Consider the following 72089-nt stretch of genomic DNA (forward strand, 5'->3'; position numbering starts at 1 on the left):
ACCGGATCCAGCACGTGCAGCGTGGAAGGAGCAGCTGAACCATAAACTTGACAACCATAGTCCAAACGTGACAGAACTAGAGCACGATAAAGACGGAGGAGGAGGGAACGGTCCGCACCCCAAGAGGAGTGGGCAAGGAAGCGAAGGACATTGAGTTTACGGAAACATCCTACCTTCAGGAGTCTGATATGGGGCAGCCAAGTGAGCTTGTTGTCGAAAAGAAGACCTAGGAAACGAAACTGTGGAACCACAGGCAATCTTTGTGCAGCGAGATAGAGCTCTGGATCAGGGTGGATCGTAGTACGGCGACAGAAGTGGACCACCCGCGATTTTAAAGGAGAGAATTGAAACCCGTGTGAGAGGGTCCATGCAGAGGCACGCCGTATAGCCACCTGGAGCTGCCGTTCTGCAGATGGCATCGAGGAGGAACTAACCCAAATGCAGAAATCATCCACATACAGGGCAGGGGCGACCAAGGGACCGACAGAGGCCACAAGTCCATCGATAGCAATGAGGAAAAGAAGGACACTCAAGACAGAACGCTGTGGGATGCCCGTCTCCTGGGTCCGTGGAGAACTAAAAGCAGTACCAACTCGAACTCTGAATGACCGATGGATCAGGAACTGGCGGATAAAAATCGGGAGTGGGCCCCGAAGACGCCACTGATGAAGGGTTAGTAAGATGTGATGGCGCCAGGCCGTGTCATAGGCCTTGCGAAGGTCAAAAAACACTGCAACCAAATGGCGGCGCTGGGAAAAAGCCTGCCGAACTGCGGATTCCAAGCGAAGTAAATGATCGATTGGAGATCGTCCCTCTCGAAAGCCACACTGGTAAGGGGACAATAGATCCCGAGATTCGAGGACCCAAGTGAGCCGACGGGCTACCAGCCGTTCAAGTAACTTACAACCAACATTGGTCAAACTAATTGGCCGGTAGCTGTCAACAGATAGGGGGTTCTGACCAGGCTTAAGGACAGGAACCACAATGCTATCCCTCCACTGAGAAGGGAAGTCACCCTGGAGCCAGATACGGTTAAACACCCGAAGAAGATGGTGCCGTTGTGGAGCACTGAGATGTTGAAGCAGCTGGTTATGAATGGAATCTGGGCCAGGGGCCGTATCGTGAGAAGAAGATAGAGCAGAAAGAAATTCCCATTCAGTGAAAGGTTCGTTGTAAGATTCTGACTCACAAGTGGTGAAACATAAGGTGACAGCTTCAGCCTGCTGTTTTTGATGAAGGAAAGCAGCTGGATAGGAGGCCGACGCTGATGCCACTGCAAAATGGGTCGCAAGATGTTCTGCGAGAACTAATGGGTCCGTACAAATGCCATCTGGGAGGTGAAGGCCTGGGAGGATGGACTGCCGATGGCAACCTTGGAGAGAGCGAAGTGTAGCCCATACCCGTGACAGAGGGACAGTGGAACCAAGGGAAGAAACGAATCGTTCCCAACATATCCGCTTGCTCTGTTTGATTAAATAACGGGCTTTAGCGCGAAGGCGCTTAAAGGTAGAAAGGCTGGCTACAGATGGGTGCCTCTTAAAGTGTTGCAAAGCTCGACGGCGATCACGGATGGCGATGGCAATGGCCGTACTCCACCACGGGACTTGCCGACGACGAAATTGTCCAGATGAGCGCGGGACAGCAAGGTTAGCAGCGCGAACAATCGCGTCAGACACGTCACGTAGGACGTCATCAATACAACCCGACAAAGAGGGAGAAAACTCGACCTGTGCAGTATATAGAGGCCAATCGGCGCGGTGGAAAGACCAACGAGGTAACCTCTCCATCGGGGAGCGGGAAGGGAGCGTGATAATCAACGGGAAATGGTCACTGTCACAAAGGTCGTCGTGTGGCGACCAGTGTAATGAAGGGAGGAGAGAGGGAGAAGAAAGAGAAAGATCAATGGCAGAAAAGGTACCATGACCAGCACTGAAATGAGTAGGGGAGCCATCATTAAGAAGGCACAGGTCGTGGTCTGCAATAAATTGGTCTATAAGAAGACCTCGTCTAGATGGAAAGGCACTGCCCCACAAAGGATGATGAGCATTAAAATCCCCAAGGAGGAGGAAGGGAGGAGGAAGTTGCTGAAGAAGGGTGGTTAAGGCAGCAGGTGTAAGAATCCTGTCAGGAGGGAGATAAAGATTGCATACTGTGACTGCAGAGTCTAAGTGGACCCTAACAGCAACCGCTTCCAATGTAGTTTGGAGAGGAATCCACGTGCTAGCAATGTCTGTACGGACCAACGTACAAACGCCACCAGAAGCCCGCAAGGGTCCGACCCGATTTCGACAGAAAACACGGAACCCACGGAGGGTCGGTGAGTGAGCATCAGTAAAATGAGATTCCTGGAGAACCACACAAGCTGCTGAGTAGGACGAAAGAAGGGATTTCAATTCCGGAAGGTGACGATAGTAGCCATTACAATTCCATTGGAGAACCACAGAACGATGGTTTAAATGAGGGCTGAACACGCTAAATCCAGTCATACCGCCGGGTCCCCACCCGTCACCGACAAGGAGGGGGCGACATCCATAAACGACAGGTCAGAATCCGGTTGTGAAGTCGGGGAAGGGACCTCCGGTGACACCAGAGGCTCTTTGTCCCGGGACTTATGTTTCTTCTTCTTTTCAGGCTGAGATCGAGGAGGGCTGTGTGGCATAATGGAGCCAGCTGCAGCAAGATCAGGAACAGAAAGAGACCGGGCGACCTGGGGGCCTATAGACCGCGGCTCTCGCGGTCGCCGCGCTGCAGCAGACCTTTGACCTGGAAGGTGCCGGGAAGGGGCATCCCGGGAGAGGCGCCCTTGACCGGCAGACGCCGAAGGAGTGGGACACTTCTCCGGCTGGGGAGGGGGAGCAGCGCCCAGAGGAGAAGGTGTGGGAGCCGCAGGGGAGGGGGGAAGGAGAGGGGTCCGGGATGGGGGTAAGGAAGGGGGAGGAAGCGATGAAGATGTAAACAAGGCGTAACTAGATGTCATGGACACAGGGTGCAATCGTGCATATTTCTTACGGGCCTCTGTGTAGCTTAAACGATCAAGGGACTTATACTCTTGTATCTTTTTTTCTTTCTTATAGACTGGGCAATCTGCTGAACGTGGAGAATGACTACCATGACAATTTACACATACAGGAGGGGGAACACAGGGACTCCCCTCATGGAGTGGACGTCCACAGTCACCACAGAGAGGGTCCTGGGTACAGCGAGAAGACATGTGGCCAAAACGCAAGCACTTAAAACACCGCATAGGAGGTGGGATGTACGGCTTCACATCACAGCGATAGACCATAATCTTAACTTTCTCAGGAAGGGTATCCCCTTCAAAGGCCAGGATAAAGGCACCAGTATCAATACGATTATCTTTAGGACCCTTCTGAACACGCCGAACAAAGTGAACACCCCGCCGTCCGAGATTGTCCCGAAGTTCCTCATCAGTTTGAAGGATGAGGTCTCTGTGAAAAATCACACCTTGTACCATATTTAGAGACTGGTGAGGGGTAATGGACACGGGAATTGTGCCAAGATGGGTACAGGCACGAAGAGCCGCAGATTGGGCAGCCGAAACAGTTTTTATCAGCAACGAACCCGACCGCATCTTGCTCAGGGAGTCCACTTCGCCGAACTTGTCTTCAATGTGTTCCACAAAGAATAAAGGTTTGACACTGGTGAAAGTATCTCCATCAGTCCTGGTGCAAACTAGATAACGGGGGAAAGGTTTTGCCCCTAGACGACGGGCCTGACTCTCCTCCCAGGGGGTAGCCATGGTAGGGAAGGCCGAAGGGGCAAGAGAAGCAGCACTTGAGGAATCATTACCACGCAGAGAGACAGCCGCAGAAGAGCGGCCAGAGTTTTGGACCTGTATGCGTTTCATCTGCATAGCGTCCGCCCTGATACCACCCACTCCGATCAGGGGCTCTCCTCACGGGCGCCACCCAGCCACAGCAAGGGCCGTCTGGCACGGCGGCCATTGCCGGGAGTTCCGATGCTCCAGGATGACGAGCAACCACTCCAAGGCATGCATGAGGAGGTCAGAGCTCAGGTATCAGAAGTGTGATCCCTGTGTGTTCAGGGGGCTCAACCAGAAGGGTACATAGCGACCCCACCACACGGGCTGGTTACCGTGCTGGCTATGCACCCTAGCATCAGACAACGACGTAAAAGAAAAGGTGGAATGTACTAGGAGGGCACACGTCGGAGACACTAGGTAAGGTGCTCTTCCCCAAATGGCTCACACTACGGAAGAGAAATTTTGGAATGGAGGTCAAACCCCAGAGGGGGACCAAGGAATGCCAAAAGGAGGAGATGATTACGCAACAAAGCCGGAGTGTAAAACCAACAGAACCAGGAGGATAGCGGGGGCCAACATAAGCAAGTACACCAATAGAGGGAGAGGAGAGGGCGAGGGGAAAGGGGTATGGAAGGGAAAGGAGGGGAAGGGAAAGGAAATGCAGCCCGGGAGAGAGAGAGAAGGCTGCAATGGCTCGGGGCCGCGTGCTCGCCACGCACGTATCCACAAAAGAGTTGTGGACCCCCTGGGTTAATCGTCCACAAACAAGCAGCATTGGGCAGGACTCCGGATAGTGGACGTGATACTGTTAATGGCGACGGCAAGGAGGGTGACACTTAAAACGCTTCCCTGAGGAACACCATTCTCCTGCACATACAAATCAGATAGCACATTATCAACCCTATAGCGAAAGAGGCGGTGGGAAAGAAAGGACCGAATGAAGATGGGGAGACGGCTACGAAAGCCCCACTCATGGAGTTGATTGAGGATATGGCGGCGCCAAGTAGTGTCATACGCCTTATGAATGTCAAAGAAGACACCTAGACAATGCTGGTTACGCAGGAAGACCTGCTGGATGGCCGCCTCAAGCAGGGTCAAGTTGTCTATAGTGGAACAACATCTCAAAGCCACACTGAGAGGGGCTAAGGAGCTGCCTGGTCTCGAGCAGCCAAACCAGGCGACGATTGACCATGCGTTCCAACGTCTTCCCGACACAGCTCATCAAGGCGATACTTCGATAACTACTGGGATGCGTTCGGTCCTTCCCTGGTTTGAGGAGGGGTATCAAAATCGCCTCCCTCCACGAGTCAGCGTACGTGCCGGATAACCGTATCGTATTAAAACAATTCAGGAGAACTTCCTTGGAAGGCAGTAACAAGTGCTGCAGCATGCTATACCGGATTTGATCATGACTAGGCGCAGTATCATGAGCAACAGACAGCGCCGAATCCAGTTCCCACATTGTGAAGGGGCAGTCGTAGGGTTCAGAATTAGGAGACCGGAAGTCCAAGTGACCCCTCTCGATGGCAGTGCGGTAGCGGCAGAAATCTGGATCACAGTTAATAGTGGCGGTAGATTCCGCAAAATGCATGGCCAGTGTCTGGGCAATGTCTCTCGGCGCCATGAGGAGACTTCGCTGATGCAGCAATGCCGTGACAGGTAGCTGGCCGAGTTTCCCGGAAATCCTCCTGATGGCTTCCCACACTTTCGTAGAACTAGTGGAGCGGGAGATGGAGTTCAAGAACGATTGCCATGACCATCGTTTGCTCTCTTTAACCACTCGCCGCGCCTTGGCCCTTGCCACCCGAAAGGCCGCAAGATTGTCAGCTGAGGGACGGCACTTGAAGCGGCGCAGAGCTGCACGGCGGGCTCGGATAGCTGAGCGGCACTCAGTGGTCCACCAAGGGACAGGACGCCTCTTGGGATGACCGGATGACCGTGGGATTGACAATTCAGCAGCATGGGAGACCACGGCTATAACATGGTCTACCTATTCGTGGACGCTGGCACGGTGTTCCAAAACAGCCAGTTGGCTGGAAAGTGTCCAGTCAGCCCTGCAGAGGTGCCACCAGGGCGGTACCGGAAATGCCATAGCCTCATCCAGGAGGCGAATCCAAAGGGGAAAGTGGTCACTAGAATGGAGGTCAGCAGCAACCTCCCACAGAGCAGAATCCGCGAGTGCTGGAGAGCAAAAGGAAAGGTCAATAGCTGATGACGACCCAGAAGCAGTACAGAAATGAGTGGGAGCACCAGAGTTGAGGATGCACAGTTCTTCAGACATCATGAGGCTTTCCAGAATGCGACCCCTGGGGCAAGTAGTCGAAGAGCCCCATAAGACATTATGAGCATTGAAATCCCCCAGAAGAGGAAATGGGCGGGGAAGTTGGCTAATAAGGTCTGTGAGAGCCTCAGAGTCTATCGCATCCTGAGGGGGTAAGTAAAGTGAACAGACTGTGAGCCTCCGACCCACAAGAAGGTCAACTGCAACTGCTTGCAAGTCTGTAACGAGAGGGAGCTCAGATGAGGGGTGCATGTCATGGACAAAAACCGCAACACCACCCTTTGCCCTTTCCCCCCGTCAGATCATCTTTCCGATAGACGGTATAGCCCTGTAAAGAAGGAGCATCAGTGGCCCGAAAATGTGTCTCTTTGAGACATAAGCACAAAGGGAACTCACGTACAAGGAGTTGTAGTTTGGCCACATGCGTCCTGAACCCATTCAGGTTCCACTGTAATATGGGAGCCAGTGATCAGGGTGGCTGAACTCTCACCCTGCCTCTGTGCTTTGGAGGAGAGTCCGTACTGGCTGGAGATTTATTCCTGGGGCGAGAAGATCGCACCCGGTCGATGTCAATGTCCATCAGCTCCGATGACGACCCACGGGAGATGTCAGACAGTACGATGGCCTCGTCATCGGACCGACCCTGACTAGTCTCCGCAGGTGGCAAATCCTTCAGCTTCGGCGTCTTTATCTTGGGGGGCTTAGAATGCAGAGCCTTGTCAACAGGTGGAGCATTACTCGCCTGGGCAGAAGGCCCCATATGGGGAGAGGGAGGAAGTACCCCAATGTCAGCAACCACAGCCTTGTCCGACGTTGCGGGGAGAGCCGCAGGTTGCAAAACAACCGCAGCAGCACAAGTGCACTGGCAAACGCAGGTATTAGTGCTCACACTAGCAACCTCAGTTTGCGTAGCAACAGTGGCTATTTGTACCGGTTTTTTCAGAGCGGAAGCGAAAGATCTAGCAAACATTGGAGGTTGCATGGCCTTAAAGAGCTTCTTGGCCTCACCATAGGGGATGCGCTTAGATGTTTTAATCTCCTGTATCTTCCATTCGTCGAGATAGATGGGGCAGACCCGGCTCCAGACAGGGTGACTCCCAGAGCAATTCACGCACTTCACAGGCGATGAACAATCAGCTCCTTCATGGGCAGGCTGACCACATTTACCACAAGTGGCTATCCCATTGCACCCCAACGTAGTATGCCCAAAGCGCTGACATTTAAGGCAGCGCATTGGGTTGGGGAAATTTGGCCTTACTGGCAAACTTAAGAACCCCGCTGTAACATGCTCTGGGAGTCATGGGCAACTGGACTTGAGAATAAACGAGTCGGATTGGACTAGGTCCCCATCGACACATTTCATAATATGCTGCACGTCAACAATACCTTCATCAGCCCATTCAGATTTTAACTCGTCTATGGGGATATCCACCAAGTCCCTACATGTCACAATACCCTTACTGTAATTCAGAGTGGAGTGGAGCTTGGTCTCGATAGCGTACTCACCGAGACAGGTTGCTTTCCGAAGAGAAGCGACTTGACTGGAACTAGATGTCTCAACTAACAGAGTCCCATTGCGCAGTCGCTTCACAGATTTAAGTGTTCCTGCAATTCCCTCAAGACCCTTGTGGATGTGAAAGGGAGAAACCCTCTCAAAGCTACCCTCCTTCCGTTTAATAATCAAAAACACATTCTGATTATCAGCATGTGCTCTGTTACGACAGTCTGACAAATCTCGATCAACACTAGGCACTGGAGGACTCGTAGCACGAAGTCGCTTTTTCGATGGGGTGTGTTTTCCTACCAGTGGCCCACGCAAGCCACTGGTAGGGGGAAATGTAGAGGTCGCAGGGTCCATTGCGGTCCCACGAGCAGCTAGGGAACTAAAGGTCCACTCAGACAGACCCCCGCGTGCCTGAGTAAGCCTTATACAACTGGGGTGCGGCAGGTGCCCCAGAGGTTGCCCGCTTGCGACTGTTCCACCTCAACATCCATGCATCTCATAGGCGCGGAGCACACCGGAAGATTGAGGGGTCAGCCTTCCTCGCAATCCAGACGGTCAAGCCAACATTACCATTCCCCGCAGCACACAACATTCCACCGCCGCACTATACGGTGGTCGCTGAAGCATGTCCGAGGGTTACGGTGACAGGAGACTGGCGGCGCCGACCAGTCCCCAGTTCAGGACCCGGGGTCGCCAAGCCCGTACTCAGCAAATGAATGCTGAGCCCCTGGGGGCTTCATGGTCTGAAGGTCCAAGGGATACAGTAAACCTGGAGTGGTGCATCGGAATCTAATAGCGTTCTCCCAGGAAAGGCTCACAGAGCTTACTTTTAGAAGAGTCACTCTTATACTTAAAACAAATAAATAATAACCTCAAATGCCGACTTATTTTTCAGATAAAGTGTTTAAAATTTCTTTTTTTGTCGAAGTTAATATAACAATCAGCACCTACAGAGGATGGCAGGCAACCTCCTGCTCACATCTCCGAGACTGGCAGACCAGTAGCAAAACAGTTCAAATTTGTAATATATAATTTACCTCACAATCCTTCCTGCCCTCTTTCCAGGGTGCGCACATACTTAATCAGCTCAGGGCTTTCAGCCAATGCAATACTTCCTCCTTGTGTATGCTGCCCTGCACACTTGCAACTTAATAAAATAAACTCCTTTCCACATATCCTATTCATCTCTACTTCATTCACGTTACATGTTCCACTCCAGTCTGTTTTGTGACCGCACAACCTTTGCAACTCCTTTTGCACTGGTAACTGATATTTTATCTCAAGTGTAAATTGTCTGCTGAACAATCCAAAATATTTCTCTAAGAATACTCGCATACTGACTCTCCATTTAGAAGAGGAACTCTTCTCAATAACTAAAGGCAGTACATGGACTAGTGGTTGGTGTCTAGAAATTTAATGACAGGCAATGTTCATCTTTGTCACCACAGCCATTACATTTGGAGAACAGTGTTCGCAGATCTAAGGGCATGGCATATCATTGAACAATAATGAGATGGTATGGAATAAAGCACTCAAAAGAGCTGTTACAGTGAAGCGTGATTAAGCAGCTACTGTTGTCCCACATTGCAGAAATGCTTCACCCACCTGCACCGGATTTCGTGCAGAAGAGAGAGAACTAAATGGTATGAAAGTGTAAATAATGTATTTTAACTAAAAGGTAGCTATATGGTAGCCACTATCATTCATACGTACTATAGACATTGTGAAATACACAAGCTTATCAATTTAATAGGTTATATCACAGTGAGGTGGTAACTGTCAAGTTTAATTAAACCTAAGTTGTCAAAAATATTTGTTTATTGCAATTGCACCTTGAAGTACCTTACTAAAATGATGGAAGAACCATTCTTTGTTCCCTTACGGGTCTGGGGGTTAGAATAGGCCCAAGGTACCCCTGCCTGCCGTGCGAGGCGAATAAAAGAAATTTCACACATTTTGGTCTTTATGTGATGGTCCCCTGTAGGGTTTGACCTCTATTGTTCAAAATTTTCCCAAAGAGCAAGCCAATTGGAGAAGGGCGCTTTACAAGGTCCATCATGTCCATCGTGCATTGAGATCTTTAGCCCCTATCTCGTTGTTGCAGTGCAGTCCTGCCCATTCTCCACCTCTTGGGTGAGGACACCTTCCTGGGTGCGTTTTCCACCATGCATTATTCAGTGACAATTTCTCCATTGACAATGGCCATGGACTTCTTTGCACCTGATATCCGGCACAGTAGCCAGTCTGTTGTGGTGGGTCTGCCATGTACCCTGTTGGTAGAGCCCCCTGACCACACAGTTAACTTCCTACATATGCCAAGGGTTAGATGCCCATCCCCCTGGGGCATCGGGACTCCCGACAATGGCCATCCTGTCAGGTGGAATTTGCTGCAGCTAGCTGGTGCCTGTAGGGTGGGTCCCTGATCGGAGTGGGTGGCATCAGGGTGGATGACACGTGGTGAAGTGTAGTGCATAATCTCTTGCTGGTGGTGGAACACCAGCAGTCTCCAAGTGATCACGAGTTCAATTCAATGCACAGCTATATACTCCCATGGTGTGGCCAGGTAGGGGGCGCGATTTGGGGTCAATGTCAAAGGATGGCAGCAGATCTTATTCGCCCCAGTACCTTGTATGTTGGAGAGCTGATGGGGAATCTTTCATGACGATGCTTTACTTTTTTGTTCAGCATTTAGAGGACAAGTTTGGGAAGATGGAGAGCTTGTCCAAAATGAGATACGGGTCGCTCTTGATCAAAACAGCATCTGCGCAGTCACAGGAGTTACTCACTTGTGACAAGCTGGGGGATGTTTCTATGATGATCATGCCCCATAAGAGCTTCAACATGGTTTGGGCATCATATTTCACAGAGCCCTTCTTTTGCAGTCCGGCAATGAGCTGCGTGCCAATTTAGAGCAACGAGGTGTACATTTCGCCCACCATGTCCACCGGGATCCGAAGGATAATCAGGTTGCCACCGGTGCCTTCGTCTGGGCCTCTGAGGGTGATACATTGCCCGAGAAGGTCAAGGTGATGGTCTACCAGTGTGCTGTAAAGCCCTATATCCCTCCCCTCGATGCGGTGCCTTAAGTGCTGGTGGTTCGGCCATATGTCACCCTGCTGTACTTCCAGCGTCACATGCCGAGATTGTGGACGTCCATCACATCGCAATACTCCATGTGCCTCGCCTACCGTCTGTGTCAACTGTGAAGAGCCGCCTGACTGCAGGAATCTCTAGAAAGAAAGGAAAGTCATGGAGTACGAGACCCTGGACAGGCTGACCTACACTCGGGCTACGAGAAAATTTGACCGCCTGCATCCTGTGTGTATGACATCATCTTACGCCGCTGCTACAGCAGTTCTGGCACCATCAGCTCCGCCAGCCGAGGACACCTCTCAGAGCCGGAAGACTAAAACTACTGCCTTGATGGTGGGGGGCATTTACCTCCCTGTTACTCCTGCACCACCTACTTCTGGAGCAACATCCCCCCCAACCACCTGAGACATCCGTCCTAACTTCTAACCCGGAGAAGTTTATGTTTCCTTCAGCTTCCCTCCCTAGGAAAGGGTCCTTTGGGTCACTCCCTTCCCAGGTCTCATCTAGTGGGAAAGAAGAGACCCACCAGAGCTGAAGAGCCCAAAAGCAGCTGGTCATACGTCTTTACGCTCATTCTCAGTCCCGGAGACTGAGCCAGTGAAGTTCTCCCAGCCAGAGAAACTCAAGGAGCAGCGAGAGAAAACGAAAAATAAAACAGAGGAAATTGCGGTGGCACCCACAACACTGCTTCCTACAAGCTCTGTGGCTGAGGATGGGGTGGAGATTTTGGCATCTGCCGAGGACCTAGATCTCGCCAGATCCTCAGACCCAATGGATATAGACTGCTAAGGCAATAAATCGGTGGCAGCAGGTGACTCGGTGTGAGATGTAAACTGCCTCATTTAATGTTCCATGCCCTCCCAGTCTCACGATGTTATTCTCCAGTGGAATTGCGGAGGTTTTCTCCACCTCCTGTCTGAGCTACAGCAACTGTTTAGCTTTACACCTGCTGTCTGCATTGCCCTCCAGGAAACCTGGTTCCCAGCAATGTGGACCCCTGAACTCTGTGGCTGTAATGGATATTACAGGAACCGTGACTAAAATAGTGTGTCAGGTGGAGTTTGCGTTTAGGACATAAACTCAGTCTGCAGTGAACGTGTGCCCCTTGGAACACTTCTTGAAGCTGTGGCTGTCTGAATAAGGGCTATGCAGCAAATAATTGTCTGCAATGTATATCTTCCTCCAAAATGGACAACAGACGCTGGGATGTCCCCTAGTCTGTCGCATGCCTGGAGCGCCGCCGACTGTGTAGCAGAGGTGATCTTTGTGAGAATGGACCCCGAACGCCTCGATTTCTCCGAAGATATCTTGGATATGCTGTACAAAGTACATGGGCTTCGAGGTGGCGAACGTCACCCCATATGTCCGAGAACAGATTAAATAGCGGGGGAAGTATTTTGCCCCACGCCGGCGGGCCTGTCCTTCCTCCCAGGGAGTGGCCAAGGGAGGAAAAGGCAGAAGTACCAGAACCAGAGACAGATAGAACCTTTCCTATTAGAAGACGCGGCCGCAGAGCGTCCTGGTGCATGATGACGTTTCATCTGCGAAACGTCCGCCCCAATACCACCCACTCCGACCAGGGGCTCTCCCCACAGGCACCACCCAGCCTCAGGAAGGGCCACCTGGCAGGATGACCGTTGCCGGGAGTCCTGATGCCCCAGGTAGACGGGCATCTACTCCTTGGCTGACGTGGGGAGGGTGCAGTTCAGGTATCGGCAGTACGATCCCTGTGTTGTCAGGGGGCTACAACCTAGAGGGTACGTGACGACCCCAACACAACAGGTTGGCTACTGTGCTGGATTTCGGGTGCCATGGGAAGTTTATCATGGTGCAGATGGGGACGTACAATGGGCGTAACTTGTGCAACCCATCAGGTGTTGAGGCCCAAATTGATGAACAGTGAGTGCAGTTACGACGCCGTTACGATGATGAGTGCCGAGGTCTTAGACACTTTACGTGGTGTATCACCAGTCCTCAGTGCACTATCCCCAAAAGGCTTGTACTTCTGTAGAATTTCAGCCTTCAATGTGATGGTCCCCATTGAGGTTTGACCTCCATTTTTTGAAAGGGTCGAAACTTTTTAGTCGTGTCTTACAACACGCAGGAATACCTCAGGCTTATTCTGACCCCAGACCTGCAGGGGGAGGCGAGAAGTGTTATAGGCTCTGTGTTGATATGAGAGTGGTGAATAAAGTAACAATACCTGATACTTGTTCTTTGCCTCGTATTGACGAAACCCTAGATCAATTAGAAAACCGATGATACCCTGATCGCATATCTGAAGTGGGGAGCTATTGGAATCTGCAAGTATTTCACAAGGAGAGACCTAAAATCGCCTTTAATGTGCCTTCGGGTTTGTACGAGTTTTTACGCATACCATTTGGTCTCAGGAATGCTCCTGCAACCTATCAAAGATTTTCTGATTTATTGTTACGTGGTTTAAAGCCCACCACATGTATAGTTTATTTAGACGATATTATTGTATTTTCTAGAACTATTGAAGAACATGCAGGAAGGTTGAGGTGTGTTTTGTCACGTTTGCAGAGTGCCCATTTAAGTCAAAAAATGTTCATTTGCACAATCTTCAGTCACAAGTTCAGTACTTAGGACATGTCATTAGTGCTGAAGGTGTCAAACCAGATCCTCGGTTGACTGAGGCTGTGAGATTTTCCCACCCCTACCAATGTAAAAGAGTTACAGTCACTGCTTGGCCTATATAATTACTATCGTCCGTTTGTGAAAGATTACGCCACCATAGCTAAACCATTAACCAAGTTGTTGAAAAAAGGTGCAGTTTTCGAGTGGCCATAAGAATGTGAAGTAGCTGTAAAGAAGATTAAAGAGGTACTAACAAGCTCACCTCTATTATTCTATCCAGATTTTTAAAAACCTTTTATTCTTGCGACCGATGCCTCAGATTTTGCTCTGGGTGCAGTCCTTAGCCAAGAATATAATGGAGATGAAAGACCTGTTGGGTATGCCTCCCGCCAGATGAATCAGGCTGAAATAAATTATAGTACTACTGAAAAGGAATTGCTTGCACTTCTGTTCGGGGGAACCTATTTTAAATGTTATTTGTATGGTAAAAAGTTCACCGTAATAACACATCACGTGGCATTAACTTGGATGTTGAATCTGAAAGACCCTTGCATGTCATTTAACTAGATGGGCTTTAAAACTTGCCGAATATGACTACGAGGTTAAGCATGAACCTGGTAGACTGCATTCTAATGCTGACTCCCTGAGTCGTAAAGTAAGGGTAGTTCAAACAAATGATGTTTTGATTGAGGAACTGAAAGAGGCGCAAAGCCGAGATGTTGAATGTCATAGGTATGTTACCAGTGTAGATTTCATTACTGAAGATGGTATTTTATACCGAAAGACTCTGGGTGGTAATAAAGTTGTAATTCCTAAGGAATTGCAGTTCAGAGTAGTAGCTCAATGTCATCATAGTTTGCAAGCATGCCATAATGGGCGAACAGCAACGAATGCAAGGATAGCTGCACGGTATTGGTGGTAAAACAGAAAGAAAGATGTTCAAAAGTATATTCAAAATAGTTTACCTTGCGCTTTAAGAGCACCCCCTCCTAGGACCAAAATACCTTTACAAAGCCTTCCTGAGGCGACGAGAACATTTCAGAATATTGCCCTGGATATCGTCGGTCCTTTTCCACAAAGCTACCAAAACAATAAATACATCCTGTCCATTATGGACCACTTTTCTCGATACCTTGTTTTGGTACCTCTCGCTGATATGACAGCAGAGACAGTTGCTAGAGAATTTGTCAGTCACTTAGTTTTGCCTTTCGGCAGCCCTGACGATGTTCTAACAGACCAATGGACGAACTTTATGTCGGCTTTATTCGTTCAAGGGTGCAAGCTTCTAAGAATCAAAAAGTGGAGAACCACCCCCTTTCATCCAAAGGCAAATGGCCGCCTGTAACGTGTCCACAGGACAATTAAGAAAATGTTAAGTTACTATGTAAACAGAACGCATTCAGATTGGGACCGTTGTATCAATATAGTCGCTTCAGCCTATAATAGCCATGTCCATGAGTAAACAGGCTATAGTCATTATGAGATAGTTTTTGGCAAACCGATGCACTCACCTTTTGAATTGGACAAATTGCCCCCAGGTGTGTCAAGAGGTTATCCCGCCGTTTCAAGTCAATTTGGAAACAAGTTCAAACCAATAATTCCAAAGCCACCAAAAAACAATTACAGCGGAGTAATAAGAATGCAGTAATGCCCCTTTACAAGCCTGCAGATTTAATCTTGTTGCATAACCCAACAGTAAGACGAGGAAGAACAAGGAAGTTTGCACCTCAATATGACGGACCGTACCCTATCATTCGGTTAAGCTTTCCAGTAAATGCTGAAATCCAGTTGCCAGATCGGTTAGTGATAGTACATTTTGATCACCTGAAACCCTTTTACGGAAAAGCACCTTCCATTCAGACAGTTTTGTCTAATCCATCGCCTAGTAGTGTGTCAACTATGCCAGGACCTACAGTGACTAGGTCTGACAGGTAAAGGTTTTACCTTCTTTTTCTTCACTTTAGATATCTGCTCAAATAGTACGATAAGTTGTCGCAAGGGCTCCTAACCACTTCCTGAATGGAAAAGTTATTGACAAATACTACGAGACTATCATGATCCTACACTAACACGAGCTTAAAACTCAATCTTGGGATATTAGATCAGTTATAGCCACTGTTTGTATCTTCCATGTAATCATTCCGCTATCTTAAGCTCTGGAGAATTTAATTACAACTGCCCACGTTTTCTGCAGTTCCTGCGTATCACACTAGGGGATGTCAGACCCAATGCTTGTACTCGCTGCGTCACTCTCATACCAGCTTCATCTGCCTCGTTGTAAATATCACACCACACCTCTCTCTATTTCCCACCCTGAGAGTACAAATCCATGCTTGAACTATGGAGTTTACCCCAGAGTTTAATCTATGTATCAATAAGGTAACACGACGAAAATAGCGAGGTTTTGGAATCATTTATTGTCGAAAGAAAAAATTACACAGTACATACAAGCCTAACATTCAGCCGGGAAGGACACAGCAATCTTAATGATATTTCTTTTCACACGTTGCACTGTCCATCTACAGAGCATACCTATGCAAAGTACGTATGACTATCAGTAACAAAATACACCTGCTAGTGCCACTGTAATGAAAGAGAGGTGGTAGCTGCACCGAAGTTTTAGCGCGTCATGTGCCTGCACTGAAATGCTGGAGAGTATGACAAAGAACGTTGAAAGGTAAGTGTTCTGTGAAGAGGAGTGGTCTGTGCTGTGGTACCTGGTTATGGATTCAAATGACTCTGAGCACTATGGGACTTAACATCTTAGGTCATCAGTCCCCCAGAACTAAGAACTACTTAAACCTAAATAACCTCAGAACATCACACACATCCATGCCCGAGGCAGGATTCAAACCTGCGACCGTAGCAGTCCCGCGGTTCCGGACTGCAGCGCCTAGAACCGCTCGGCCACAGCGGCCGGCTGGTTACGGGAACTACAATTTTAGTGTTTATGCCATTCATCCTCCATATGACAGCACTGGTAACTACCCTTTTGAACATCGCTGCAGTAGCTATTAAGCACAATTCATTTTGTCTAATGCTCAAATGAGGTGCACCTTTTCATAATGATGTCTGCTGATGTACACAACAAATTGCTATCTTTTAAGAGGAACTTTTATTGATTGCCTAGCAGAAGCTAGTGAGAACTTTTCCCAGGTTACATACCAAGTGAATATTCAATGTAAATTCTTCAATACTATGTGATGAAAAAGTAACTTATTTGGTCAAAGTTCACATAGAAAGATACCGGCACTACTACGTAATTGGCAGAGGTCACAATCATTTCTAATGTAATGCATCTCAGTTCGTATAGTCCCCAATAATATTTTTCCGCTATCTTGGAAAACAGGGATTAAAAGTTTGTGTGTTCCACCGTTAAAGAGACTATTGGTATTCTAGGTTGCAAGTTAAAGGAAGTAGTGCCGCTCTTGGGCGTCTTCGGGCGTACTCCTTCGCCATGCACATCCAGGAATTTGTGGATATACGTAACTCAGTGTAGCCGGCCACTACGATGTGCATTTCTGTATCCAACCTGGCTATGTACGGAAGGGAGCTGGGCTCGGAATCGTCCGATAGAGAGCACTACTTTAAGAAGAATAGAATCAGAATCTTAGTTAAAGGTGAAGTATTGAGTATCGCAACTTCACTAGTTTAGTACACTAGTGTTTGACTATGCCAAAGTCATTCACCCGCATAGTGACAAATAACAGGCCACGCCATCGCAGGCAGAAACAAAACATAACTAAGCGTACGAAGAAGCGCACAGTTGACTGATAGAGCGTCCTTGCTGGAGGCGCCAGAGCACCACATTCCGTTAGATACGCAGCCGCACGCGCACACACACACACACACACACACACACACCAGTACACACTACGTCGAATGAATCACTGCGCCACATTTTGTCACTTGTTACGTCATCTAATGAACCACACACGTCCTAGTTGATGAATTACACTACACGAAGTATCTTACACCTAACCAAACGCAGATTACATAAAACACACTAGTAAACGAAATTATTCCTACCTTATCTACAGCCTTGTAACTAATTCACACTCTTATGCTGTCTTAAATGCAATCTAGGGCGTTCAACAAGCACGTATGAGATTTACAGGATACACAATGCCGTGATACGCCATGAAACGGGTTCTGCACTACTAGTGTAAATACGTCTCACATACACACATTTGCGGTCTTCTACAATGCAGATAATCATTTTTCTCAGCTAATGAAGACGAACACTATTAGCGTTCATAGAAGTGATCATTATAAAAGGCTAACTCAGATTTATTCACTGTTTACATACGACACACCTGTAAAATTATGTCTTACTGATCGCAACGGCGGCTCACTGAGCAGACGCCACAGGTAAGTCACGGATCGTGGAGATGCCGCCGTGGTGCTGCAGTACGTGCTCAGGTATGTCTCCAGGATTAGGGAGACACATGATAGAAAGAGGACGGGCATGACACACACATGCTGACAAACAGAGGCAGAGTTAATGACAGCTGGTCTGCATAATTACTCAAGCAAGTCTATACTTCGAGTCAAGCTCAATAGGGAATTCTTTCTTCACTAACGTTTTCCAGTCTGTTCCATTGGCAGTGGTCCCGCTAGATAGTGTATAGGAAGCGAGGATCTCGTCAATCCATTCATGCTGTCACTAATTAAAAGACGAGACCCTCACGTATCCTCACGGCCGTCGTTATTTAGCATAGAATAGCGTAACTACAGATAAAATATGCATACTTGACCATTACAGAGTAAGAGGATTTAAAGAAAGAACCATTTATTAGAGAGTGTGGCAGGGGTTATAGGTGGTACAAAACAAGTGAGAATCTCATCATTTCACTGCCAAGATTATATTACAATTTAACACCTCAATGAATTACATTTGACTCAAATCACCACAGTCCCATTCGCTCCTATTTGCTATTACCGTCATTTATGCACTTTGTACTGATCACACCACCTTGCATTACAAGTAATGTTTTCACACAACCAGTAATGGACGTCCTTAGTATTCATAGCCATGGACCATGACAGTCTCCTTTCAAGTGACATAATTCGTCCGGAATTAAATGTCTTAATGCCAACTCGTAGCAGATAGATCAGCGAGCAAGCGTTGCAAAGCGGCTGGAAGGCAGTATAGTCGCCTCAGGACTAATAGATGTGCAAAGTCATAAGCTAATTTTGTATACCGTCAGTTTGTATACGCAGGGAACACGTGGCCATGTCTCAACATTCCCCCTCCCCTCACTGTATTATGTGATAGTTACTTACTATTATCTTTCCTTTATAAATCAAATAGCACCTAAGCCATTCCAGTCACCCTACAACCTTGCATAACAAGGAGCGGCGCCGCGGTAAAGACTAATACACCTGTGTCTGTGGGAATGTTTCGCTGCCACCGCAGCCATGGAAGTCACTGACGTGTCAGATTGACAGGTTGGACTCAGTATATTATGGGAACTACTCCGGAATGGGCTCAAGCGCTACGTAGTAATTGGCCAAGGGTAAAGGAACGCCTGCTGAGTTGGCCTGAATCACAACTGGCTAGTTCAGCGAGAGGCAGATTCGCACCCACAGTGGACAACGAGTAACAGGGACGACTATTTCGTTGGCTCGGTTTTTTCACGCTCCTGATAACACACGGCATGCTGGTATCCGTGCTGCCGAATCGCTGGATACCTGCAGTCACCTGTGATTGCAGTTAATTCTTGAAGCCCTCTTTTATTACTTACTCTGCTGCCGAGCCCTCGGATCTACCCTGTCTTTCTTCTTTTGTTAATGAGTATGCAGTGGTACCGTAAATTGCCCCAACAATACCGATCCTATCCGTCTTTCCAGCCATTTTCCTCATCGAGGTGTCGCTGCTCCCTTGTTGCAGTGTCCATGTTTAAGCTATTCTCCGACGATCTATTGTGAAGTGAGAGTCGTGTCTCTGCTATCTAGCTAAGCGAAGAATCAGTGTCCTTCGAGACTAGGCGAAAACCTGCGTTGGAAATTTTTTAAGACGTAACCATTGGCATTACTTGGTTGTTCCTAAGCAGAGCTTTGCCCTTCCCTTAGAGTACATAAATACAGTGTTTAGTGTCATGAAAAGTCATGAGCAGCAAGGAAAAGTGAAAATGCTAACGCAAGTGCGACGTGTAATTTGCGTCGTAGCAAAGATACGATACGTACTTGGAAGAGCCACCACACAGTTCTTAGTGCCACCATAAATTATCTCTCAGCGTTACTCGCTAAACTCAGTACGCCAATACTCTGTCGTGTAAGAGGGAAGTTCTATTCCCCGCCCGTACTGTTGTGCAGCAGCGCAGCGCGCAACACACGTGTGCGTACGGGCACGAGCTGCCTGATCAGCAGAGACGCGCATCACACAACGTCGTAGTAACAACGGGTTGTGTGTGCAAAGGGTAGGGACGTAATCAACGCGATCTTATGACTCGCTCTTACTGGGAATTGCTCGTTCATGGGGAACAATTGCAAGCCCCAATCCCTAGCACGAAGGAGGTTCAGCAGGTTATCCCGACCTTTCGGCCTAGGATAACACGCTGATTCCTTCAGTGTAGCGCGCGTGCGGCCCAAAACATCTGAGGGCATCACAGACCTGTTATTGCTCAATCTCGTGCAGCTAGACGCCGCCTGTCCCTCTAAGAAGAAAAGTACAGCACGAAGGATGTCACGCGACTAATTAGCAGGCTAAGAACGGCCATGCACCACCACCCACCGAATCAAGAAAGAGCTACCAATCTGTCAATCCTTCCGGTGTCCGGGCCTGGTCAGGTTTCCCGCAGCCATTGTAACCAGTAAACTTTACTGTTCTGCTACGCTTCACCTCTCAGTATCTTTATCCACAGAATGGGCAGTAAGTCACTCTGAGCTTTATAATGCCACACATTATTACAATGTTGATCCGCCTCTTCTTGTATTACGGTCATTACATACAGCATTATTTCGCTGCCTTCTTAGGAGCCGAGTATTATGCCAGGTGTTGGCACATTTCTTTGCCAACAGTCACGTCAGCGAATCTCGAGTTTTCATAGGAGTAAAGAGCCGAAGAATCTGTCTTGTTAAGTTGCTGTTCCCAATTTGCCTGAAGCAATCAGGGTGTATTTCTATTTTGTTTTGGTTTCAGGGCGCAAAACTGCTATGGTCATTGGCGACCAGTCTGTGACTTAGGAAAAGGTAAAAAACGAAAATGAAACCAGCAGAAATGGGAAAGAAACTCAAAAAATTGGAGAAACAAAGCAGAAGGGAACCTTGAAAAACCACTACAGAAAGGGGTTGGTTGTCCCCAAAAAGAGCTTCAAATGACTGACGTCATCTCACTGGCACTAATAAACTCGCGAACGCGATCGGCCGAGTGCGTGTCGTCTCCTGAAATGGACTATATATCAGGCGACAGCTGTAGACGGGCGCGTAACGGAGTAAAATAGGGCCACTCAATTAAAAGGTGTCTTACCGTCCACAGCTGAGAGCAGTGGGGACAAAGCGGGGGAGGATTGCCGCTTGAAAGATGTCGATGGCTAAAAAGACAGGCCCTATCCGGAGTCTAGTTAAAATTACCTCCTCCCGACGACGCGTTCGGGAGGAAGAGGTTCAAGCACAGGGAAGAGCTTTCACGTCCCGCAATTTATTATGGGGAAGTGTCGATCAATGTGCATGCCATGAAAGAACAACACAACGACATAAAATACTCCGTAGATCGGCGAAGGGAATCGATCGAATAGCTGGCTGTAGAAGAGTGTCTGCAGCCTTGGCCGCTATATCGGCCGCCTCATCTCCACAGATACCGACGTGTCCTAGGATCGAGAGGAACGCCACAGAGACGCCCCCGAAGTGGAGCAAGCGTAGACCGTCCTGAATCCGGTAGAGCAGGGGGTGTACAGGGTAGAGAGTTTGGAGACTGAGGAGAGAGCTGAGAGAATCTGAACAGATAACCTTCTGTATCCGCTGATGGTGACGGATGTATTGGACAGCCTGGAGAACAGCGTAAAGCTCCGCAGTATAAACCGAACACTGATAGGGAAGCCGAAATTGATTTGGAGTGTCGCCAACAATTTAGGCACTCCCTACACCTAACGATGTTTTTGAACCATCAGTATGAATAAATGTGGCTTCCTTCATTTGTGCACATAGAGCAGAAAATGCCTGACGATAAACAAGTGAAGGGGTACCATCCTTGGGAAACTGACAAAGGTCACGGAGCAGGCAGGTCTGGGGCCGGAGCCAAGGTGGTGCTGTACCCCAAGTTGTCAAGAAAGTTTTAGGAAAGCGGAAGGAAAGAGAATGGAGCAGTTGACGGAAGCAGACTCCGGTGGTAGTAGGGAGGAATGGCGGCCAGCATACCCTAAATCCAAGGAGGCGTCGTAACAAATGTCATGGGCCACATTAGCAGGCATGAAAGACAGATGTTTAGCATAACGACTCAAGGACACCTCGCCGATTGGACAGCGGAGGTTCAGCAGTCTCAGCATAAAGGCTTTCCAGGGGGCTGGTGTAAAAAGCTCCAGACACTAAACGCAATCCACGGTGGTGGATAGGGTCGAGACGCCGAAGAATAGACGGCCGAGCAGAGGAGTAATCTATGCTTCCATAATCCAATTTCGAGCGCACTAAGGCGCGATAGAGGCGGAGAAGGACCACTCGGTCCGCTCCCCAGGCGGTACCATTCAGGACACGGAGGGTGTCGAGGGATTGCAGACAGCGAGCCGAAAGATAGGAAAAGTGGGAGGACCAGCACAGTTTTCTGTCAAACATAAGACCCAAGAATTTAGCGACGTCTGAAAACGGAAGGTTGACAGGTCCTAGATGTAAGGAAGGTGGAAGAAACTCCGTACGACGCCGAAATTTTACGCAAACGGTCTTACTGGGAGTAAAGCTGAAGCCTGTTTCGATGCTCCACGAGTGGAGGCGATCGAGACAGCCTTGAAGACGTCGTTCAAGAAGGCTGGTCCGTGTAGAGCTGTAGTAGATCGCAAAATCGTCCACAAAGAGGGAGCCCGGAACATCAGGAAGGAGACAACACTCAGCACGGAGCCCTGGGGTACACTGTTTTCTTGGGAGAAAGTACGGGAGAGAGTAGTGTTCACCCACACCCTAAATGTGCGCTCTGCCATGAATTCGCGAAGAAAAAGGGGCAGCCGGCCTCGAAAGCCCCAAGAGAACAGTGTGCGGAGGATGCCTATCCTCCAACAGGTATCGTATGCTCTCTCCTGATCAAAAAATATTGCTACCGTTTGGCGTTTCTGGAGAAAATTGTTCATGATATAAGTGGAGAGAGCAACAAGATGGTCAACTGCAGAACGATGCTTTCGGAAACCGCATTGGGCAGGTGTTAAAAGACTGCGGGATTCCAGCCACCAAGCTAAACGGCAATTCACCATACGCTCCAAAACCTTACAGACACCACTCGTGAGAGAAATGGGGCGATAGCTAGAGGGGAAATGTTTGTCCTTTCCAGGTTTCGGAACAGGAACGACGATAGCTTCCCGCCATCGTCTGGGAAAAGTACTGTCGGTCCAAATTCGATTATAAAGGCGAAGGAGGTAACGCAGACTATGGGTTGATAAATGCAGCAACATTTGGACGTGGATACCATCCGGCGGAGGAGCGAGAAGGAGAGTGCATGTTGGAGTTCGCGCATGGAGAAAACAGTATTGTAGCTTTCGCGATTTTGAGAGGAGAAAGCAAGATGTCGCACTTCTGCTGCACGTTTCTTCGGGAGAAACGCTGGCGGGTAATTTGAAGAGCTCGAAATCTCAGCAAAGTGCTGACCCAATGAGTTAGAAATTGCGACAGGGTCCACTAATGTATCATGCGCGACAGTGAGCCCAGAGACTGGGGAGAAACTAGGCGCGCCTGAGAACCGTCGAAGCCGACTCCAAACTTCCGAGGAGGGAGTGAAGGTGTTAAATGAGCTAATAAAGAATTTCCAGCTTGCCTTCTTGCTATCGCGGATAACAAGACGGCATCGAGGACGGAACTGCTTATAGCGGATACAGTTGGCCAAAGTAGGATGGTGGCGGAAAATGCGAAGAGCACGTCGCCGCTCACGTATTGCGTCGCGGCATGCCTCGTTCCACCAAGGAACTGGGGGGCGCCGGGGCAATTCGGAGGTGCGTGGTATTGAACGTTCCACAGCTGTAAGAATAACGTCGGTAATATGTGTGACCTCATCGTCGACGCTGGGAAAGCGACGGTCATCGAATGTCGCTAGAGACGAAAAAAGTGTCCAATCGGCTTGGGCAAACTTCCAGCGTCGCGGGCGCATGTATGGCAGTTGAGGCTGAAGTCTAAGGACACATGGAAAGTTGTCACTCGAGTGTGTATCATGAAGGGCGAACCATTCGAAGCGCCGAGCTAGCGGAACAGTACCGACCGCAAGGTCTAAATGAGATAAATTTGTTGTGGAGGCAGACAAATGTGGGGACCCCAGTGTTGAGGCAAACTAGATCCACTTGGTGGAAGACGTCTAGCAATAGTGAGCCACGTGGACAAGGATGTGGAGATCCCCAAAGCGGGTGGTGGGCATTGAAGTCCCCAACCAGCAAATAGGGGGGTGGAAGCTGAACAAGAAGATGAAGGAGATCAGCTTGTGCCATTGGTGTGGACGATGGAATGTATACAGTACAAAGAGAGAACGTGTATCCAGAAAGGGAAAGACGGACAGCGACAGCTTGGAAGGAAGTGTTTAAGTGGATTGGGTGATAATGGAGAGTTTAATGGAGAAGAATCGTGAGTCCTCCATGGGCTGGAGTGCCTTCAACAGAGGGGAGATCATAGTGGACGGACTGAAAATGAAAAAGAACAAAGCGGTCATGGGGACGCAGCTTTGTTTCCTGAAGACAGAAGATGACGGGCGAGTAGGATCGTAAAAGGTTCGACAATTCATCCCGATTGGCTCAAATGCCACGGAGATTCCAGTGGATAATGGACATAGGGTGAACAGAAAATGGAGGAATGTGACCAAAGTTGCTGTCAACTCAATGACTGCAATGAGCTTGCGACCGACAGCATGGAATGGCATTCAGCCGAAGGCAGAAGATCCTGATCCATATGTTGTTCAGGAGCAGCTCCTGCCACCAGTTGATCGGCCGCCAGCAGTGCTCCTCGGCGACACAGGAGACGGCCGAGGGCGATTTCCGTCAGGTGGTGCTGTAGATGGGACACGCCTTGGCGGAGGAGGAGATGAACTGGGTTTCTATGTAGCCTTCTTTGAAACATGATGTTTAGATGAAGGAGGAACCGATGGTTGTGAAGTTGGAGTATGTAAAAAATCTTCACGAGTATGCTCTTTTTTCGAAGTCTTGGTGTGTGACTTTTGCGCTCGAGATTTAGCAGAACCCGATGAAGGGTGAGCCATACAGTGGGCAGGCGAAAGTGGTGAGGTTGAACGGGCGATCTTTGCGCCGGCCGATCTGACGACCGTGGTACTAAAGGTGAGGTCGCAAGTCTGCGTGGCCGCCTCCTTTGTTGGCCAAGGAGAGGCAAGGACAGTGCTGTATTTTCCTGTCTGAGGCATGGTGGGCTGTCGACTGGCGAATAATTTTCGAGCAGCGAAGGTCGACACCTTTTCCTTCACTCTGATTTCCTGGATGAGCTTTTCGTCCTTAAAAACGGGGCAATCACGAGAGGAAGCAGCGTGGTCACCCATACAGTTGATGCAGCGAGAGGATGGAGGTGGACAAGCACCCTCATGGGCATCCTTGCCACACGTAACACATTTGGCCGGATTGGAACTGGACTGGCTGGTGTGATTGAACCGCTGACACCGATAGCAACGCGTAGGGTTTGGGACGTAAGGGCGAACGGAAATTCTCATAGCCTGCTTTGATTTTCGATGGGAGTTGAACTTTGTCAAATGTCAAGAAGATAGTGCGGGTTGGAATGAGGTTCGCCCTGGTCAGACAGGTAGTGCTGAATTTCTTCGTCATACAATCCATCGAGGGAGCGTGTATAAACGACTCCACGCGAGAAATTTAAGGTACGGTGCGGTTCCACCCGGACAGGGAAGGTGTGGAGCAGAGAAGTACGCAGCAATTTTTGAGCCTGGAGGGCACTGTGTGTTTCTAACAACAGGGTGCCATTCCGTAATCTGGAACAAGACTTTACAGGACCCGCAATTGCGTCGACACCTTTCTGAATAATGAAAGGGTTGACCGTGGAAAAGTCGTGACCTTCGTCAGACCCAGGAACAACAAGGAACTGTGGCAACGATGGAAGAACCGTCTGTGGCTGAGACTTAGTGAACTTACGTTTGTGAGCAGACAGTGGAAGGTGTGGAAACCATTGCGGAAGAATGCCCCATGATTACCAGCGTCTCCGATGGCGCGCTCCTCCCTTGTGCGAGCCCTCACCGAGGGCACACCCGCCTTAGGTGATTGTTCACACCTCAGGTCACACCTCCCGACAAACGGACGGAGGGACCAATCGGCATTTTCGGAAGGTATCAGCTCGGGTAATCACCCCTCCCTGGGCCTGGCCGTTACCAGGGGGTACGTACGTGTCCTACCTGTCTACCCGGGGCGGGGAATTACGCGTTACCCCGTCACCGGCTACGCTTGGAAGTGCGTGGGTCGGCCTTCAGACACGCACAGGGAGGAAAAAAGAGAAAGGGAAAGGAAAGAAGAGGGGGTTTCAAACGCCGCAGTGTAGAAAAGGGCAAGGAGAAGAGGGAAGGAAAAGAGAAGGACAGAGAAGGACAGAGGAAGGACGAGGACTTGCAAGTGTAGAAAGCAAGGAATTTGGAAGTTTCGAGCGTCCGTCTCCGGACGTAGGCACAAACCATACTCCCAGAGGGGGAGAAAGGTAAGGAAAGAGCCAGAGGTGAGGGGAGGGGGGCGAAGATGGGGACGGGGAGGGATGCGGAAAGGGAAGGGAAGGTATGCAGCCCAGAAAGGAAGGAGGGCCACATTAGCTCGGGGTCCCGTGCTCGCTACACACGTGTCCACAAAAGTGTTGTGCACCCCCCTGGGGGGGTTAAGGAGGGATGATGTGGTGGAATGGTGCAGGCAGAAAGACACAGGAGTTAAAGACTGAAGTGACACCAGACATTTGAACATTGCGCAAAACCATTTAAACACTGTTCAAGTGCTTCTGCACAGAGATGAAGGCTATGTAATGGAACACAAGACACTGGTAAAATGTTTCCAGAGACAAAAAAGTACTGAAAAAATGCATAAGAAGAGGCATGTTCCCGAGTAGACAGGAGGAATAGATTTTCATTGCGACACAGACTGTACATGCTAACATGCAGCAAATGGAACAGTTTTTTGGTGAAGGCAAGTTAGAGAATGCCCTGATCCACTGAAAGATTGCAGATAATATGAAAACTATTCTTGCAGCTCGCAGCTGAGCACTCTGAAGGTGCCTACAGCAGTGTTTGTTACTTATTACGGACAGTGTAGGTTGGACTGGCAATGCCAATATTGTGGGTTGCATTCTTATTAATATAGTCACGACACTCTGAAGTAGATAGTTGATGTCAAGTCTGGAACTTGGGTTGGCTGGTGAGCCTACCCTATGAAGGTTGTGCAATGGAGAAATACTGTTAAGTCATCCAGTGTCACATGGCTGCTGGGTGGAAACCGTGCAGTGGCCGTCAATGGCAAGATGAGCCGCACTGAGTGAGAGTTTCGGCCCTCTTAACATGCCAGCAACTGACATCACTCTGTTGTGTGACAGGAGGCAGCACTGTAAGGCACCTCAGATGCAACACCACTCACTTCCACGTCATTCCTATTAGGTCTCTTATTCCATCCTGTTTCCATACCCATCAGCTTTTCTTTTTGCCTCACCTCTACAAAGAATCCACCTGAGAAATAATCTGCCTCATCTGCCACTACTCCTCACTACTTGTACCCATCTGTAAGTATGTGTGTGTGTGTGTGTGTGTGTGTGTGTGTAGTAAAATTGCCACATCAAACAGCAAAAATGTTGACCACTTGCCACATTTTTGCTATTACTCTCTGTGAGGTATCCACGAGAATAATTCCATTATAATTTGAAATTATTGGTGAAGTTTTTGCAAGTCACTAAGTGCTCTCATATTCAAATACTTGATGAATATAATGTTGGTATATGCCTGCAGTGAGTGAGGCTGTGGACAGTTTCCAACTGTTAAACTTGCCACAGTGTGTTAACCGTGTAACATAATATTTTATGTTTTACTAAGCAGATTACGACAAGATTTTAAAATTTGATCAATAATTATGCGAGCTGTAGATAAACATTTATTTGTCCCTGACAGTCGTCAGATAGCCAGCCTGCAACTGGAATAAAGTTCTGGCTTTCTGGAACTCAGTAGTATTGATTATCGTACATAATTGAGTAGATTAGATGCTCAGTCATTAACTGATCAATAGGCTCTCTAAAAAAAAGAACCAACTGATTCTGTTCTTTATCACGTCATGTTGAAACACTTAGTTTATCACTAGTGTGTGTTAACATAAAAAATACTTCCTCTGCAAGAGTGAAACAAATTCTCTTTTTGTCTATCAGGCCATGTTGAGGAATGCACATGTCCTATCGCTCAGGTGAGTGAAAGTAGAGGCACCACCCATGAGACTGGCAGAGCATGGGTGATTTTCACCAGTAGCAAGAAGGTTTGGTTTTGTGGCATGTAACGAACCCCACACTGCCTTCTCGCCTCCTTCCAGGGCGAGCACAAATTTCATCAGCTCAGGGCTTTGAGCCTTTACAATACTTCCTCCTGCTCTGTGCTGCACTCCACACTACCCACTTACTTAAACTCCTTCCTTCATATCCTGTTCATCTCCATTTCAGTCTCCAATGGCGGTGTGTTTCCTGCAACTTCTTTTGCACTGGTAACTGAAATGCTACCTCAAATGCAAATGATCCGAAACATTTCTCAAAGACCACTTATATACTGGCTCTTAATTTAAAGCAAGAAACTCTCCCTTACTATTAATGCCATATAATGTCATTTTTGTAGTATACAGAATCTTAATGACAGCTCAACTTCATTTTCCTGATGTAATGGCAGTTGTCATGGTGCTGACAGTTTTAGGGCAAAGGCACATTTCTGAACCAGAATGGGACAGCAAGGAATAAACCTGTGAAAGTTGCGCAACTGGACCATGTAAAATTTGGGCATTTCTGTGGATGAATAATGAAAGTAACTATCGTTATCCCACCCTGCAGAAATCTTCCATCAATCTGCACCAGATTTTATGCACAACAGATAAGGCTCTTAAAGGGTATGAAAGCTTAAAGCCACCATTTGAACTAAAAGAAATGACTGTGCTGCTGGTCATTGTTCATCGTTACTATAGACATTTTGACATACAACTTTACCAAAGCAATGGGTTATACCAAGTTGATACTAAACATGACAAATATTCCTTAAAAGTGACAACTACCACTTACTGTTGTCTAAACTACTTATTGCATTTGGCAACTGGGCTTATGTTACAGGTACTCTAAATTGCAAACACACATCCAAGTACCTTTCTAGAATGATAGGCCACGATTTTATGGAGGAGAATGAGTCTGACGAACTTCCTGAAGTCTTCTGAAAATACTTTCCTTTTTTTGCAGCAAGTACTAAGTGCACTACTTTGAGAAATCTACTTGTCTTAGTGGTTATATTTGACATTTTGATTAGTAGTTCAATAAAACTACATTAGTGTACTTCAGCACGTGCATCACAAATTGTGCTGTGTGATGTAAAAGTAGCTGTTTAGTTATTTTTATCCTTTGCTGAAAGCAAATCCCATGAAACAGAATCGAATGATCATTCTTGTGATGATCTTTCAGATCTGGCATTGACTTATTTGCCAGCTCCCATGACCATGGCTAACAGTCTATTATCCAGTAAGTGGTTTCTTTTTCATACATCTTGTTTTGTAGCACCAATATGTGGCACGAATCTTCAACGTCATGGAATGTGTCAGATAAAATGTTTAAGAAACCGAAGAAGAGGAGCCATAAGTTTATGTATCTGCAATCAAGATTGTAACAGGAAACAGCTTAAATTTTCGAGGAAATTCTCAACAGAATAGGAAACACTTCAATTTTTATTTGAAACCACATGGATTAATGCTACAATGTTTGAATTCCTGTGGTAACTTAATGGAAATGGATGCCGCCGTATACTGCATGCCTTTCTGCACAATAGCCAAGGAAGTGTGCCCCTAAGGCAGATTGGATTTCTGCCTAGTGTTATTCTTGGGAATAAGCTGCTGATGTTAACAAGAAATGACAGAAAAGTGCATATATTCATTGAGAGGCCTATGTCAGATTACTCAGACTAACAGGGGTCAACAGGAGTTACGTGATCTTACACCACTTGTTGCCTGAACTGCTGATTTCTGAGCGAAAACAGCCTTTGGGAAATGGTATATTTTGGGGTTTTTCAGAAACGTATGTCATAAGTGAATGAAAATAAGCAAAGTAGACTGATTTTTATGTTGAACTATCATTTACTTCAGATACCATTCAAATAGTAAAAATACCAGCATGAAGTCTGAACAAGATCCTGAACATGAGTTTTCCACAACAGTTCACTGTCTATCTGAACTTGTAGAACTCTGAACTGTTACATTTCACTAATCGTATGGCCATTCTGTGAAATTAAAATGGCAGGGTTTGTTAAATTACTTGTTAGAAATTGCAAAAACTGATTCTTGCTGTGATTTAGCATTAGTTTATTATCTACAAGCCATAAACCTATGTCTCAAACTGCACTACTAGGAACAATGCCAAAATTCCACACAACATTCTTTACTACCGAGCTAGTGTCACAAGCAAACAGAGGGCACACCTTTAATATAAATATGGAACATGAGTGGACCTAACAATTTCAGGAACAGCTATATTACAGAAAACCCATATCACTGTCTAGGTATGTGGGCCTCTATGAATGGGTTTTGCGACAGCTGAATTTGTTGCCAAAGATAACATGCAAATAAATGAACACGCAGCCATAAACTCTGTTTTCTGTACTAGTATAATGTTTAATGAACAGTTTTGAATTGATCAGCAGGAGGATGGTCTGTGAGAATTAGAGAAGCACCTGGAGTCTCATGTGGTTACATATTCCTTTCAGTGAATGGAAGCCCAATGGTGCACTCCATTTTTGCACAACACATTGATACCACCTGAAACAGTCCAGCAATTACAATAAAATACCCATTTTTGAAGTCTTATCATATGTGTTGAGAGGGAGAAGTTCTCTCCCAGAAGTTGAATGAGGTTAGGCTTGAAACCTATTAAGGGTCCTTATCCTCAGGACAATGGAATGTGCATACTATTCAAAGCAAAAGGGAGGGCGAAATGATACTTCTTAAATTCGAGGGATATTTATACCAGTACCAGTGTGGCTTTAGGCTGTCTATGGATGCAGACAAAGTAATCTATTGAAAACTATTTAAATGCCTCAAGGTTGGCAGCTGAAAAAGCTGATCCAGTTTGTCTTCATAAAAATGTGTACCATGACATTCTGTGGACTCTTAAATGAGTAATTATGCCTATTGTTTAGACAGTTTTTCCAAGTTCCTATTTTTATTCCAGGGGAAAGTTAGTTAAATTCTAACAAACCTTGAAGTATCATCCTTTGACCTATTTGTCCTCCCTCTATTATTATCTAATGGAACAAATACAGGTAAGGCCAAAAGTCTTTAATTCCATAGTCTTTGTGATGAGTTAAATCACTATCAAATCAGCTGTTTCCCTGGACTTTTTATCTGATGAGCCTAAATATCAAGTTCCTCCAGCACATAGAAATAAACTTTCCAGAGCCGTACAAAGTATGGTATATCAATTTGTTCTCTTCTGTAATAAGTTCATATTATTGCTACTTTTCACATACGCTGCAAATGCATTCCTATTATCGTGCCCACAATGTTCCTCCTACACAATTCCAAAATCGATGGAGAAGAAATTAAAACTTTGAGGTTCACTGATTACATTGTAATTCAGTCAGAGACAGCAAAGGACCTGGAAAAGCAGCTGAACGGAATGGACAGTGTCTTGAAAGGAAAGTGTAAGATGAACATCAACAAAAGCAAAATGAGAATAATGGAATTTAGTCTGATTAAATTGGGTGATGCTCAGGGTATTAGATTAGAAAATGAGACGCATAAAGTAGTGAAGTAGTTTTGCTATTTGGGGAGCAAAATAACTAGTGATGGTCAAAGAGAGGATATATAATGTGAACTAGTAATGGCATGGAAAGCGTTTCCGAAAAAGAGAAATTCTTTAACACTGAGTATGGATTAAAGTGTCAGGAAGTAGTTTCTGAAAGTGTTTGTCTTGCGTTTAGTTATGTATGGAGTGTAGGCATGTATGGAAGTGAAACATGGACAAAAAACAGTTCAGACAAGAAGAGAATAGAAGGGTTCGAAATGTGGTGTTACATAAGGATGCTGAAGATTATATGGTTAGATCACATAACTAATTTGGAGGTACTGAATGGAATTGCAGAGAAGAGAAATTTGTGGCACAACTTGACTAGAAGATGGGATCAATTGGTATGACATATTCTAAGGGATCGAAGGATCACCAATTTAGTATTGGTGGTCAGTGCAGAGGGTAAAAATCTTAGAGGGAGACAAAGAGATGAATACACTAAACAGGTTTAGAAGGATGTAGGTTGCAGTAGGTACTGGGATATGATGAAGCTTCCACAGGATAGAGTAGCATGGAGAGCTGTATCAAACCAGGATCTGGACTGAAGACTACAACATCTGAGAATTCAGATTCATGACATAGCTCAGAAACTGATTAAAATCATACATACATCATAATTTCCAGTATTATTTTAACCAATTTGGCCGTTTTCATTTTAGAAACACATCTGTAGTTTGATACCCCTTTAATTTGTTCTTCACAGTTTAATAAAAAACAAGAGAATCATTTTTTCACAAAGTTTTTGCCTATTTGCAAAAGTTTCTCCTTCTCAAAGGCTTATTTGATATTTCTGATTAATCTCATTTCTTCTTCCTTTGTTGTTTATATTGATCATGATCTATAATTTTCATCGATCATTTCCCTCTTACTCACTAAGCCCTTTCTGCTATGGTTTCTTTGCATGTTTCATTCCACATTTTCCATTTAATTTTTATTGATCGAATTATTTTTTGGACTATGGATACCTTTTTGCCAATTGCCATGATTTGTCACCAATTTCATGATTCTTTGGTTGGCGAGTCTACCTGCATGATGTTTTAGTAACCTTTGTGACTTTTGTTCTCTATTACGTAGGAGTTTGAAAGTAGTTAGGAATGTTGAAGTCAAACTCGTAACTTCCATTGTACTTCTTTGTGAAATAGGCACATTATCTAACTGACAGTTTTCTAACATTGGGTTGCAAGATATCCGTGTTTTAGCCTCCCTTGGAAGTTTCCTAAGGTGGGCTGACAATTTCAAGAGAGCTTTGACACAAAATGATTGGCCTCAATTGTGCTGGTTCCTCTGTTAGTACTGAAAATACAGAAAAGATGGGCAATGCCCTACCTCATTTATAAATTTTTCCTCTGTCATTATTTTGGATTCAAGCCCTTACCAAATAAACAGAAATATGTGGCAGATATGTTTGTTGCCTATTTTCATTGAGCCACAAGATAGACAATACATTCATTACACCTGCTGTTTCCCTGTACATGTAACCAAACTGGTCTCAAACTGCACAATGATTTGTTTACAACATTTTAGTGATTACAAGAATAATATCTTCCTTCATCTTTTGGAAAATGCTCATTTGACTGCGGATGTCCATTAGCAGTTAGCCTTTTTAAATTACTTTCAGTTACATTTACTGGAAACTGGAAAAGGTCTTTAATTTGTTTGTGGTGGTTCATCATTTACAGACCTGCATCGTTTATGGTTGGGACTCATTCATACACGCAGACATACACAAAACAGAGCCAACACACACTCAATATGGAGGTGACTGAATGCATTCGAGTACAGTGCTATATTACATCCTCACATCCTCTCACCACCACCACCACCACCACCACCACCACCACCGCATTTGGTAAGTGCAGGCAGCTGTGCTACATTTACAAGCAATTTTAGGACACAGTACTAGATGTTATGTCAGGATCGCATGGGTAGATGTGACCTAAAATCGATTGAAACGCGAAAAATGAGGAGCTAATAGGTATAAATTGACCGAATATAGACCCAAATGCACTGAAATTAAGGACGTACTTGGCTATTTTCTGGTTCGTGCCGAACAATTTGTATACGGAACCATGTATGTGGCAACAGGACGACTCCGGGAAAATGTGGACATCAAAACGAAGGGAATATTGAAGGCAGTCAATTTTATCACATTGAGGCAGCATTATACTATATGTCTATTGAGGTACCAGTGATACACGTGACTTGGCTACTGTATTTGATGATTTTTTCGGATGACAGAATGATTCATTTCTAAAATTACTTCCATCTGCGTTAAAAGACAACAGAGTGGACCGGGTGATCGATTGAGATGGAGTTTTAAGGAGGTACGATTGAATGCGTGACAGATTCATTCTGGAGAAGGATAAGTTGGAAGTCTATTTTCCTTCAGTGTTCTGTCCGGATGCATCAGTCACGTTAAATAGCCTGCATTCTACTCACATACAGCTATGATTTACTTATGGGTTTCAAACCACGGTCTACTTGCGATCGTTAACATTAAACCTGCCGGTCACCAGAGGACTTCCATCTTATGTGTGAAGAAACTTGACACTCTCCCTAAACGAGCTTTGATTTTTACGATCGCGCCTTTCACATGGGTGTCAATTCGAGACTTCAGCATCACAACTAAGATAGCGGTATGAGCTTGTGGTGCGCTACAATCCTCTTGTACACATTTGCGCGACATACACTCCTGGAAATGAAAAAAGAACACATTGACACCGGTGTGTCAGACCCACCATACTTGCTCCGGACACTGCGAGAGGGCTGTACAAGCAATGATCACACGCACGGTACAGCGGACACACCAGGAACCGCGGTGTTGGCCGTCGAATGGCGCTAGCTGCGCAGCATTTGTGCACCGCCGCCGTCAGTGTCAGCCAGTTTGCCGTGGTATACGGAGCTCCATCGCAGTCTTTAACACTGGTAGCATGCCGCGACAGCGTGGACGTGAACCGTATGTGCAGTTGACGGACTTTGAGCGAGGGCGTATAGTGGGCATGCGGGAGGCCGGGTGGACGTACCGCCGAATTGCTCAACACGTGGGGCGTGAGGTCTCCACAGTACATCGATGTTGTCGCCAGTGGTCGGCGGAAGGTGCACGTGCCCGTCGACCTGGGACCGGACCGCAGCGACGCATGGATGCACGCCAAGACCGTAGGATCCTATGCAGTGCCGTAGGGGACCGCACCGCCACGTCCCAGCAAATTAGGGACACTGTTGCTCCTGGGGTATCGGCGAGGACCATTCGCAACCGTCTCCATGAAGCTGGGCTACGGTCCCGCACACCGTTAGGCCGTCTTCCGCTCACGCCCCAACATCGTGCAGCCCGCCTCCAGTGGTGTCGCGACAGGCGTGAATGGAGGGACGAATGGAGACGTGTCGTCTTCAGCGATGAGAGTCGCTTCTGCCTTGGTGCCAATGATGGTCGTATGCGTGTTTGGCGCCGTGCAGGTGAGCGCCACAATCAGGACTGCATACGACCGAGGCACACAGGGCCAACACCCGGCATCATAGTGTCGGGAGCGATCTCCTACACTGGCCGTACACCACTGGTGATCGTCGAGGGGACACTGAATAGTGCACGGTACATTCAAACCGCCATCGAACCCATCGTTCTACCATTCCTAGACCGGCAAGGGAACTTGCTGTTCCAACAGGACAATGCACGTCCGCATGTATCCCGTGCCACCCAACGTGCTCTAGAAGGTGTAAGTCAACTACCCTGGCCAGCAAGATCTCCGGATCTGTCCCCCATTGAGCATGTTTGGGACTGGATGAAGCTTCGTCTCACGCGGTCTGCACGTCCAGCACGAACGCTGGTCCAACTGAGGCGCCAGGTGGAAATGGCATGGCAAGCCGTTCCACAGGACTACATCCAGCATCTCTACGATCGTCTCCATGGGAGAATAGCAGCCTGCATTGCTGCCAAAGGTGGATATACACTGTACTAGTGCCGACATTGTGCATGCTCTGTTGCCTGTGTCTATGTGCCTGTGGTTCTGTCAGTGTGATCATGTGATGTATCTGACGTATCTGACCCCAGGAATGTGTCAATAAAGTTTCCCCTTCCTGGGACAATGAATTCACGGTGTTCTTATTTCAATTTCCAGGAGTGTATGTTGTGTTTAAGGAGTTAGTGGTGGAATGATTTGTAATTTTCACATGTCGGACGCTGCTGCTATGCGTTTATCTCTTTCCTTGTAGGATGTATCCCCCGCTACCAACTATCATTTTATATAGGCCTGATGCAGGCGTGGTATAATTTCTGAACTGTCATTGGATGTGGACAGTGGAGTCTATACGTCTCCACAAAGCTATATTGTGCTCGTAGGATGCAAAGTAGATGTTTCATGGAACTAGTTTTTTCATTTTACGATTCAATCAGATAATTTGGCATAGAGAAACTGAAGAAGTATGTATGTCTGATACATCGAATACCTTTCTGGTCTAACACTAAGCCCGTTTCTAAGTACAGAACGTTGTAGTGTTAGGAGTGTGTGTGTGTGTGTGTGTGTGTGTGTGTGTGTGTGTGTGTGTGTGTGTGTGTGTGTGTGTGTGTTCTCACTTACCAATACCTTCCAGGTACAGATCCTGGACTCTAGAACAATAATTTAGAGTTGATAGATTCGGTGATTTAGGTTAACTCGTGTCCAACTGAATTCGTTTCGATCTCAATCGTGTATAAAAATAAGTCGATTCTTGTTCTTCTTAACTGTATGATATTACAATACTACACTTTGAAATCTAGCACGCACTCCTTGTCGATGTATAGTAACAAACTCTTCGACATGGTCACATTTCCAGGAATCTCGTGTACTTTGATGGGTTAGGACTCTTTTTTTGTGGTTTTAGGGCGCACAACTTCAATGGTCATTAGCGCCCTGACTACGTTAAGAATGCACCGCGAGGCACAAGTTTAAAACAACAACTAAAAGGGAAAACACGATAAAAGACAGACTGACAGGCATAGGATTAAAAAACAGCATCATCAAATGTCCTTAGAGAGGTTTGTCAAATTGATAAAACGAAGAACACGAGCAGCTGCTCGTGGGTCATCCGCTAAAATGGCATCTAAAGTACATGGCAGGTTAAGATCGAGACGCAGTGTGTTAAAATTCGGACAGGACAGTAAAATGTGGCGGACCGTCAGCAATTGCCCACAGGGGCAGAACGGCGCCGGCGCAGCCGTCAGCAGATGGCGATGGCTGAACCGGCAGTGTCCAATGCGTAACCGGGCCAAAATGACCTCCTCCCGCCGAGAAGGGCGGGAGGAGGACGTCCAAGCCGCGGGAAGATGTTTCAAGGCCCGAAGCTTGTTGTCTGTAAATGCAGCCCAATCGGCATGCCACAGCGATAAAATGCGCCGACAAATGACCCTCGCTACAATCTGACGAAGGGACACAACAAGAAGCTGTCTGAGGCTGGAGGACCGCAGCCTTGGCCTCGGCATCTGCAGCTTCATTCCCAGGGATACCGACATGGCCAGGGACCCACATAAAGCTAACCGGAGAACCGACGTCCACCAGATGCTGAAGAGAGCGTTGGATCCGGTGCACGAAAGGGTGAACCGGATACGGATCACCGAGGCTCTGGATGGCGCTCAGGGAATCGGAGCAGATGACATAAGCAGAATGTCGGTGGCTGCAGATGTAAAGAACAGCCTGGTAGAAAGCAAAGAGCTCAGCTGTGAAGACCGAACAATGGCCATGGAGCCGGTATTTGAAACTTTGTGCCCCGACAATAAAAGAACACCCGACCCCGTTATTGGTCTTTGAGCCATCTGTATAAATGAAGGTCATATTGATGAACTTTGAACGAAGTTCAACAAAACGGGAGTGGTAGATCCAACCGGGGGTAACCTCTTTTGGGAGCGAGCTGAGGTCAAGGTGAACGCGGACCTGAGCCTGGAGCCAAGGTGGCGTGTGGCTCTCGCCCACTCGAAAGGTTGCAGGGAGTGAAAAATTAAGGTGTTGAAGGAGGCGACGAAAGCGAACTCCAGGGGGTAGCAGGGCAGAGACATACAACCCGTATTGACGGTCGAGAGAGTCGTCAAAAAAGGAACGATAAGACGGGTGGTCGGGCATTGACAGTAGCCGACAGGCATACCGACAAAGCAGTATATCGCGCCGGTAGGTGAGTGGCAATTCGCCAGCGTCAGCATGAAGACACTCTACGGGACTAGTATAAAACGCTCCGATCGCAAGTCGTATACCCCGAAGTTGTATGGAGTTGAGGCGGCGTAAGATGGATGGCCGTGCAGAGGAGTATACGAAGCTCCCATAATCCAGCTTGGAGCGGACGATCGACCGATATAGACGAAGCAGGACGGTTCGATCCACTCCCCACGACATACCACTGAGAACACGGAGGACATTTAAAGAACGGGTACAACGGGCAGCCAAATATGACATGTGGAGACCAGCTAAGTTTCCTGTCAAATGTAAGACCTAAAAATTTTGTCTCCACGATTGGGAGAGCAACGGGATCGAGTCGTAAGGACGGTGGGAGAAACTCTTTGTAGCGCCAGAAGTTAATACAGACCGTCTTCTCGGCAGAAAAACGGAAGCCATTGGCGACACTCCAAGAGTAAAGACGGTCAAGAGAACGCTGAAGACAGCGCTCCAGGACACGTGTACACTGCGCGCTGCAATAGATGGTAAAATCGTCCACTAAAAGGGAGCCTGATACATCAGCTGGGAGGCAATCCATTACTGGATTGATCGCGATGGCGAAGAGAGCGACGCTCAAAACTGAGCCCTGTGGCACCCCATTCTCCTGGTGAAAGGTGTCTGACAGGACAGGCCCCACACGTACCCTGAACTGTCGATCCATTAAAAAGGAACGAGTAAAAAGAGGGAGGCGACCGCGAAGGCCACATGTATGCATGGTGCGGAGAATGCCCGCCCTCCAACAGGTGTCGTAAGCCTTCTCCAAATCAAAGAACACAGCCGCGGTCGGGCGCTTCCGCAAGAAGTTATTCATAATGAAGGTCGACAAGGTAACCAGATGGTCAACAGCAGAGCGGCGCCTACGAAATCCACATTGTACATTGGTAAGTAGGCGTCGAGACTCGAGCAGCCAAACCAATCGAGAGTTAACCATTCGCTCCATCACTTTACAGACACAGCTGGTAAGCGAGATGGGTCGATAACTGGAAGGCAAGTGCTTGTCCTTCCCTGGCTTAGGAATCGGGACAACAATAGACTCGCGCCAGCATGCGGGAACATGTCCCTCAATCCAGATGCGATTGTAAGTACGAAGAAGAAAACCTTTACCCGCAGGAGAAAGGTTCTTCAGCATCTGAATATGAATAGGATCAGGCCCTGCAGCGGAGGACCGTGATCGGCCAAGTGCGTTTTCGAGTTCCCGCATGGTGAATGGGGCATTATAACTTTCACGATTCGAGGAGTGGAGGTTAGGTGGCCTAGCCTCCTCTGCCTGTTTTCGGGGGAGGAAGGCAGGGTTGTAATGAGCGGAGCTCGAAACCGCGGCGAAAAAGCGGCCGAAGGAATTGGAGACATCCTCAGGGGCCACTAGGACGTCATTCGCGACCGTCAAGCCAGAAACTGGTGAGTGAACCTTAGTGCCAGATAGCCGGCGCAGGCTACCCCAGACAACAGAAGAAGGAGTAAATCTGTTGAAGGTGCTTGTGAAAGCAGCCCAGCTGGCTTTCTTGCTTTCTTTAATAACACGACGACACTGAGCACGTAATCGTTTATAATTGATACAATTCGCCACTGTAGGGTGGCGTTTAAAGGTGCGTAAAGCACGTCGACGAGCACGTAAAGCGTCTCTACATGCTGCAGTCCACCAGGGGACCGGTACGCGACGTGGAGAAGAAGTAGGGTGAGGGATGGAATATTCAGCAGCAGCGAGAATGACTTCCGTGAGGTGTGCGACCTGATGATCGCAGCTTGTGAAGGTTTGATCCTGAAAGGTCGCCCTGGAAGAGAAGAGCCCCCAGTCTGCCTTGGAGATGGTCCAACCAGAGGAGCACGGAGAGGGAGTATGCTGCAGGAGATGAATAACACACAGGAAGTGGTCGCTCGAATATGTATCAGAAAGTGCATACCACTCAAACCGGCGTGAAAGTTGGGTAGTACATATAGAGTGGTCTAAATGGGAATAGGTGTGAGATGTGTCCGAAAGAAAAGTAGGGGCGCCAGTATTGAGGCAGACAAGATAGAGCTGGTTGAAAAGGTCTGCTAACAGGGAGCCCCTCGGGCAGGATGCTGGAGAGCCCCAAAGGGGATGGTGGGCATTGAAGTCTCCAGTTAACAAAAATGGTGCAGGTAGCTGAGCAGTAAGTTGCATCATGTCTGCCCTGGTAACGGCAGATTACGATGGAGTGTAAACAGTACAAATGGAAAATGTAAAAGTGGGGAGAGTAATGCGAATGGCAACTGCCTGCAGGCCGGTGTGCAACGTGATGGGATCGTAGTAAATATCATCCTGGACCAGCAACATAACCCCTCCATGAGCGGGGATACCTACCACAGGGGGTACGTCAAAACGCACAGAGGTGTAGTGTGCCAAGGCAATTTGATCGCATGGGCGTAGCTTCGTTTCCTGGAGGGCTACGACGAGCAGACGATGCAAGCGGAGCAGCAACTTCAAGTCCTCTCGGTTGGAGCGAATGCTGCGAATATTCCAGTGAATAAGTGCCATCGTGAGAAGAAAAGGAAGATGAAAGAAGGGGTCACCTCTAAGGCCGCTGAGGGCCAAGCTTCGAGCGAGCACTGCTGCCGCTATCAGTAGGCGGACAGTCGTCGTCCATTGGGTCTATAGGTTCATCGGCCATCGTGGGAAGATGGCCGGGAGGGGGAGCTTCCTCCGCCGGTGAACGGCCAGATGTTCGGCTACCAGCGGTGCGGCCAGGCTAAACGGATGACGGCCTGGGGCGGCAACCGCTGGGTGGCGCAGGAGTAGAAATGCGCCGTGGCGGAGAAGGAGAACTGTGCTTCCTAGGAGCCTTCTTGGAAGGACGTTTGGTGGAAGTACCGGTCGAAGGCTGGGAGGTCGAGGTACGTAGGAAGTCTGCACGGGACGGTTCCTTCTTGAAGGCCCATGCATCTGACTTCTGGGTCTTCGTCTTGGCAGAAGCTGATGGAGGTGCTTGTGTCTGAGGGGTGACGGGAGGAAGAGGAGACGTCGACCGGGCGATCTTAGCAATGGCCGAACGGACGACCGTGGTGCTGAAGGTCAGATCAGCATGTCTGGGTTGCCACCTCCCGGGTAGTCCAAGGAGAGGCGAGGACAGTACTGTATTTCCCCGCTGGGAGCAGCGTGGGCTTCCTACTAGCCAATAGCTTGCGAGCAGCCGAGGTGGACACTTTCCCTTTGACCCGAATTTCTTGGATACAGCGTTCTTCCTTATAGACAGGACAGTCGCGGGAGGATGCGGCATGGTCACCCTGACAGTTCACAACGAGGAGACGGAGGTGGACAGTCACCCTCATGGGCATCCCTGCCACAAGTGACACATTTAGCAGCATTGGAACAAGACTGTCGAGTGTGATTGAAACGCTGACACTGGTAGCAGCGCGTAGGTGTCGGGACATAGGGGCGAACAGAAATAACCTCGTAGCCCGCCTTGATGCGCGATGGCAGCTTAACACTATCGAAGGTCAAGAAAAGTGTCCGGGTCGGTACAAGGTCATTGTTGACCTTTTTCATGACCCTATGGACAGCCGTCACACCCTGCTCAGCGAGGAATGATTGAATCTCCTCGTCAGTCAATCCGTCGAGGGAGCTAGTATAGACCACACCACGAGACGAATTCAAAGTTCGGTGAGCCTCCACCCGCACAGGGAACGTGTACAGGAGTGTGGCCCGAAGCAGTTTTTGTGCCTGAAAGGCGCTCTCAGTTTCTAGTAATAAGGTACCGTTACGCAACCTGGTACAAGATTTGACAGATCCGGCTATGGCATCTACACCCTTCTGGATAACGAAAGGGTTGACAGAGGAAAAATCCTTTCCGTCCTCAGATCGAGAAACGACGAGGAACTGTGGGGCAGGCGGTAGTACTTTTGTCACAGGTCACGTTTCCGTTTTTGGGCAGAAGTCGAGACAGATGGAGTGAAATCCATTGCAGAGGAATCCCCCATGATTGCCAGCGTCTCCGATGGCACACTCCTTCCTTGTGGGGACCCTCTCAGAGGGCACTCCCGCCTTAGGTGAATGTTTACACCTCATGTCACACCTCCCGAGAAACAGACGGAGGGACCAATCGGCATGGTCAGAAGGTATCAGCTCAGGCAATCACCCCTCCCTGGGCCTGGCCTTTACCAGGGGGTACGTGCGTGCCTTACATGTCTACCCAGGGCGGGGAATTACGCGTTACCCCGTCACCGGCTATGCATGCGAACGTGTGGGTCGGCCTTCAGGCGCGCACAGGGAGGAATGAAGAAGAGAAAAAGAAGAGAGAGAGGGAGAGAGAGGACAGACTGTCTCAAAGGCCGAGGCGGAGACCAGAGAAGGCAATGAGGAGGAGGCAATGAGGAGGAGGCAATGAGGAGGAGGCAATGAGGAGGAGGCAATGAGGAGGAGGCAATGAGGAGGAGGCAATGAGGAGGAGGCAATGAGGAGGAGGCAATGAGGAGGAGGCAATGAGGAGGAGGCAATGAGGAGGAGGCAATGAGGAGGAGGCAATGAGGAGGAGGCAATGAGGAGGAGGCAATGAGGAGGAGGCAATGAGAAGGAGGCAATGAGAAGGAGGCAATGAGGAGGAGGCAATGAGGAGGAGGCAATGAGGAGGAGGCAATGAGGAGGAGGCAATGAGGAGGAGGCAATGAGGAGGAGGCAATGAGGAGGAGGCAATGAGGAGGAGGCAATGAGAAGGAGGCAATGAGAAGGAGGCAATGAGAAGGAGGCAATGAGAAGGAGGCAATGAGAAGGAGGCAATGAGAAGGAGGCAATGAGAAGAAGGCAATGAGAAGAAGGCAATGAGAAGAAGGCAATGAGAAGAAGGCAATGAGAAGAAGGCAGTGAGAAGAAGACAAGGGAAAGAGTAAGGAAGACAGTGAGGTGGAAAAGAGCAAAGAAACGAACCAACCGAAGGAAGGAAGGAAGAAACGAGAAGTGAAAAAGCAAAATGACCGCAAATAGAGGTCGTGGAACCGTCCGTCTCCGGACGCAGGCGCTAACGACCCCCTTGAGGGGTGGGACTCCTTTTAGTCGCCTCTTACGACAGGCAGGAATACCTCGGGCCTATTCTAACCCCCGGACCCGCAGGTGGTGGGTTAGGACTCTGAAAGATCTATTCTTTCATGAGACTTGGAGTGTAGTGGTCTTTTTGGTCAATGAATGTGTGAGGATGGTCTTTTACAGATGGGGAGAATGCTTTGTGACTCCCTTACGCAGGGAGATGGATCGTAAATTAAGGACTATGCTCGAGGTCTTAGAAATATGTAGAGCACTGTTTGGTATAATTTGATGATTTAAGTGTTCGAGAATTAACTGTGAATGTTTGTACTGAATAGTCATCTATCCATGTTCGCAATGGTACTCGCAATGTAGAGAAGGGGTGGTTTAGCTACGATACAGAAACTGAGGAAACTTGCTGTCACATGATTCGCTGGTGTTGAAGTTAGAGTAATAATAAACATGAATCGTGATAGCGCAAATAATTTTAGAGTACATAGATGGTGTCTTTTCCATCCCATCCCTGCATTCATTAGCAGATAATGATTGACTGATATGGGTTGTTTGAGTTGGAGGGAAAATGTTTCGTGGATGGACGGCAACTTCTGTGGGTTCCCAGCAGGGAAACATTCCTCATATTGCACTCATGTACTTCATCACTGAGTCAAAAGGGGGTCGCATAGTCGTCAGCTATTACGTCTGTGTGAGGGACGAGTCTAAATGTATAGGTCGTCATTCGCTTTTGGACATCAGTTTGGAGACCTACGCCTATGCCTTAAAAGTCTTCTACTTTCGTTATGTTTTAAGTGGGTTTTTAGTTAAAATAAGATGTGTGGCGTGTTACGGTAGTTGCAGTAATAAAATTATTTACACCACGCGATGTCTAGTTTTCTGCGAGAGGTGTCCTAATGTTTATTTAGAACATGAGACAAACATGGAACTTATGGCAGAAAAACGAAATATTTGTTTTCTAACAAGTTTTTGTACAAATACAGTGTCTGAGACAACTAAACAGGACCAGAGGGAGGGTGTCATTGCGCCCAAATCGGTGCCTTTGCGACTTCTAATTCGTATGAGCTTTTGCAGTTCCTAATTTTCATCCGATGAGCTGCCTGATTTGAATGGACGTGGATCTGTAGTAGCCTACTTGTATCTAGTTTGGGGACGTACAAAATTGCGTGCATTTCCAGCGAATTGTTAAAACAGTCCAGTTACACTAATTCGTGTCGTTCTATTTCTACAGAGGTTGCTGAAGGTGGTGGATATGTCTTTCTACGACATTTGCTCAGTTCAGACTGAAATTGGACCGATCACACGCGCGAAGCTGCAGAAGTGGGATCAGTTTCACAACGTGTAGGGGGGGGGGGGGGTCATTAAAACCATGTTGGAATTCTACTGTAGAAGCTAGGTTCGGGAAATATATGATCGACATGTGGGTGTGAGCGTATGCAAGTGTGTGTGTGTGAATGGACGTAATTTCTGACATGTAGCGTAACGATTGAGATCTTAGAAGATAGTAGATGATGTCCTGATTGAGGTAATCAGAAGGAAAATACACACTAATGTCTGTCTTCGCCTATAACTCAGCGGATGTATTGCGAAACCTCTGACATGGTCTCGAGACAGGGTGTGTTGTCAAAACTAATTAATTAATTATCTAGCTGGGTGCGGTTTAATGGAGTCGCAAATACCGTGTGCATACCACGTTCCTCAGCCGAATCACTTTCAAACCTCAGTGATTTTATCGCGAGATTGCATCGTTGACTTAATGCACACACATTTCTATTATCACCATCATGGTATTTGTCCGGAAAACGCCACCTCATTCAAGGTAATGTCGTACCTCGATTAGTAAAGCAGTTATAGGTTTTAACATGGATACTTGCGGGCACCTGTAGAACCAAGAGCGCTTGTGAGTGTAACATGCACTAGTTGTTGGGATTGGAATTTTTTTCTTTAACATCTGGTTGGTTGTAGAAGGGACCAAACTGCACGGTCATCAGTCCCTCCGACCTTAGATTAACTAAAACCGATAAAATTCCACATCAGGAGAGGCAAAGACAATGTCCATAAAATGAGAAATGGAAGGAAGGAAGGAAGGAAGGAAAATGGTGGAAGATGATGTGAGGGAAAGAGTGACTAATGACAGGGGCGAGAAGGAAGAATCACGGGAGACAAGATAGGCGCTCAAGACGTAACACACCCCTTAACAAAAGGAGTGGGAAGGCAGAGGGCCAGGGTGAACCACCAAGCCTAGTTGAAGCCAATCCAGTCAGGGCAAAGGGGGGGGGGGGGGGAGTAAGGGAGCCTGCCATCCCGTCCACTCACTGAAGAGGTGGAGGGTCCCCTCCTTAAATGAAGTGAAATCCCATCATGAATAAAACTTTAAATGAGATCTGTCGCTGAGGCATTGTTAGCCAACACCAGCAGTAGCGAGTCTGGAAAGCTACAAGTCTGCCATAGGGTGGCTAAGTTGGGGCAGTCCATTAAGATTTGATCCACAGTCAACATCGATCCCCAAAGACAGAGGGAGGGGGGGGGTCCTCATGACGGAGGAGGTAACTGATTCAAAGAAGTATGGCCATTGCATAGCCAGCAGAGGATGACAGGACTACAGAGGCCTTAAGAGATTCCTGTGAGGAGGACCTCCATGGCGTTTTAGAATCCTTAATTGCCCTGAGCTTGTTCAGCGAAGCAAGAGTGCTCCATTCTGCATCCCAAAGGCCCAAAATCTAACTACGTAATGCCGAGCAAAGGTCTAATCCCGGAATAGCAAAAGCAAGAGGTGGCCTGGTAGTTGCTAATTTACCCAGTCCATCGGCAAGTTCATTGTCAGGTATCCCATCATGGCCTGGGGTCTAAAATACCCACCGAGCATCCACGTTGATTGAGGAGAGAAAGGGACTCCTGGATAGCAATAACCAATGGGTGGCGAGGGAAGCACTGGCGGATAGCGTGCAAACCACTCAATGAGTCACTACAGATAGTGAAGGATAATCCTGAGCAGGAGTGGATATGGTCCAGTGTGTGCAAGATGGCTACCGATTCCACAGTAAAAACACTATAGCCGTCTGGGAAGGAACGAAGTTCCGTGGATCGTGCATAGGTGTAAGCAAAACCAGTGCGACCAGCAACTACGAAGCTATCAGTACAAATCACTTCTGAACCCTGAGAAACACTGAGGAGGCAGGAGAACTGGTGGCGAAGAGCCAGTGGAGGGAGAGAATCCTTTGAATCGATTGAGGGATCAAGACAGAGCTGCATCATATAATACTGCACCAGCCATCCGAATGCAGAGCCCTGTTAGAGTTTATCAGAGTTAACTTTGCCCTCGTCTAGACGACCAAATAGCGAACTGATACTTAATACGTGTTGGGCGGCTTTCGTGATCAAGTGGAAATTTGGGAAGATTACGTACGGATGTGCGTTTGCGTTTGACTGTTATTCGCTCCCATGTAAATTGTTCAGTTGACTGCTTCTGCACATTTCGTGCCTTTATTTAGTTGAAGGAAGACCGATTGTGGTGTATGGGACACGTTTGCTTGTTCTCTAGACATGGGAAAGACTTTCGTTGACTTGTAAATTATAGGCGTGATTTGGATTCTGTTACATGATCGACATCGGTATTCGAGAGGGGACATATTCGTTTCCTCTATTTGGTTCTACTTACTCCGTGGTTTACAGCACGCTGCACCTCGCTAAAGTTCGGTGTTTCTATACAAACAATTTATATTCTAAATCTTGGGAATTATGTTGTGCTAGGGATCGGTTGGATGCCGTCTAGTGCTCGATATTGAGAAGTACCGCCAAAGTGGTGTAATGTTATGGCGAAAACGTGTGTTCTTGTAATCCTGGCGTCTGGATGTCTGTAGAAAAGGAAGCAGGTTCGGATCAGAAAGACTAACACGTTTGTGGCAGAGGTGTAGCAATCACGAATTTTTAGGACAGTTCTGACGTGCTGTGCGCACCTGTCGGGCGTGGATGCCCTGGTGCTTAGAGGAGTATATACGATACTGTCTGTTGATGTAAAAGGGTTGATTTTGTGCGGTAGAGGAACGGAATTGTGTGTTTACTACATGGATACAGTACGCGTTGGATGTCTGTTTAAGTCTTTAATATTCAAGCTCCTGCCCTTGGTTGGAGAGCTCTGTAGATGAGTAAGAGTCTCTTTGACTATACCTATGAAACCTTTATTGGATTTAACTGTTCATGCAATATGGCTATCTGTGTAAAAATAAAATTATTGTGCTCTACAGAGTCATACGAGATACGATGTGTGTCGGGAGACAGATGCTTGTACATAATGGTTAGATCATCGTGGATGCAATATAAGTAGCCCAAGTTCTGTGAAAGCATATGATCAAGGAATGGATGAATGGATGCTGCCAGTCATCTACCACTGTATAATTGGGACGTCTACAGACATGTCGGATAACTGAAATTGAATGCATTTTTGTCTTCTGTATGACTGTGCCTGGAATTATCTTTGTTCTAAATCCCCCTCCCTGCACCTCACACCTATGTTTAGTTCATCATAAAGAAAGCATTCTTTGTCTGTTTTCACGACTGTACGCAGGCTTTTATCTGTGTGACTGTTTAACGTTCGGGAGCGGTGTATTGTTAACGGAATGAGCAATTCGCCGCAAAGTGTGAATGAGGTAGGGTTCACTGGCTGGGAAAGACACAGTTTAGGTGCCCCGCTGGAGATGCAGGGGAACAAAGTGAGCTGGGCTACTCAAGAGCCGACTAGACAATCGCTGGAGAGCAGGTGTAGGGTGTCCACGTCAGCAGCCTGGTCGGGGAGGTGAGGCGAGGCAAGTGGATGGCTGTTTAGATGGAGAGACGTGACCCACAGGCTGTCGGCGGCGCTCCGACGCTGGCTTTCTAAGGTGTGATGGAGCATTTGGGAGAGCAGTGTAGGTGAGTAAGACACTCTGCATATTTGACGACATGTATGGCACTTTGCAGGTTTAACTGTCCATGCAATTTTAGCGCTCTGTGTAAAATAACCGCTGAAAGCCCCGGAAAGAAAAGGTGAATGGTGCTTCGATACAGGCGGCATCTGTAATTCCGTGGGTTAATTCGGTAAGAGCCAACCAGAATGCTAGATTGATTCACATCGCTTGTGCTGGGATATAGCCGCCTCTACATAGCGGTGAGAACATTTGCGTATGTAGAGAGCAGGAACGGTAACACGTTAGGTGTGCGAGGAAGACTATATTCCGCGCTATTTTCGTAAACAGGTTCTGTTAGGGCAAGAATTTCCGTGCATACAAGCCGAGACATTTAGAAAGCGAGCGTTAACTACTTCTGGGACACTACAATTCCCGAGAGGTCGACTTGGCTCTTTTTTTTACAAAGCAATTTGATTTAAGAACGTTTCAGATGGCGAGTGACCACTCTGTGTGGTGTCGGTCACGCCAGGTACTTGAGTATGGCTGAACGCATGTGTCATGTCGCGCTTGCATGACTGCGCCTTGTGGTAAAGACATGCACTGGCCTGAGGTGTATCGCGTATGGGGGCTGCGCCTTTGAAATCTGTGAGGTCAGTATAATCCTTGTAACTCTACGAAACACATTCAGGCAGGAAATTCTGAACGAACTGCAGAAGCATCAACATTTAGTACACAACTGAACTTTATTCATTTACGTCCGTTCACATGTCTTCTAGAAAAATGCAAGTTGCTATTCGATATCCTTCAGCGACTCTATTGTTAACATTGTTGCTACAGTCTTCTGAGTAGGAGTAGAAGAGATTATTTTAACGAGATGTGTGAATGAGACTCAGGTTTCACTTGTGAATGGAAAGAAAATGATGGGTACACCTGGAAACAAAATAGGTGCTGATATTTCCTCGGATTCTTGAGAATTCTTAAAAAAGACAAAGTTGCCAAAACGTCTTGGAGGATATGAATATTTCGCTGTCGGTAACGTGTCTGCACGGATACCAGACTGCACGCCAGGGAACACGAGGTGTATTCCCAGCAGTGAGCTGCACGGCTGGCGCCCGAGTGGTCCCGAGCAGCGCTCAGCAGCCCAGACCTGCCGTCGTTTTCTCTCGTTAACGCAATTAAATCACAGCACACAAGGGTACTTCCGCGAGTGTGAATTTCTGTTAGTGAACGGTGACAGTACAGAGTTACGGACTACAGGGTATGCTGAGGGATTTTCAGAGGAAGTTCGTAAGTGAAAAATAATGGTTTGCGACAAAAACGGAAGAATTAGGACAGCTTTAGCATTGTAGACGAGCAAAGAAAACCTAATTATATAATTGTAGTTTAAAATGGCAACACAGATTTTCTCGTTTCCTTCCCTCCCCTCCACCCCAAACACACACACACACACACACACACACACACACACACACACACACACACACAGAAAAGGTAGTGCCCTCCAAGATAGCGAGGCAAGTTTACGTCGCTCGCATGCTTGACACCGACCGTGGGAGAAAATAGTGTATTATACAGCTTACTTATAACACTGTAACATGAAAGCTTGAATGCAGTGCGGCGTGGCGGAGGGTTTATGGCGACGTCGCAGCTCGCAGCCCACCTGCACGTGATCCCTGTCATCTCTTCTTGTATCGTCGGTGTACGGGTACCGGAAAGAGTGGGTAACGTATATAGGCGCCCTCCAATTTCCAGATAATAATGGATATTTTCAATATTCTGTTGTTACTAGGAGTGCCTGTGTTGGAAAATATCAGTATGTATGTAGGTAGGTGTGTTTCTGATGGTTTATCTTCTCCCGTTTTTAAATCGCCACAATTTCGCTTGTCTCGAGATCATTTGCCTGGAATGGAAGTATCAGGATATGTACATTTAGGGGAGTGTGACAGGACGTGATTGATGTAAGTTAGCAAAAGACCTTTTCTATTTATGGCCACAGTAATAAAGAGAAATTGGAAATTTTGTATAAATGTGATTACATTTGAATGTCATTTAAGTTATTACAATTCTTACGTAGTGACACATTCCCGTCCAAGATGGAATGGGTTTTTAACATTTAACTGTACAGTCCGACCCAAAGCCAGAGACAGTCTCAGTCTTTCACTGAGGGGGCCCAGTGTAACCGACCGCACCTCACAGCTGTAAATGCAGCCGTATGCACCGTCGGGATGCTGAAGTGATTGGAGAAAGTGCTATCATTCTTCGCCAGACGTTACGGGGGGGGGGGGGGGGGGGGTCTATGTATTCATGGTGTAGAGACAAACGTCGCGTAATGTAGATACGAAGTCGCGAGATCGAGGCTGCTCGCTGTTTTGTTTTGTAAATCGTATTTTTGTCTGTGGTAGTTACGTCTTTTTTTTTTTTTTTTGTGGTTTTAGGGCGCACAACTTCAATGGTCATTAGCGCCCTGACTACTCTAAGAATGCACCGCGAGGCACAAGTTGACCACAACAACTAAAAGGGAAAACACGATAAAAGACAGACTGACAGGCATAGGATTGAAAAACAGCATCATCAAATGTCCTTAGCGAGGTTTGTCAAATTGATAAAACGAAGAACACGAGCAGCTGCTCGTGGGTCATCCGCTAAAATGACATCGAAAGTATTTGGCAGGTTAAGATCGAGGCGCAGTGTGTTAAGATCTGGACAGGACATTAAAATGTGTCTAACTGTCAGCAAGTGCCCACATGGGCAGAACGGCGCCGGCGCAGCCGTCAGCAGATGGCGATGGCTGAACCGGCAGTGTCCAATTCTTAACCGGGCTAAAAAGACCTCCTCCCGCCGAGAAGGGCGTGAGGAGGACGTCCAAGCCACGGGAAGAGGTTTTAAGGCCCGAAGCTTGTTGTCGGTAAGTGCAGCCCAATCGGCATGCCACAGAGATAAGATGCGCCGACAAATCACCCTGCTAAAATCGGACGAAGGGACACAACAAGAAGCTGTCCGAGGCTGGAGGACCGCAGCCTTGGCCGCGGCATCTGCAGCTTCGTTCCCAGGGATACCGACATGGCCAGGAACCCACATAAAGCTAACTGGAGAACCGACGTCCACCAGCTGCTGAAGAGAGCGTTGGATCCGGTGTACGAAAGGGTGAACCGGGTACGGATCACTGAGGCTCTGGATGGCGCTCAGGGAATCTGAGCAGATGACATAAGCAGAATGTCGGTGGCGGCAGATGTAAAGAACAGCCTGGTAGAGGGCAAAGAGCTCAGCTGTGAAGACCGAACAATGGCCATGGAGCCGGTATTTGAAACTTTGTGCCTCGACAATAAAGGAACACCCGACCCCGTCATTGGTCTTAGAGCCCTCTGTATAAATGAAAGTCATGTCGATGAACTTCGAACGAAGTTCCAAAAAACGGGAGAGGTAGACCGAACCGGGGGTAACCTCTGAGGTTAAGGTGAACGCGGACCTGAGCCTGGAGCCAAGGTGGCGTGCGGCTCTCGCCCACTCGAAAGGTTGCAGGGAGGGAAAAAGTAAGGTGTTGAAGGAGGCGACGAAAGCGAACGCCAGGGGGTAGCAGGGCAGAGACATACAACCCGTATTGACGGTCAAGAGAGTCGTCAAAAAAGGAACGATAAGACGGATGGTCGGGCATTGACAGTAGCCGACAGGCATACCGACAAAGCAGTATATCGCGCCGGTAGGTGAGTGGCAATTCGCCAGCGTCAGCATGAAGACTCTCTACGGGACTGGTATAAAATGCTCCGATCGCAAGTCGTAAACCCCGATGTTGTATGGAGTTGAGGCGGCGTAAGATGGATGGCCGTGCAGAGGAGTATACGAAGCTCCCATAATCCAGCTTGGAGCGGACGATCGACCGATATAGACGAAGTAGGACGGTTCGATCCGCTCCCCACGACAGACCACTGAGAACACGGAGGACATTTAAAGAACGGGTACAACGGGCGGCCAAATATGACACATGTGGAGACCAGCTAAGTTTCCTGTCAAATGTAAGGCCTAAAAATTTGGTTGTCTCCACGATTGGGAGAGCAACGGGATCGAGTCGTAAGGACGGTGGGAGAAACTCTTTGTATCGCCAGAAGTTAATACAGACCGTCTTCTCGGCAGAAAAACGGAAGCCATTGGCGACACTCCAGGAGTAAAGACGGTCAAGAGAACGCTGAAGACAGCGCTCCAGGACACGTGTACACTGCGCGCTGCAATAGATGGTAAAATCGTCCACGAAAAGGGAGCCTGATACATCAGCTGGGAGGCAATCCATTATTGGATTGATCGCGATGGCGAAGAGAGCGACGCTCAAAACTGAGCCCTGTGGCACCCCATTCTCCTGGCGACAGGTGTCGGACAGGACAGAACCCACACGTACCCTGAACTGTCGATCCATTAAAAAGGAACGAATAAAAAGAGGGAGGCGACCGCGAAGGCCCCATGTATGCATGGTGCGGAGGATGCCCGCCTTCCAACAGGTGTCGTAAGCCTTCTCCAAATCAAAGAACACAGCCGCGGTCGGGCGCTTCCGCAAGAAGTTATTCATAATGAAGGTCGACAAGGTAACCAGATGGTCAACAGCAGAGCGGCGCCTACGAAATCCACACTGTACATTGGTAAGTAGTAGTTACGTCTGATGGAATCTCAAAGATAATTCGCTTCACTGCCTAACCACCAGTAACAGCACAGTTTAGGGAGAAACCTCCAGGAACAGCAGGTAGTGGCTGCGTCAGGGTCAGGCAGTTTGCCGCCCCACACCCACTGCCGACCGTGCTCCAGGCACCGACCGTCAGGCTAGTGGCTGTGGGTGTGGGTGTGCGTATCAACTGACACTTATTTCAAGTTCTAGTATTTATGTTCGAGTTATGTATTGGATTTTGCGTGCTCTAACATTAATCCATTATGCCAAAACGTTAATTTGTTCTATTGTTTTACATGTAATTGGTATCTCCAGTTACAGAAAAGCTGTTCTGAAACAAGACGAAGCTGTACGGCGTCCCATTTTCGGGAAGTTCTCCTAATTAGCTATCAAAATGCACGAGATTATTGCCAAAGCACTAATCTACAAGAAACATCGCGAATAAAATAAAATGTTAGTAAATGTGTATTCAGTTTGAAATAGAACGAAACACTTGCCATGTACAAGATCATAGCGGATATACAGTTTTCCTTTTCTGCAGTATGCATATCTTTGTGTTTTACTCTGCAGGTAAAGTGAGCCCCTGCCTGTAGTTTTGTATCTGTGCTCACCCACCCTCATCTATTTTTTTCCTTGTAGTTCTCTGCATATCTGTGTTCATGTTTTCTTCGGGATGTGCTACAGCACTGCTATTCAGTGAGAGCTTTTCATTTAGATTAAAGATTTGGTATGTGCACTGTGTGTTTACAATGCAGGTATTAATCATCAACAAATTATGGCCAGCAGAATGTATCTTATCGCCCTACGAAATGTCCAATCGGCATTCTGTCCAATCGGCATTCTGTCCAATCGGCATTCTGTCCAATCGGCATTTTATTGTTCAAAGAGATGTGGCATTCTAGTAGGTGTTTTCTTTTTCTTTGCCTGTGAGTATATTTCAGAAAATCTCAAAGCTGTGGTAATCTATAAATTTTGGCCACACGTACTGTTTTGTTATCCCACAATTTCACCACCAGAGCCTCGTTCTCTTTGCGAAAGATCTGTTGAACTCATTCACTTTGTTGCACCATTTTTTTCGTATCAAGCACAGGGTATGCTTTAGTTCACGTCTCATTGTGGATAGGCCTAATGCACCACTACTTTGTCCTACTGTTCTCCTTCAATAAGCTTCTTGACAAGTCAATAACTGTTCCGGCGTTAAGTCAAGCGCCGGAGCGCAGGTGGGGAAGGGTAGGCTAGAGATGGCTGCGAGAGGGCGTCAGCCAGTCGCACGCTGGCCTGGACAACGTGGCAGCAGCGGCCCTACCTGGGAAGGACAGAGCGGTGGCGGTGGCGGTGGCGGCCCAGTTGAATAGCAGCTCGGAGGTTAGGCACTTCTATAGCAGCGATTTAGGATTGTGTCTACTCAGGATTTATTTCATATGTCACCCTTCGCTTGCGACATCTGTGTGGTCGACAAATTGAAGTATTTTCTCTTTCCTTTTTGTAATGGAACTCAAATACAACTTGTTTGCACGTTTGATCTAGCCAACCGAGTACTTAGGATTAGTGGACTCCAGATATTCGACGACGAGCGTGCAGACATAATATTGTACAAGGTCTGATTTAACAACAACAAAAGTTCTAACCAGCAAATATGAACCAAAAATAAGTTACATTTTTTACAACAGTTATCTTTCAGAACTTTCTGCAATGTTTCCGTTATCTGATATTTTATCTTCATTGGGTGGAATAATCAACCTTTAACTTCATCTTCAACTTCATACCTCTCCATTTCTGCTAGAACTTTCTCCAACTGCCAGTCCGTGTGATGTTTCGTTCCCATTTTAATCGCGAAATAATTCTACATTGCCGTGAAGAAAATACCGTAAAATGTAATAAAAGCTTAGCCCAACAATGTAAATCGCGGTTTGTTGGTTGGTGTGTGTGTGTAAGATGTACGTACGTAAAAATCAACGAAGGAATGCTAATGTAACACTCCATTGTGCTATTATTAGGATAAGATGAACCGATATTGCAGTATTTCATGGAATCTGAAATACACCGAATGTTACAAGGACATCCAAAGTGATGTCGACAGGAGCAGAATGAGGCTTTACCTGTTGTGCCCTTGCACTGTGAGGTACTAGAAGTAGGAATGAAATATCTTATGTGGACGTTTCCTTAAGATATCCTTACTGATTTTCGATTTGGCTCGTTCTGTCACGTCATCGTTAAAGGCTGTTGCCTCGCAGTTCGTCTTGCTGAGGACGACTTTGTTTTTTAGGTGATGACATTATCCTGAGTTACTTAAGACGCACTGTATTAGTCTAACGTATTGCCGTAGTGGTGGCTAGAACAGGTGAACTGCAATGTGAAAGGCGAGATTAGTTCCAATTTCCACGTGGAATGACCTTCCTGGCTTCGAAGCCATGTATTGAAAATCGTGAAAATTTTTCAATGATACGGCACGTGAAATCTAATTTAGTAGCATACCTACGCGCCATCCAGGAAGTAACTATGTCAAAGTTGCCGAACGTGTTCTGTGTTGTTGCTAAGATTCAGTTACACTACCAGCACGAAGAATGCCAGCTAATGCAAATCGGTGCAAATAGAGTGTAAAACCGCCAGAAGATGGAAGGAGTACTTCTACCGCCTCCAACTGATGAAACCGAAGTACAGTTCTTTTTCAAGTCTGACCACTTCAGTGTCCGAACCACCACCACCACCACCACCACCACCACCACCACCACCACCACCACCCCCCCCCCCCCCCCCACATAGGATGGTATACAAACAAATCGAATAGCTTAAGAAGGAAAGCCCAGGTGAAACAGAATACACGTCGGAAGTGGTTAATAGCGTGCGTCTTAAGACGCCGTTGCCGTGGGCCGGGATATCAGAGCTGTGTGTCCCTGAGTTTTACTCCCGTTTCTGTAACTATTTGAGGCAGAGCGTATTTACTTAAAATACTCCGGCCCACCAACTGCAAATTAAATACAATAAATAACGAAGTTATTTCTGTTTTGTGCCTTAAGAGCACTGAATACTGAAAGATCATTGACTCGACAGGAGTATAACCTATGGAACACTCCAAAATGTGGAACTTAAGTAGGCAACACGTCTATGTTTACACACTTTCAAACATTTTTTTAAGAACGCTGTCACTGGTACTATCCCTAAACCAGAGGAATGCAAATGAAAAGACAATTAATTGATTGCTGAGGATGAACATCCACACAGACTTTGTAAGCTATGACAAAGTTCCAAACCACGTAGTCTGCTGTTAATGGAAACCATGCACGATGTCCGAAAAAACCATCTCCACAACAAACAAGTGGAGGAAACTGGATCGGCTAATATGAAAGAGAAGCTGCTGTCATCAAAACTTAGACCAAGGTACACACAACGTTCACAGAAACGTCTAGAATGAGTTATTTTGAAGGAAAACCGTCATACTGAAAGAACGAAAAATTTGTCTACTTAATTAAAATATTTCCAATTTTTATGCTCTGCCAATAAAGGCGAAAGGCGCCTGTTTTGAAGAGCTTTTCAACTTGCAGTACGCCTAAGACAGAACTCTTGAGTAACAATTGGTTTACAAAGTTGACCACGGTTCTGAGATTGTGTTTACTTTAGGCCTTCATTTGAGCAACGCCTTTAGGGTACTGTAATGTTCGTATGAGAATTACGGAGTTGTACTGGGACGGCATAAATGGGCAGACGGTTGTAGACTGCTGAAACTGTCTATTAGGGTGTCCGAAGAGATTCATGTCTTGTCTTTAACGCGTACCCTCTTGATTTGTATCTACAATGTCAAAACAATAGAAATAAAATTTCAGAAAAGTTGGACGATAACAACCCGTACCGACTTTTACATGGAACATGGCAAGTTGCCAGCATTTATTAAGACGGACGCGCAACCAACGTCTAAGTGTTTGTAGCATTGTTAGTGAACATATTTTTGTTAATATGCCAGCGAATAGGATATTTAGCCGATTTCGGCAAATTGCCTTGAATGATTGACATTTTATGCTACTAACATGCTTTCTTTCCTCTTGAGTCTCATTTGAATTTCATTCTGGTTCTTACAAAAAATACTGTTTTGAAAGCCCACTAAAAAACTCTAATCATGTGATGCCTGTGACGTCACTGGCTAGCTCGCTGCACCACAGCCTAATGGATATGTGGGGTGACGTCTTGTTTTGGAATTGACGTTTCAGAAAATGGGTTACAAATGGTGAAGAGTACCAAACTCTTTCAGGGCTTCAGAGAACAAGTTGCGTAAAATGTGGTAGCACTGTACCGCCAAATTGCCAACATGGCGACGCACAAGTTTACTAAAGTAACTGTAAATGCGTTCACTATGAAGTTAACGCATCTCCGACATATACTCCCCATTGTCACAACTAAGGATAGCGTCATTCAACGAAATTAAACTTCTAATAAAAATTATCGTTTTACCGAACTACACCTCAATTATTCGGTAGCTCAATTGTTAGGGCGGTACACCATCTAGTTGTAAAAGGTGGGTTTCGCAGACCGCTGGTTCGAAGCTAGCCCGAACGAACATTTTGATTTGTGAAACGATCTAGTTTATTGGAAACAAAGTTTTTACCTTCGTACTATCCAGTTATGATGTTCGTTGTTTAAACTTTTGTAATTTCGTCATCGCACATAAAGATGAATTAAATCCGCTTCAGACACCAACGTTACTTTACATTCTCGAACTGTACAGTCTTGAAGTTTGTGTCTGCAAGTTTTACAGGCTCATCGCCCGATACCTCTTATTGTGGACGTATGGAGATCTTCACTACCAGCAATGCTTTGCAGAAAAGTGAACTGTTTGATAACGCTGTTTACGTATTTCGTGTAAAGCTGTTAAAAATATGTGACCTGTTCTAAATTGGAAAATGTGACCACTTTTTGCAGTCAGGTGCACTATCCTTTGCGCCACCGAGTGTTCGCTGGATGCACCACTACTGGGGTAAGGGTGTTCTGAAGACGAAATCAGCTGTACGTTTTGCCTTTAATAGTTTTATTGTGTTTTGGATAGTAGCACATGACAGTCGACGATGTAGCTATAATATACGGACCGATTTGCTAAAATTTCACAGTTACTTAGTTTTGAGCGAGTTTAATGATACTGCAGGGAGCAGGGAAAATAGTATCTCTTAGTTGTACATATCGCCACGATAAGTGGGTGGACCAAAAGCATCCACTTTCACAAGGCTTCCATTATCAGCGTTCACAATTTTGTTTTTATTACTTAGAAGTTGTAATTAAGTTTCCCTTCACTATGTAGCTAAAATGTTTGCAGAAAAGGAACGCAAAAACCTCGCGACTTCGGCTAACGCTCCCATAACACGTATAGCTTCATCTTACTACTTCTCCCTGACGTCACCAGCTCAGCCAGCAACAGAATGTTTCCCAATAACGTGACCAGATATTTGTGTGCAATGATTTACAAGCTTTAATGCCTTCTGAACAGAGACAAAACCATGAGAAGATGGTTGCTCGACACAAATTTTGTGCAGGATTAAGTACGATTTGAGGTGGTTTGAAGAGCTACTCTATCAACTCTGAGATTAACAAAGAGGAAGTATGTGAAAGACATCACCGTGGAGGGAGAAACACACTAGAGCAAACAAGGTCACAGTAATGTTTATAACGGTGAGGGGTTTTATTGGAGGGTCACGGGCTACAAACTAATGAAACGGTGGAAATAGAGTGTAAAATCGCCAACAGATAGAAGGAGTACTTCTACCGCCTCCAACTGATGAAACCAAAGTACAGTTCATTTTCAAGTCTGACCACTTCTGTGTCTGAACCACCCCCCCTTCACATAGGATGGTATGCTAACAAATCAAATAGCTTAAGAAGGACAGTCCAGGTGGAAACGAAGTACACGTCAAGATGATCCAGACAAGAGGTGGGAAACTTTCAGCAGACCACACCAGCAGATAATTTGAAGGACCAAAGAAGATATACTAGAAAGGAAAACGCTGCTGATCTATCCAGTCCATAAACGAGAGTGATAAATGTGCGTGTTATCTATGAGTGACCTTGATTAATGTAAGGTAAGTGGTCCTGTCCAACTGCCTCCTATAAGGAACTGAACTCTTGACAATAATTGGTAAATTCTGGTAGGTTTCCAGCCAGGGCGTTGAACAGTAACTCAGACCTCCGTTCTCTGACAATTCGCTGAGAATCAGTAGACACAGTAAGGAACTATAGAATTAATTTGTCGATTTCACGAAGATCTGACAGCATATACCACAGAAGCGAGAGTGTTTCTCAGTGGGAACCCTTCGCATTCAGGAAACCAATCCTCCTACAGCCCAATACAACTGTCAACTGTGTTAAGATCGTTCAGGATTCAGATATACAATACACTGAGCCTACCCACAATACTATATCGCTGAGACATGTGGAGTATCGACTGGGCACAACGAGAAGGCACCTTTTAGCCACATGGTGTCCAATGGGTGTGACTGCATAGAAGTGAATTACGGAAGAACATATTCGCCTTTTTTTGCACTAAGAGACAGTAGCAGGGAGACACTGGAGCAGAGGCATCAGTGGCAGTGGTAGTGGTACAGATAAAGGTGGAGATAGCTGCAGCGAGTGAGTCAGTGGAGCCTAGATGTTCTCCCGTCATCGTCGCCATTTTCATGCGTGGGGAAGAGGGGGGATGTAGGGGGTTTCCTGTTTCCACATCCGCTATAGTCACGCTTTTGTTCCCTGTTCTAGCGGAGTAGCAATACTTAACTGTGAAGAGATTGGGTGGAAGGATGCAGAATGTTCCTCGTTCCAACAGCGTGCGTCCATATACCAAAGTTTTGGTGAAGAAAGCAGAATGAGATTGAGCTGCCGATTCCCACTTTTCTGTCATTGTTCTACAGAGGAACATATTCATCTTTGTGCTTAGGGGAGCATTTTTACACTGCTGGTGTACTACTAAAACATCTGCGTAGAGGCGACACCCTCTTACATGAATACATATATCTTAGGGTGGGAACATATGTAGCCAGTAGCTGGTGTTCCAAGAACATGGAAGTAACACAAGTGAAAACGCACTGACATTAACTCAAGACAATACATGAAAGTCACTATGCAGGCCGTCTCAATACTGTAAACCTAACTGTCTTCTTATGCGAATACTTTCGCTCCAACGATTGTAATAACTATTCCAGTAACTGGTATTCAATTCTGTCTTCCATGTCCCAGTAAGATAGTGACACTAAACCAGGCCAGAGCCTGTTCCCGGTTTCAGGTTGCCTACGTCACAGCTTCCAAGGACAACAAAAATCTTATAATTATTATTTCACAGATTTTCCAAATTCAGAAATTTAGACTGCCAGAATTCACTCATTAAGATGTGCAGTATAGTGGAAGTTCAAGGGAATAAGAAAAATCGTTACGAACTTGAGGAACAGAGTGCTTTTCGACTCTGCGTAGATCGCGTGCGTATACCTGGACTTCATCCATCCTGTGTTGGCCAAAGAGCGCTTACTGACTTCCATCAAACTTGACGTTCAACTTCAAACCTTTCCTGAACTTTTACTTGATTACATGCTTCAAGTCAATTAACACAATTTACAGAGCAATGAGTCAGATACTCTCATGTGTGGAAATCTTTAGACAATCAGGATTTACTGGTACAGAATTTTCCAATACATTACACAATCATGGTAATACCACTGCAGTAGAACGTTTGCATTCGAAATTATATACGCCACCTTAGAAGTAACTTTAAACAAACTACTTTGTTATTTGTAAGAGAATTTAAGTATCTTGCAAACCAATATTTGCATAATACATTACTTCGTTCATAAACATTATCTGATTGAATACTACTATGAAGAAACTGTTTTGTTCACATCCATAATCCGTAAAGTTAATGGTTTAATTCACAGGGGGAACTTCTCTATAAATTTTACAGACTTCGGTAATATTTCTACAGTGAAACCAGAACAGACAATTGTATGGGCATCACATAATAACAAGGTATTTCTATTATTGCACTCAGTTGTTCGTCGAGAAGCTAACAAGCTTTGCTTCAGTCTTCTTTAATGACCATCAAACTTCCAAGGAACAACAAACATCCAAAGAACCCAACTGACAACATTGGAAGAAACAGATGGATTACACGTTAACCTCGTAATTTTATGTGTAATAATTGCACATAATTCCACTTGCTACATAGTAGCAGGTGTTTCAAAACTAGATATACAGGACACTGTATTACTTAGGCTTAGTCATCTATGCAAAACATTTGTCATCAATCCCATCACTAATAAATGCAGGGCATTTCACAACTCCTGTCACAGGCTTGGAGATAAAGCTCTGTAAATGAAGTTCTGATAAGGAGCTCATGTCCAGAAATGTACGAAGTCTCCTCTACAACCTGCGAAGGCCTGTGGTAGGAATTGTAGAACACCCTCAACACGGGGGACAATAGCGAGAGCAAACTGTAGACTTTATCTTGCTTGGGTTGGCGAGGAGACGAAGTCAGTTCGCATCACCTCCATCCAAATTATGTCTCAATTTATGGAAAGTGGTTCTCAGTATATTTCAATGTAACTTAGGTATTAACACAAAACTACAACTTGTATAGCTTGGCAGTACTATAGCAAGTCCCTTGACTATAGTACCACAACTAGGAAGTGCATTACAGCTGATTAAGTTTAAATTCCGGGGTACAATTACTGTCATTAAAAAACTGAGCAGGTAACTGCACTGACCGAATTTTATACAAGTCTCTTAATTTTCACGTTGTAAGGAAGTATTCCTTAGGAGCCCTGCAGTCATATAAATTACTGCATTAAAGAAACGTCATTAATCGACTAGCTCTATTATCTGTGAAGCCTATCACTGGCCTCACAAATATGACAATTTAAAACATAGTACCAGAATGCATACACACAAAAATCGAAGTCCTTCTGCACAGATTGCATAAAATTCATTACAGTGTGAAATGACCATATCAGGGAGCTGCACAGTAATAAAATTTTTAACAGCTTTGTGTGCTCCAGTGGGGTTTACTACCAAATACAACTAAATTTAATGTATTTCTGAGCACTGAACATGAGATGAGCAACAAACTGGTTCAGCGTTTTTGACTATATAAGCAAACGGCCGAAATAGTGCCTAATTACTTATGGTACATTTAATTCGAAAATCATGGCATTCTGCCACCTATTATCTGCGAAATATTCATAGGTATTGTTACATTATAGCTGCCAATTTACCTCATATCCAGTGCATTCATTTCAATATTGATATACATACAATACACACATTACATACAACAAAAGTTATCTTACTTGATATGGTAAATCTATTGCCTGCATTTTAGTCTAATACACATTTCATCACCTGTGTCAGTTGGGGTCTTCCACAGGCTATCTGCTGCACAATTGTTGCAGAACAGAGGCAGAGAATAATGCTCAGGTAACATTTATGTACACAATATTCTATGATTAAATACAATCGATAAGAAAAAGGAAACGGCAAAGCTGCAGGAAAAGCGCATACGTAAATAGCTTGTGAAGAATGTAAGTGAAACTGAATCCACAGTTTTTTTCCAGTAATACTGCCCCTTCTCGTGAGACATTTGTGTCATCCTCCTGGTCACAACTGATGTCTCACCTGTGGTAACTGTGGCTGATATTGCACTGAAGACCGGTTAATGGAAGTGAATTGGACACAATTTACTTATGATAACCGGTTTCTTTGCACCCTGTTACCTCGCATCCCAAATTCTGGATGGTCTTTTGTTAATGTAGTTCTTTGCGAAGTCTACACAGATCTTGGAAAACATTTGGTAGTTTCTTGTGCCACTCTTCTGGTTATCCTGTCTCCCTAAAGGAATATGCCGATATAAATCCAGAGTCAGGCCAACTTCAGAACAGCCATCCATAGAGCTACCACTGTTCTTTGACCTTTCATGGAACACCCACAGTACTACCTCATCTTGCTGAATCGCCTGTGAACATCGGTATGGGTCATCTAAAACTGATCTCTCACTACATAAATTCTAAGCTGTCTGCTTCCACGCTAGACGAAAGCAGTAGTCCACTGGTATTTAAGACTGCATTCAGCTGAATATTCTGAGATGTGTTTTGAGTGACATGTGGAAGCATGTCAGTATCCGCATGTAGTCACAGGCAATCGTCGTTTGTAGCTTGGTTTCTTGGTTCTGATGCTGGATGTTCCTGAAAAGATGAAACAAGTACACGACAGGAAGAAACGTGCTGGCAAGTTGGCAGGTAGAGCTTATTTGTCACAGTTTTAACTCTTGTGGAACGATGTTGGCATACAGGCAGCTTATGTCCTTCTCCCAAATAGAAGACTGCAGATGAACAAACTTCAGGCCTCTTCTCAAGCTTCCTGCACATGTCATCTTCCGGTTAATGTAAGAGAACCATCTTCTTGAGAAACAGTCATATTTCTCCTAGTAGTGGTCACCAAATTCCAGATGACTATTAGTGCAGACGTCCGTTATGTCTTGGGTGACTGACAATCTGGAACACTGCATCTTTGATGAGGCTGTGTACTGAACTGTTTTGGGATGAAGTAAACTGGTGCCTCCAATTCAGCAACAGTCCCCCACAATGGTTTGTCACTTTCACTTCAGTCTCTCTTCACATTTAGCACCAATAGAATTACTGTAATTCTGTCCCTCAGGAATGACAAATGCAGTGCATAACGTCACAGTAATTTTGGAACACCACCCTCCTCTACCTCATTTGTTCATTTCTCTCGGTGCAGTGTTTAAGTGCTGTGCTTCCCTCCAGGATTGCCCCTTTAGTAATGGCTCCAAGACGGGGTTCCCAGTTCCCATTATTCCCAATTACTTCTTTTGGTGATGATACAGAGCAGCAACCGTTACCATTTTATGTGGCTTACATGTCTCACCTACTTCAGTTTTGATGCAGAGATGTCCCCAAACGCAGGTCACATTTTTCTCCAATGAGAGTAGTCTAGGGTGAATGATGTCTACACTCCCATTATGGCCTGTTGTCACCATCTCATCAACCTTCATATCTGGGGCTTGTGACTACTAAGATTTTTTCACAGATTATAGCATTGTCACATAACCTACAGTTTAGAGGACCACATTTTGTTTTACAGGTTTACACTCCTAGGAGGACTGACTTCACCACATGTATTGCAAGATTAGAGAAATAAAATGAAGGACACCCTCAGGCCTCGCAACCTAATACCGTCGGGGTCGAAAAATCAAGAGTTGGCCAAGAGAGGCCGACAGGAAAGGAAAACAGAAGTCTGCAACTGAGCGGAAGGAGTGTCAGTACTAGATCATGTAAGACTGACACAAAGAGAAGGAAGATTCTTGTATTCTTGGACTAGAAGAGTACACTCAATAATCCACGTAAATAAAGTGACAACAGCGCTTATTTAATAAATGTAATTTTCACGACATGCAGACACTTTACAGAAACTTGTTACAAGTAACGTTGCTAAAAATTAAAGCTACTTGACATGAAAATATTTTCCTCACATTAAGTAATAGTGGAAATAACTACACATGGTTTTTGATCTAGTACAAAAGATAATATTCCTCATAACAAAATTGAAATTGTTCCACTGAAATGTTACAATCTTTGTCTAAAATACTAACTTAGATTTTCAATGTGTAGCTATAGGAAAGCAACATTCGGCAGTAACACAATGCATGTTCAGCACATAGCTGATTTTTAGAGCTGGTATGTCTTTGTCAATTGAAACACTTTGTAGCGAAATTTACCGTCATGATGATAGCCCATGCAGGTTTGGATAACGACTGACTTCAACCAAGACAATATATTTTGTCACTTTAATACATAGGTTATAGAACAGAGTAAAAACATTTTCTAAAGTTCCCAGGAGTTTCTCAAATACTTACAGAGTAAGGATTTTTCTAATCAAAAAATTAGATTTACAAGCTTGTCAACGTGTCCTACACTGTAGTTGCACCATCTGGGCTAACAATTTTTCTATCTACAATTTATCATGTTTCATCATTTGTTATATGAGAGTCCACAGTCCCGAAATACTGCATAAAAGAAAACGTTGCAAGCTATCTTTACAACTGATTTAGTGTGCTATTGGCCAGTTTGTACTACCATGCTATTATAAAGCACCTATGGAATGATTATACCAACACAGTAATATGCAACTTATGCTGTCTAGAGAACTCAAAAATAGGACAATCTTAATTACAGTTTTCATTATTGGCCATTATTTAAAGATATGTTTACAGTATGTACAATGTCCCACAAGATGTGGCACACACATTCAGTCCACATTTATGGCCATACATGCATAATAGTATGCTTTGTATCAAATAGCAACAGAAGAGAATTTAACAATGTTAACAGTAGACAATTTTATGAATTAAATTCTGAATTTTTACTTCAGAATCACACTCTGATGCGCAAACCCCAACTCATCTACTAGTAACAACATACATAGTCAAATTCTAGTTAGCTGTTCTAAGATATGCCAAAGATACACTAAAGACAATGTACCGGTCAATTGGTAATGTACTTACTTATAAGAGAAGGTATAATATACTGCCTTAATGGTAACAAAGGACAACTTAGATCTAGCTGAGGAAAAATGTTACACAAGTGAGGTAGAACATTTTAAATATTTTAATATTATGGAAAACGTAAATAGTAGCTGTTAGTTACATGAAGGGTAATAAAACTTTTCTACATCGTTTAGTGTTTATCTACAAATATTGTTTCGTCTATATTGGAATTGCAAAACATGACATTGCATCATCTAACTGAACTTAATTGGTATAAATATTTGCAACAGACGTTTTACAGCGCTTGCAAGAACGAACACGAGTTTAAAAGCTTCAGCAATAACAATGTGAAGTAATTATATTTCCTTTCAAAGGGAACAAATTTCTAATACTAATAGTACAAATTAAAACTAAGGTAAATTTGCGGAATACAAATATTTTGGAGAGAGTCTGGATAAGAAAACCATATCCAAGCACACAAACTCCTATTTTCATTAATTACTTTTAAAACTGCAAGTGGATACTAGAAATTCGTTTATCAGAATGTGAACTGACATGAAAAACTAATTTTACACGAACTGTTTAATATATATGTGACTAACAATGTGCATGCAAGACATATGAAGACAGTAACAGAAAAATTTAACTGAGAACACACTGGCTTCTTAAACTAATAATTCCTTTCTCGGACAGGGAAGTATAGTGAGAGGTTATTTTTTATTATGACTAGTTTCGGTCATTTACCATTTTTGTGGACGGCAAAACAGAAGAAAATGGAAACTAGCATCGAAACCGAACAGGAGATCCAGTAAGATTACTAAATCGACATTCTTTTCGAGAAAATTACAATTACATCAGAATTGACATTTCGTCACACACGATTAACCATCATGGTATTGAAAATACATGAAACAGTGAATACAATTTTCGACTTCTAAAGCAGAACACTGCATGTGAGCTATACAGGTAAAATGTGAAGTGTGAAAGATAACAGTTCCAGGATCATACAAGGAGTGTGAATGTGCACAATACAATAATGTTAGGTAAAAAAAGTTCTATTGTAAGTTTGTAAAAATGTATGACAGTAAGAAAGTGTTTTTCAACAAAGGCGTTTTTTAAAAATCACCCAAATGACAAATATATGTACAGGGGCACATGATTTATGTATGCCATGCAAACTGAATAAAAAGCAGTGTACAAACCAGAACATATGTAGAAGGCACGAAATACTCATGTCATAAGCAGCTCTGTCAGTAAACATACTGAAGTTAGATGTTATTTAATCATATCAAGGAACACAGATGCAGTACTATATTATTTATGAAGTACAATATGAAGTGATGGCAATGTGTGTAGCAAACTATCATATCAAATAACTGGCCCTCCGTAAGCTTATTTATAATCACATTGAATTAACGAAAAATACATCAAAATAACAATAATTTCTTCATAATTTAACCATACATCATTCGTGTTAGTAGTACTTGAGACAAGGCGTGGGAGGTGTACAGACAACCTGTATTACCGACCATACTAAGAGTGGTTGTGACATTTCTCTATGCACAGTTGGTCACGTAAAGGAAACTATTCACAACTGAATCACAGTAGAGTAACCATTTACAAGAAAATTTTAGGACTACAAATTTGTGAGCTAAGCACTCTTACAGAGAGACTTAAAAGTTCAGGAGTAATAATAAGTTACTGCGTAGCTGCACACACAGTTCAGGTAACACTGTAGACATAATTATTAATCGGAAACCTAGCTCAGACTACCATGTCATGTACTAGGGTTGACTGAAAAGTAATGCCTCCACCTTCATAGCACTTCAACAGCTGACAGTATTTGTGTGTGGCAGGTACTGGCTTGTTCTGAAGCCTTTTCTCTACAGCTCCAGCTGGCGTGAAGCCTCAGCATTAAACGGTTGTGTTGTTACAGTGTGAAGTATGGAACCCTATGCAGACAATCGGTCTATGCGATTTAAGCAACTTGCAGTCATTGAATTCTTGACAGGCGACGGTTTCACCCCAAAGGTGATTCATCAGAGAATGAAAGCAATTTATGGCGATTGTGTTGATGTGAGTGCCGTGCGTCGTTGGGCGAGTAAGTTTAAAGATGCTGAGAGAACATCTGACCCGCATGACCGTTTGACGTCTTGTGACAGCAAGCACAGTTTCAAAAGCAAAATTTTGATAGACTGATCCAGGACGATGGTCGTATCATGCAGAAAAATTGCAAGCACAATCGGAATTTCACAAGAATGTGTGGTTTATATTATTGCTTCACATGCACCACACTTAATGTGCCACCTCAGCATAACTTGAGAGACTGAACCACACCACTGTATGGCATCCTCCATACAGTCCAGATTTAACACCGTCTGACTTCCGTCTGTTCTCGATAATGAAAGACGATCTGCAGGGACATCATCATGCTTCTGATGAAGACGTTGAGAGAACTGTGAGACTGTGGTTGCGGGAACAGTGTCTACTTCTGCGACAGCTTCAGAATACTTTTTCATCGTTGGCAGAAATGTATCCAACTGGCTGGTGGTGATGCGGGAAAGTGAATATTTGTAATTAAACATCACATTCGTGTTACTTTTACTTGTTTTAGGTTTAAAAAGAATCTGTCTACTTCACTGTACACTATGTTTATTTCACATTGTAAAGCCACACAATGACACATAATGAAAGACCTAGTTTCTGTTACTTGTCTCTCCAAAGGCTAGAGCAGAAGTGCTGCCAACTTTTGTCTGCCACTTAATTAAATACAAACATTTAAGTGTAACTTTCCCTTGTTTAATTAAAAAATAAAGTGGAACACAACATGAAAGACACATCTTATATCTAACAGTCTGTTTTGCCAGCGGCTTCGTCAGTATATCTGCTAACTGGTCTTCAGTTGAAATCTGTTGAATGCCTCAGTCTCCTTCCAATACCTTTTCTCAGACAAAGAAATACTTTATTTTTATATGCTTAGTGAGATGATGGAACTCGAGGTTGTGTGCGAGTTTCACTGTGGCCTGATTGTGTAGACTTTTTAGAGGAATGGGAAAGCTGAGTGAAGTTCCAGTCCTTAAGTTTGACAGACTATCTCCTTCACAGCTTCTGTTGCAGCTACCAGCTCTGCTTCTGTTGTAGATGTTGCAGTCTCTGCCTGTCTTTGGCTGAGCCAGGAGATAGCTCCATCTGCATGTGTAATAAGTACATCAGATTTTGACCGTCCTGTTTTGTTGCTTCTTGCAAAGTCTGGATCACTGTAGCAATCTAATATGTCACTGCACAATTTTGGACGATAGATTATGCCTAGGTCACATGTACCTGCCAAATACCTTAGTACTCGCTTTAGTCGCACTACATCTTCTGTTGACATGGTGGCAAGAGTTCGAGACAGGAAGCCCACACTGTAAGCCAGGTCAGGTGTCGTTCCAAGCATCAGGTACATCAGTGCTCCAACTCCTTGCTGACAGGGAAAGTTACACTTCTCTGCATTCTTTCGTTCTACCTGTAATGTATCTGGTTTCTTGACATTTGGTATTGAGACAGGTTTGCACTCTTGAAAACTGAAATCCTCCAGAATCTTCTTTGCATAGGCTTATCTTGATTTCACCATCATCAAAGCGTTTTATCCCAACGCAAAGGAAACATGATGCTGGTTTCACTGAGATCTTAAATTCAGCCTTCAACTCCTCAACAAACTTTCTGGCACCCAGCTGATCACTTGCCATAACTAACCGATCGTCTACATAAAGACGAAGTAACAGTTTCTTGCCACATTCTTCTCTGATACGTAAACAAGGATCTGCATCACTTGTCTTGAAGCCTGCTGACAGAAGTGCTCCAAACCGTTTACTCCAAAATCTTGGGGCTTGTGTAAGTCCATACAAACTTCGCCTTAATTTGCAGGCTCACTGTGTTATCATTATACCCTTCTGGCTGTTGCATGAATATTATTTCTTCTAGTTATCCATATAAGAACGCTGTAGACACGTCAAAGTGTATTGGATGTATCTTTTCAGCTGCAGCAACACTTAACTTTGAACGAATTGTGCTCAACTTAACTACTGGACTGAAGGTCTCACTGTAGTCTACACCATAGCGTTGATTAAATCCCTTTATGACAAGTCTTGCTTTGTATTTCTCAAAACTTCCATCAGGATTAGTCTTTACACGAAAAACCCACTTACATGGTATACCTCTTGCTCCTTTTGGTAAAGTAGTCAGCTCCCATGTGTGATTCATGACTTCATTTCATTTTTCATAGCTTGCTTCTAGTGAACAGTGTAATGTTCACTGAAGAGATGATTAATGAAACAAATGAAGAACCAGAGTCATATGAAGAAGCTGTAAATAGTACAAAGTCATTTAGCCACGAAGGTTTCAATAACGTTGAACAATTTCACAATTGTCGATGAGATGGGGTAAAAATTTCCTGTTCTCTGATATCAGCACTGCTCTCTTCAGTCTCCGATTCTTCAGACTCTTCCTTGTTGGAGTTTACCTTATCTTTTTCTTCAGCTGCATAGTTTCCCTGATTACGTTGCTCAACATCCTGCAATGGTAATTTGACTTTCTTCACAACTTGCAGGCTTTTCATGGAAGATTACATCTCTGCTGAGAATGACTGTTTTCTTCTTCCACCCAAGTTCTGTAACACTCATATTCATACCCCACAAAATAACCCTTGACAGCTTTATCCATTTTCAATCTTCTTTGTCTGGTATGTGGGCATAGCATGTAGAGCCTATTATATGTAACTTTTATTCTTGGCTTTTTGCCAAACCACAGCTCAAATGGACTAATTCCTTCCACAGATGATTCTGCAGTTCGATTCAAAATGTACACTGATGCTCCAACCAATTCTGCCCATATGGCTGCTGGGAAATTAGTTTCTTTATTTGAATACTTTAAGGTTCTTGCCATTTCAACTATAGTTAGCATATCCCACTCACTTCCACCACTTTGTTGCGTGTAGGGTGCTGTCACCCTCTGAGTAACACCTGCTTGCAGTATGTTGTTAACTTCGTTACTGTCAAATTCTCCACCTTTGTCACTCAGCAGCTCTTTGACTGTATGATCCGGCTTCTTTGAATGTAGAATATATTTCAATGCATCTTTAACATCAGACTTTTGCCTTACATGGAAGCAATACCGAAATTTTGTGTAGCTGTCTGAACACAACCATATGACTCCTCTTGTAAGATTCATTGAAAGATTCACAGACTTCAACTGACATTAGCTCACCAGGGCAGGTTGACTTCTTTCTGTGACCAAATGGTAAGTGATGTGCTTTGCCATAAACGCATGGCTCACAAAGTGACTTCTCCAAGGGAACATTTATGCCTAATTCCTTTCTAACATTCCTTTGACATGGTGTTTATCCTGAAGTCCCCACCTCTCACGATACAGTTGCAATAACGAAGTTTCTTCAATGGCATTTACTTCAGCAATTTCTTTGGGCAAATTTGGTTAAATGTCTGCATTGTACGAGGTACCAAAGGGCTCATGGGTTCTATGCAGCGCTACCTTGTCATCAATTTTAAGCCAACACTCTTGTTGATTACTTAAATTCACTATTAGGATTCTGGTCCTGTGCAGCTAACCCTGAAAACAATCATCTAGAAAATTGTGGAACATACTACACATCCAACAACATCACATCTTGTCCATCAGTCAGAGATGATAACTGAATATTGCCTTTTACCACTGCCATTAGAGTTTCTCTTCCGGCTGCCTTTACACCATATGGAGTGCCAAATTTTAGAAAGTCTGTAAAACACTGAACAGTTTCTTACAGGTCTTGTAGCTCCATTATCAATCCACCATGGTGCTAAATCTGCCTCAACTGTATAGGCCTCTTCACAGACATTAGCACAGCACTAACAGAAGCACAATTTTCTTGACTTCAGTTTCGATTTTTATTTGGTCTTCCATCAGAAATCCACCATTAGCAGTCCTTTACCCAGTGGACATTACACTTACAATAATAGCAAATGTCACCTTTTCTTGTGTCATTCTTGATGAACTTGCCTTTGCCTTGATTGAAAAGTTTCAAATTCACTTGAAAGAATATGCAACGTTTTGCACACTAACTTAAGGTCTGGTAAAGCACTTTCGTTTTTAGCTTTGAGTCCACTGTTTAACTCATTCCACAAACTCTTCAATTTTGCTATGTGGGTAGAAACATCACCTGGTATCCAGCAGAAGGAGAAAAAAAGTGTGCAGATTTTTAACAACTGATCCTTGGATGAAGCTTTAAACTGCTGCTTTAAGGCGTTCCACATATCACTAGCCGTTTCCTTGTCCATTACCTTTTGATATACTTCATCGATACAAATCTAACTGTTCTTTGTGTTTCTTTGCTTCATCTGCTGCACCGTCTTCCAGTGGCTTGGGCTTAACTAACCTCGTGTCAATAATGTCCAATGCACCTTCATGGTAACCCATCGAGACTTTTCGTTTCCAAATTGGCCAGTCTATTTGTCTGTTGATTGGTTTTATATTTTTTGACATCCATTTTTGCTGAATCTTTGCTTCAAAATACAATATATGGCAGAAAGTTGGTTACTGAAAACTAATCGTAAAAACCTAAAACTTATCTGTCGATGTTCCTGACCTCGAACCTCAGCTGGCTGTACTCCACTCAAAACTGAGTTGACAACAATTTAACCTCAAATTTTGACTACTGTATTTTATACTGGTCATAAAAACTTTCGTTTTTGGCCCTTACACTTACACGGTTCAGCAAATGGTTTTACAACAGTTTTCACTCAAGCACAAGTTATCGTATTTTGTTAACTTTTCGTCAGTGTTTCGAGTCTTTAATTCACTTACGACACTTAAGCGAATCTGGGCCCATAACCTGTTACTTTTACTTGTTTTAGATTTAAAAAGAATCTGTGTACTTCACTGAAAATTACGTTTATTTCACATTGTACAGCCACACAATGACTCACATCGTCAAAGACGTAGTTCCTAGTGCTTGTCTCTCCAAAGGCTCTAGAGCAGAAGTGCTGCCAACTTTTGTCTGCCACTTAAATACAAACACATATAACTGTAACAATTCTATGGATTATTTCTGCGTTTGAGGCATTAAAATATTCCCATCCAAACCCAATTAACGAAGAATGAGTCATTACTCTTCATTCAACTCTTGTACTTGATTGTGACCTATTAAATAATACGACAGGAATTAGAGTCCTACCTTATTGCGATTATTTGTATGTTCTTAAGGTTTTAACAGCATGTAACAAAAACCATGTATAATGAAAAGGCTGAAGGACACAAATCAGAAATTTAATGCATTTGTTGTTTTACGCCTTTATTTTAAATGAATATGATATAATTCAAAAGTAAGTCTGCTAAAATCCCTCACTGGTAATATGGTTTTCATAGGCCAGGATATTTTTTACAGCTGAAGCATACTTTGCAAATGTTATGGAAGAAGGTCAAATACAAA

Source organism: Schistocerca piceifrons, unplaced genomic scaffold (assembly GCF_021461385.2).
Source record: "Schistocerca piceifrons isolate TAMUIC-IGC-003096 unplaced genomic scaffold, iqSchPice1.1 HiC_scaffold_2246, whole genome shotgun sequence".
In the NCBI taxonomy this organism is placed as follows: Eukaryota; Metazoa; Arthropoda; class Insecta; order Orthoptera; family Acrididae; genus Schistocerca; species Schistocerca piceifrons.